Source organism: Saccopteryx leptura, chromosome 13 (assembly GCF_036850995.1).
Source record: "Saccopteryx leptura isolate mSacLep1 chromosome 13, mSacLep1_pri_phased_curated, whole genome shotgun sequence".
In the NCBI taxonomy this organism is placed as follows: Eukaryota; Metazoa; Chordata; class Mammalia; order Chiroptera; family Emballonuridae; genus Saccopteryx; species Saccopteryx leptura.
The window spans coordinates 42,641,777-42,713,120 of NC_089515.1; the positions used below are offsets into that span (position 1 = coordinate 42,641,777).

At 47.0% G+C, this 71,344-nt stretch overlaps 1 protein-coding gene across 4 annotated transcripts; it reads right to left on the bottom strand.

The window, feature by feature from the left end:
- Positions 1 to 9,942: 9,942 nt before the first annotated feature.
- On the bottom strand, positions 9,943 to 36,378 carry MINAR1 (membrane integral NOTCH2 associated receptor 1). Of its 4 annotated transcripts, none has more exons than XM_066355363.1 (4): positions 35,700 to 36,374; positions 19,670 to 22,017; positions 15,665 to 15,919; positions 9,943 to 10,434 (listed from the first exon to the last, which is right to left on the bottom strand). In XM_066355363.1, the coding sequence occupies exons 2-4, from the start codon at positions 21,965 to 21,967 to the stop codon at positions 10,237 to 10,239; spliced, it is 2,751 nt and encodes a 916-aa protein (XP_066211460.1). In that variant the 5' UTR covers positions 21,968 to 22,017; positions 35,700 to 36,374; the 3' UTR covers positions 9,943 to 10,236. The 4 variants fall into 4 exon arrangements, with proteins under 4 accessions (XP_066211460.1, XP_066211461.1, XP_066211462.1 ...); XM_066355364.1 differs by lacking the exon at positions 35,700 to 36,374 and adding an exon at positions 34,674 to 34,741; XM_066355365.1 differs by lacking the exon at positions 35,700 to 36,374 and adding an exon at positions 34,611 to 34,687.
- Between the last annotated feature and the right edge of the window lie 34,966 nt (positions 36,379 to 71,344).

Sequence of the window (71,344 nt, forward strand, 5' to 3'; positions counted from 1 at the left end):
CAGAAAATGGAGACTGGAAATGGAGAGGCAACACAAAGGGACACTGTCCTCAGCAACCATTGCTGAGCACGTGCTGTCCTCTCAGCTCTAATGACAGTCTGCAAGGCAGACATTGTTGACCCCGTCTCAAAGATGAGGGGATGGGATGACATCTAACTCACCTCTGCCACTCTGAAACAATGTCTATGTCACCTGCACTTTCCTCAAGGCACTGTGCCAGTCACCTGACCATTTTTATCATCCCGGTGGCCCTAAGAACTTCCCGTTTACACATGTGTAAAATGAGTTTTGTGGGGCCAACTTCAAGCTGAATTCAACTGATGAAAGAGTCGCCTTATTTGACAGCTAAGTCCCCTCCTTGTCATCTTTCATCCCTGCCACACTTATTGTGTCTGCACATCGATAACTAAATTCTGAAAAGACCCAGTTTCTGGAAATAGAAGACAAGACAGAATCTTTCCTACGTGCTCGGCCAGAGAGGCCGATGGAGCCAAAGCCCGGAGCTCGAGTCTGCGCAGAGATAACCTGTAGCCCTCACGCCTCGGGAGAGAGTGAGACCTGGAGGCTGTGTTCCTTTTAGGCCGATGACAGGAGCTGTTTAAACCCAAAGCAGCCCTGTATTCCATAATCTGGTACGTTTCATGGTTTGGCGCAGGGGTCCCCAAACTACGGCCCCGGGGGCTGCATGCGGCCCCCTGAGGCCATTTATCCGGCCCCCGCCGCACTTCCGGAAGGGGCACCTCTTTCACTGGGGGTCAGTGAGAGGAGCACAGGATGCCGATGGAGTACTGTATGTGGCGGCGCCGCAAAGCGCAGTGTCGCTCACGTACAGTACTACTTCCGGTGACGTGGGACTCATGCGTCACGGCTCCGGAAGCACGTCATATCACTTGTTACGGCTAGCAGTGACAAATTTGGAACCGGACATTGATCATCTCATTAGCCAAAGAAGGCCATAGTTCCCATTGAAATACTGGTCAGTTTGTTGATTTAAATTTACTTGTTCTTCATTTTAAATATTGTATTTGTTCCCGTTTTGTTTTTTTACTTTAAAATAAGATATGTGCAGTGTGCATAGGGATTTGTTCATAGCTTTTTTAAAGTCCGGCCCTCCAACGGTCTGAGGGACAGTGAACTGGCCCCCTGTGTAAAAAGTTTGGGGTCCCCTGGTTTAGCACGATTTTCCACAGTTAACAAAAGATAATTTTAAGGAAATTATCTTTGCTTGAAATCAATTGTTCTTTGCTGAAGAATCAGATGTCACTTGGACTTTCTCTGAGGAAAGAGATTTCAGTTCCATAAAAATAGTGTAAAGGATGCAGCAGTTGACTCAGTGAGCCTGGGTTTACTTCTGAGAAGTGAGTGTCTTCCAAGATAGGACATAGCACCCGAAAATTTCAGATTGTGTAAAATGAGGAGCAAAATGGTTTGTGAAAGGAGCACAGCCCTGAAGGAGAAGCCCCCACGCAGTGCCCGCTCTCCTGCACACAGAGCGCTTTGCAAAGAGACACTGCAGTGCTTACTGCTCGTGGTTCCTCAGCACACAGGAAAACACTCTGAAATTGTCCTTAAAAGCTTTTTTTTTTTTAATAGCAATATGTTCACATAGTTCAAACTTTGGGAAAAATAAAAGGATATATAGTGAGACTCTTCCTCCCACTGTTTCCCATCCTGCAATTCCTACCCCTCAGCAAAGGGTACTTGCTGTTGCTAGTCACCCTTCTACAGGTGTTTTATGTACATAGCTAACAATACAATGGCATGTTCTTTTTCACCCCTTTGTTTTTATACAAAGAGTAACAGGCTGGACACCATTTCTGCTCTTGGCTTTTTTCACTTAACAATATGACTGTCAAAATATTTGTGTGACATGCAAATGCAAGGAATTACCATTATCACTCTAAAATATTATTTTAATGATGTTAAGCAGTAATTTTAAAAATTGGATTAATTTTTCTTAGATGTTGCAGAAGAAAATAAAGAAAAGACTTTAATATAGTACAGCTTGGATGCTTTAATTTAAAAATAGTGTATGAAACAACATGTCTTCATATTCCAAATTTCTCTGCATTTAATCTAAACACTCCCTGAGTCATATATGACTAATTAGCAAATACACGTCACTCCACCGTAGGCTGTGCAACAAAGCTGCGTTGTGTTCACAGTGCCATCTGGAGGCAGAAGGGAATCTGCACTATTTCTTCCCTCACTGACTCATGCTCATCTACACCTTCGGACATCCACTTCCTACCCTTTCTCCACCCTGGCTTCCCTTCAGCACATTCTCCACGTTGCAGTCAGGGTGATTCCTTAAAAACATAAATCAGATTATGGATTTCTGTCGTCTTCTTGCTTTCAACCTTCCAAAGACTTTTTATTATATTAAAAATAAAACCTGGCCCTGGCTGGTTGATTCAGTGGTAGAGCATCGACCTGGCATGTGGAAGTCCTGGGTTCGATTCCCAGTCCATAGCACACAGGAGAAGCGACCATCTGCTTCTCCTCCAATCCCCTCCCCCACCTCTTCTCCTGCAGCTATGGCTTGATTGATTCATGCACATTGGCCCCTGGCTCTAAGAATGGCTCTGTGAAACCTCTCTGTCTCAGATACTAAAAATAGCTCGGTTGTGAGCATCGGACCCAGGTTAGCAGAGCATCAGCCCCAGATGGGTCGCCGGGTAGATCACAGTCCAGATGCTTGTAGGAATCTGTCTCTCTGTCTCCCCTTCTCTCACTTAAAATAAAAATAAATAATAAATAAATAAATAAATGAAAGAAAGAAAGAAAAAAAGAAAAGAAAACCTAACCTCTTATCAGACCCTATATCATCTAGCCCCTGCCTACATCACTGATCTCCCCTTGTCCCATGTTCCCTAGTTTGGTTCACTAAGTTCATACCGTACTGGCCTTTGACCTAGTCTTCATTCCCACCTGAAGTCCTTTGCACTGCAAGTTAGTTCCCTCCACCAGAAATGCTCTTCCTCAGCTCTCCACACACATGACATCCTCTGGGAAGACTTCCCTGGCTGTTCTAACTCAGCCGTGCCTCTGCTTCTCTCGAAGTTGAAAATCTTTCTTCTTTACACAGACTGATGTTTAAAGTCATTTTATTTACTTACTTGATTGCTATCTGCACACTCATCAGAATGGGAATTCCAAGCCAGCAGACCTAAGACATTCATTCGTTCATTTGCTCACTCATTCACTCAACAGATATACTGCTCACAAAAATTAGGGGATATGTTATTGCTTCATATTCATTTTGAAATATCCCCTAATTTTTGTGAGCAGTGTATCTACTAAGCATCGAGTATGTACAAGACATTGTTGCTTCTAGGGACAACATTTCAGCCATCAACCGCAGCCTTGCACATTCAAGTTGCTTAATAAATATCAGTTAACTAAATAAATGAATGAAAAACCAAAAGGTAGGAAACAGATTGAATTGAAAAGAAGATTATAGGTCACATATAGATCGCTAAACTGCAAAACTAAACTTGCATAATAAAGCAGCAAATGCTCATTTAGACTGGCTGAGCCATCTAAATCAAAGAGCAGTGGTCCCAGAGAAAATGAGCTCCAAAGAGCTCTGTCACTGGGACTTCTGAAATGACACAGAGTCATTAAAATGCAGAACACGGCTGAGTAACCAGCATGAAAGTGCCATGCGCATTCCTTCTGTGAGCAGGGTGACCACTCAGTAACTCATTAGGCATAATTTATTAAGTGCTCTCCTTGACAAATGAAAGGAAACTGTATTTGCAATTAACCACACTCGCACCGCTGGTTTAGAACCATCATCTCTTGTCCAGAATTTATTGACTTTCAGGAATTTTCAAAAACTGCTATCTATGAGTGGAAGCCAAGGTTGAGACAGCAAAGAGGCAGTATTGGCGTGAGTTGAAAGTCAGTCCCTGGTTCCAGCCAGAAATGGCGATGTTCTCTTCCTGTTTTTCAGATACTGGTTTATTTTTCACATGAAATAGCATCATCACTTGTATGTGAAATCATGTGTACTGGCTCTGCCCCCTTTCCATCATAAGGACTAGGTAAGATATAAACCAAATCCAGGTACAGCAAAATCTCAATAATTCAAGCTCCCCATTGGAAAAAGCCACTGGGAGCTATTGCAAAGCCTGAATTCTAGTGCACTAGGAAAAGCGTATGCTTTCTTTAAAAAGCTTCACTCAATAATGTGAAGTAAGTTAACCAAGTAAACTTTTGACTTTTGCTAGTACAGGGGGGTCCTCAGGTTATGACAGTCTTTGACATACAACATTTGGAGTTTACAGTGTTCACTCTCATAAAAACTTTAAAAAATTGAGACGAGAGTTTTCAGCTTATACCGGTGGCATCATACTTATGGACTACGTGGGCAAACTAGTTTGGTTGCGCGTGGTGGAAGAATGTGCAGTAATGTAGCATATGAGTGAGGGAGTTGGCATCCCCCAGTAGCTTACTATGCCATTTTGGACTGTTAAAAATGGAAATATAGCCCTGGCCGGTTGGCTCAGTGGTAGAGCGTCAGCCTGGCGTGCAGAAGTCCCGGGTTCGATTCCCAGCCAGGGCACACAGGAGAAGCGCCCATCTGCTTCTCTACCCCTCCCCCTCTCCTTCCTCTCTCTCTCTCTCTCTTTTCCCCTCCCGCAGCGAGGCTCCATTGGCGCAAAGATGGCCTGGGCGCTGGGGATGGCTCCTTGGCCTCTGCCCCAGGCGCTGGAGTGGCTCTGGTCGCAACAGAGCGACACCCCGGAGAGGCAGAGCATCGCCCCCTGGTAGGCAGAGCGTCGCCCCCTGGTGGGCGTGCCGGGTGGATCCTGGTCGGGCGCATGCGGGAGTCTGTCTGTCTCTCCCCGTTTCCAGCTTCAGAAAAATACAAAAAAAAAAAAAAAAATGCAAATGTTCCGTTTGTATTGCTTTGTTTGGTGACTTTTTGTCCCTTATCATGGCTCCAAAACTGTGTTAGGAAAGGTGAGTAACTTAGGCTAGGGTGTGTTTAGACTTATACCATTCGGGTTATGTCACTTTGTAAGAATAGAACTATGTCATAACTCAAGGACCCCTGTACTTGGGGGAGGAATGTAAATCAATGACAGATTAAAATGCCTTACCATAGCATATTGTATATTGATTTGTCCTCTTAGAAAGGATAGACATTTTTCCCTGCAAGATTGCTTATATATTATTTTCTTAATTCACTTTTTCAGAGGACATAGGCAAAAGTCCAGTGGATCTATATGCAAACTTTGGATTTGTAGGTCTGAATTAATATTTTATTGTAAAAATAGAAATCATTCTTATAACCGCCCTTGTACAGTTACCCCAATATTCTCCAAGACCCAGTCAGAGACTTCTTTCTGTGTGTAGGTGTCAAGAGATTCATTGCTTTTTGCAATGTGCTATGACTCATGTCTAATCGCTTTTCTTTAATGACTCAAGGAGGGAACTCAGTGACATTTGTGAATGGCAGAATGAGATCAAACAAGCCAGGCGAATTCTATCTTCAACCTGCTCCATGATATGATTTCACAAACAAGAACTGTGCTAAAAGCTTCTGCCCATCATTTACTCCATAGAGAAATGCTTGAATGTCTCTGGGGTGAAAAAAGTGATGTCAATGTTATGTTTACATAAGAATGGGTGAATTGACAAATGGAGTAGAATAAGAAGTCCAGGAAACCACATATCCATTCAACAGACATAAAGGGGAAAAGATGATCTTTTTAATAAATGGTGCTGATTGACAGATATCCAAATGGGAAAAAAAACATATCTTAAGCCCCTACCTCCCACCAGCTAGAACTGTCAATTTCAGAAGGGGTACAGATCTAACCATGGAAAGTAAAACAACAAAGCTTCTAGAAGAAAACAGAGCATTGTCATGACCTTGGAGCCTGTAAATATTCCTTAAACAGGACTCAAATTGCCAATTATAATTGAACGAAAATGATACGCTTCTAGGTTAAAATAAAGAACTTCCATTGACCAGAAAGGTACCATGAAGAGAGTTACAGTGCAAGCTAAATGCACAATGAGCTATCACTACACACCCAGCAGAATGGCTAACACGGAAGACAGGGCATAGCAAGCAATTGTGAAGCAACAAGAACTCCTGTACAAAGCGCTCAGGGGCATGTGGGAGATGCCTGGGGTGCTCAGATGTTCTAAGTTTTCCTGTGAGTGCTGATTACATAGATGTGTTTAATGTGTGGAAAGACATCAAGCCGGACACTTACGATCGGTGCATAAAACCGAACACTTACAAGTTACGCGTGGAATAAAATCTCACTGCAAGATATAACTTTTCCATTTATTTTCGATTATATTTGGAGAGGCAGATTTTTACACGATAGCTTCAAACCAACCATTGTACATTAACCAAATTTTACACAAGCCATTTGAAAAAAGATCTAAAAATGTGCTTAGTTACTGGTATTATATAACGTTGATCAAGCACCAAGAGTGTGCTGAGCCGTCCAGGACAAACATAGACAAGACAAGTCCCTGCCTTCACAACACCCGCTCCCTCCGAGCCTCACGCATAAAACGTCGCCTTACATGTCACACCCTTTTATTCATAAGGCATAAATAAGGAAGTTTGTTGCATTTCTCATTGTTACTTAATAAATATCGTACACCCTTCTCTTCAGCTTTATACCAACAATTACGAATATCTTGGCCTTTCCATACACATTTCCATAGTACAATAATACACAGTATATACTGATTTGGTATTCACATGATTGACGACAGTATTCTTGCAGGTTGGTTATAATGTGAGCCATGTTAAATTTTCAACATTTACAAATTTTTATACCACTTAGAATCATTCACTGTTGGCAGAGCTCTTTTTTGGTTTTTTAAAAAAATGAGGCGCCATTGTTCTTATCTTGAGAAACTGTAAACACAACAGCACTGCCTTGGTTCCAATATGGGTCTCAGGACTTGCGGCACATTCAGAACAGTGGACTTGAGCACATTCACTAAACTAGCCTCGCAGTTGTCAGTCACGCAGCTACATGCCCTAAAATATTGCAATTTATGATCAGCTAGTCATGGGTGATATACGTGTGACTGACTTAACTCAGTGTTTTTTCAACGTTCATTCTGCAGACCGCTGATGGTCCACCAGAAATTTTGTGCTGGTCCGTGGAACAGTTATCCAATCTGATGTTGTATGAACACTGGCTTAACTATATTTGCAGTTTAAAGAAGAGGGTACTGGTTTAAATATCTAAAAACTGGTGAACTGGGAATTTTTTTTTTTTTTCCTGCAAGGCTGGATTCAAAGCAAATTCAGACTAGGGAAGAAGATGCGATGGTTCTGAATCTAATCATTGGCAAAGGGCGTCTGGTTTAAAAGTAACATATGATTGTTCATTTTTTAAAATGCAAGGGAAATGACGTGAATTTTGACAGTGTAGTGACTTAGGCTCAGGGACAAGAAATTACGTGACATGAAAATGCCTGGTGGAAGATGGCCTGCAGTGCAGAGGACAGGCCAGTCCCTATGTCACTGCAGCGAGCTCACAGAAGCTAGACAAGAGAGGCGAACTTGAGAGGAAAGGCTAGATGTTTCCTTCCCCGCCAGACTCCGGTCTGGACCGTTCTGCAAATAGGATGTAGGAGCTACAGTGAGTCTGGAATCCAGGCAAAGAAGGCTGTAATGAGCTTGGGGGTTGATGGAAAGATAGAACCCAACTGTGATCCTGACCTTCTCTGGACCCCAGGCCCCCAAGCATCCATGAGCTTCCAGCCGTTTCAAATGTCTATAACTTACATCAGACACAGAGCCATCAGGCTGAGGAAACCCCTTCCAGAGGAAACCATCTTGCCTTTAGTCTCTCACTATCTGGGTTTCAAGGGTATTACCAGGTCTAGGGGTTTCCATTGTGTGGCAATGATGTTGAGTTAATTTAAAAGCTATACTGGACTTAGAATAAAATGAAATTCCTTATTATCCCCCCTTCTCCCAGATACAAAAAGGGTAGAAGAAAATTCTAGAGGGTTTCTTTACTTCCATGTGTGGGGAAGGGCTCATAGTCACACCTTCCCTCTGTAGCTAGACAAGTGGCCCGACAGGGCCCATTAGGAATAGAGTCACCCAAGGGCAGTGGCAAGTTTGGTTTGGTCCATCTCCCATGATCCCACCTGGCAAATGAGGAAACCAGTTGGGATCTGTGAAGATTTTTCTTATCCTGGGTACGTGCATCTCCACTTCCCTACAAATCATAGAGCAAGAGGTTGGGAACTATCTATCTCTGAGGTTCTGGGGCTTAATCTGTGTAAAGGGAGAACGGCAGGATGAGGATGTGTCATAGAGCCACACAACGATGACGAAGGGCGGAGGTCAGTGGGAGGGCAGCTCCCAACCCCTGAGGGTGCTAATTTATTGATAGTATCCCCTTTGGGGCAAAAAATACAACCTTGTTTAACGTGCCCAATCCAAAACTGAGCACCAAAAGACTAAAATTCTGACAATAGACAGTAATATATATATATTTCATTTTCAATTATAAATCCTCAGTTTTCCATACTAAGGCTTAAGTTTCGTCAGCTAGTTGAAAATCCATACATAAACACAAGAATGAAACAGACAACACGAAGACCTCTGAAAGTAAAGCTTCCCTACAGATGGAAGCATCCGGCTCTCGTGGGTTAACAGCATGAAATATTCTGACTGCCCCTTATGGTGAAGAGCAGAATTAGACACAGCAAGCTAAGCATTATTTGGAAGTTTGGGGGATGGATGCTGGGTTCCTATTGCTTTAAAATCTGAGATGTTTTTAAACCTCTCTTCCAGGAGTTTATGATGTCATCCAGAGTGATTACTCTCACTACCAGCATGTACTTACATCCCACCTTGTTCTCAGAAGAATTAGGTAGCTAGTTTCTGTCAAACATTTCCTTTCACCTGTAACATGACATGAGAATCAAATCCTGAAAAGGATTCTTTCTGTCCGGTTATGTCAAAGCACCATTCAACAGGCGGAAACTGAGATAAAACTCTAGTGAAATTACAATGGCTTCCTGTACACGGAAGAAACCTCGCTCTCAAGTTACTTAACAGAGAAGACAATAAACCAAACTTAGGTACTTAGATAGACAGATAGATAGATAGATAGATAGATAGATAGATAAACGGTTAAATAGATATAGTGTTTTGCACTGCTGACAAGTATTCGGATTTCTGGAGTGGGTGGCTGAGAACAGCTCAGTGCCTTTGTCACATTGACAAGCTTTCAAAATCTTTGCAAAGCCATTGGAAATGGCCGCTCTCAGTGGTGCATGAAAACCATGGTTTATCATTAGAATGTCAAAGTTGAGCTATTATTTCTACTCTTCAAGGCACAAGGACAAGTTCCAAACTCTTCAACTCATGAGTGAGAAGCAGAGGATCTGGTTCCACCAGGCGATGGAGGGCCAAGGATGGAACCACACACCGCAGCAAGGACGGGGGCCCTTTGGGGTGGCCACGATTCGCACATATTGACCTTCTGCTGTTTGAAAGCAGTTCTTACAGCGGGGAGAGGAAGGTCTCCTGGCCTTAACTCCTTGGCCTGTCAAGCAGAGAGGAGTGCATTTCATGCCATGCCTGACGGGCAGTTCAGTTCCTTCCTGCCGGGGACACAAGGAAGAGGTCCAAAGGGTTTCTGTGCAGGTCTGCAATGAAGTTAGCGATGATGACGAAGGGCAAGAACGAGAAGTCGGTAGCCCTTGATAAAAGTCAGCAGGGACGTAGTTCCTTTGTGGACACACACCCTGTTACTTCAACTGCAGTGTTCTGCAAACATTAGGAAAATAGAGCTCATCCCTTTTTCTTCTCATCTCACTGGCTCCCTTCGCTTCCCTCCAAAAGGCATGTATTAAATATCTTCTGTATAACATAATCCCCACCAGGAAACTTCATCAAAATGGAAGAATCTAATTAACGTTCCTGCCTTTTTTTTTTTTTTTTTTTTTTTTGCTTGTAATTCAATTTGTATCACTGGTAGTTCGTTACATTCTTTTGGTAGGAAAAGCTAATACGTGTCTGCAAATGCATCTGAGTATCATTAAGTCGAAGCTCACAGGTAGGCGATTTCTCTCTAAAATGCATGCTTTCTGAAGACCATCATCAGCGTTTGCAGAAAAGCCTCCACAATTTCATCTGTTTCAACACACTGCCACATGATTTTAAACTATGGAGGAAGACATCAGTAGTTCAAAGCGGTGCACAACGCCGTGTCCCTGGGCTCACGACTTCATTGTGCAGATGGGCACGACGATGACAAGGATGACGGTGCACGCGGCAGCGGCGATCAGAGCCGCTATCTTGCAGACCTTGGCTCTTCTGAACTCCGCTTCCTTGCGTTTTAGTAATGAGTCGTAGCCTGGAGTGTAAATATCTTCCATCCAATATTCTAAGTTGTTTGGATTTAAAGATTCTTGCGTCTAAAAGCAAAGAGGAAAGGTTTGAAATACAGTGACTACTTGAAAGCAGGTCAGAGACCTCCTGACAGTCGTCCCTGCTGAAACACCTAACGGTGGTCTGCAGCTGCGTTAGACATGACCGTGCGTCCAGCACTGCCCACAGCCCCCACCTGAGACAGGCTGCAAAGGACTCAGGCTCCCACACAGCACAGAAGGTACCTCCCCCTCCCTTACTACAAACGCCTTCGTGTTCTGATCCAGGAGACCTAAGGGCCTCCTGTGTGAAGACAAGCAAAACAGGGCTAAGAAACACAAGACTGAAATTCAAGGGCACACGACCCAGAACAGGCTGGCCTCACTGCAGGGGAAGCAGGAAGTCACTGAAAAATACTCTCCAGGAACAGTCCCTGAGAATGGAGCTGTCTAAAGCAAGCCCGTCCCATTGCTCTGATTCAGTCCCTGGTTCCTCGGAAAAGTGTCGACTGAAAAACCAAAGGCTTCCCAGATAAACAATTTAAACCAAACACAAAGTATTTTTCAAACAGCTGTTGAGCAGGTCAGGCCACTGCAGGGTCCCCACCCTGCTGGGCGCACATCCCCAGAGGGAGAGCCCGGGCCACATTTGTCTCCTGGGCTTCCTGGGATTAATGAACTGCCTGCAGGAGAAATACCGCATTTAACCTGACTGGCCCGTGATTCCCATTCCCTGTGGATGGTGATAATCTATTTTCATAAAGAAAGGCAGCGGTCTCATTTTATGGCAAGCATTTAATAATATGTGTCACATAAAAGCAACAACACATTGCAATTCCAAGTAAGGCTACCTAAATCTTTGAAACCCACACAAAATAGTCGTTTGAAGATTTTCTTGGATTGTTTACTCTCTCTCTCTCTCTCTCTCTCTCTCTCACACACACACACACACACACACACACACACACACACACTACACACAAAGTTTACAAAATCAACCCTTCACAAACTCAGTCATATGATGTCACTAGTGGAATATTGATGACTCAAACCCATGCTGGTCATTCTCTGCCTGTCCTTCCAGGTCCATTTGCTCGTTCCCACCTTGCTCTGCTCCCCCGGAGACTGGCCCATGTGGACTGGCCCCGACCTCCCCAGGGGCTTCAGCCAGTAGAGACGGTGTGTATCCCCAGACCCTCCCTGATGGTCTGCAGTTTGGCTCAGGGGCTGAGCTCCCATCAGGCACCCAGAACTGTGGCTCTCAGGACTCAGAGCTCCCTCGCCTTGGCCTTCAGGTCCAAGGGCGGCAGCAGCCTCTCACTGGAGCGGGTGCCTGGGCACATCTGCTGCTCTGAACCCTGCCCTCACCATAGTAAACCGTCCCCTCCTCAACACCTCCTGCTGGGACACTCAGGCCCTCGTGTCCCTCACGCCATGAACCCCTCTGGCCGCCTTATTGCTCTCCTGTTGCTAATGGTCTCCTAGCACTGTGGTCAGGACTATGGCCATGGGCTAAATCCACCCTCTCTCTACCTGTCAGCACAGCCCATGAACTAAAAGTGACTTTTTTTTTTTTTTTTTAGAGAGAGGAGACAGAAGGAGAAGGGAGGTAGGAGGACCAGGAGGCATCAATTCCCATATGTGCCTTGACCAGGTAAGCCCGGGGTTAAAAGTGATTTTTACGTTTTTAACTGGTTGAAAAAAAAGATCAAAGAATAATATTTTGTAATATGTGAAAATTATATGAAGTCCAAACCTTAGTGTCCAAAAATAAAATTTTATCAGAACGCAGGCACGCCCGCTCATTTGCAAACTGTCCGCAGCTGCTTTTGTGCGGCAGTGGCGGGGCGGAGCCATTGAGATGGGGACTGTACATCCCACGCAGGCCTAAAGCGTTTATTACATGGCCCTCTGCACCAAGGGTTTGCTACCGCTGTTCTAGTGTGTTCCGCACAGCACTGCACAGTGGGAAGAGAATGGGATTAGGGATCGTTCTTCCACACTGGGGCATAACGTTTACACGTTGTTATCTGGAAGACGAGAAGGCAGTGCTGGCCACCCGGGATGCTCATCATGAGAAACCGGTCACTGTTAATAATGGAAAGTCCTTGCAGTACAGGGTGCTCTGTCCCTTCAGCCTTGGCCTCTGCTGGGTCCCTGGAGCTGCCCAGAGCAGTTCTGCAGTGGCCCTGCTCTGCTGTTAGAACACGTGTCTTCCTCGTGCTTCAGCCAAGGCTCCACTCTCCTAAGTTCTGTTTGGCATTGTCCGGCCCCCTGGGCAATTTAATGGACACTCATAGGGGGAGATAGACCCAAGACGGGCATATTTGGTGGGGTTCAGGTGGGAGGACAGACTCGCCTCGCCCCCTGCCCGGCACCTGGAAGCCAGGCTCTGGCCACAGGGGCTGGAACGGCCCCGTCTCCCCAGCTGCCCAAGCCCGGCCCCCGAGGTCAACAGTGTGTAAACCACACATCAGATTTGTGCTGTTCCCTCCAGATCAGATAGAAGGAAACTGGCTTCCTTCCATAGGTATACTCACTTAATGGGCTGGGAGTCAGCTTGTGAAATAAAGTATTCTTAATTAGGTGTATTTCAATAGTAGCGAGCTCTAATGACACCAAGGTTTCAAGGGACCCAGGCAAGCACACTCAATTCTGATCAGGCCTCCCAACTGCTGGAAAGGGACAGGGCCGCACCCTCCCCTGCGCCCTCAGGTGGACACCAGGGATCCCGTGGAGATCGTCCAGATGCTGCCACTGCCCTAAGCCGGTGCCTGAGTTTCTGAAAACCAGGCGGTGCCTGTTGCCTGTGTTGCCCACACCTTCGTGAGGCTACTGAGCTCTCTGCTTCTGGCATTTTGTGCAACTGGCTACACTGTCTTTCACATTAAAAAAAATTTGTTTTCAGCCTGACCAGGCAGTGGCACAGTGGATAGAGCATCGGACTGAGACTCAGAGGATCCAGGTTTGAAACCCCAAGGTCGCAGGCTTGAGCGCAGGCTCATTAGCTTGAGCGCAGGGTCATCGGCTTAAGCATGGGATCATAGACATCACCCCACGGTCGCTAGCTTGAGCCCAAAGGTTGCTGGCTTGAGCCCAAGGTTGCTGGCTTGAGCCCAAGGTTGCTGGCTTGAGCAAGGGGTCACTTGCTCTGCTGTATCCTCCCCCCAGTCAAGGTACATATGAGAAAGCAATCAATTAACAACTAAGGCGACAAAGGAGCCGCAATGAAGAATTGATGCTTCTTCTCATCTCTCTTCCTTCTTACTTGTCTGTCCTTATCTGTCCCTCTGTCTGTCTCTCTCTGTCTCTGTAAAAAAAAAAATTGTTTTCTTTGATTTGAGAGAGAGAAAGAGGAATGGTGAGAAAAAGGGGAAGGGAGAGAGAGAGAGAGAAAGAGGAATGGAGAGAAACAGGGGAAGGGAGAGAGAGAAGCATGCATTCGTTCCACTTAGTTGTTCCATTTAGTTGTGCACTCATTGACTGCTTCTTGTACATGCCCTGACCAGGGGTCGAACCCGTGACCTCTGGGGCACCAGGTCGACTCTTTATCCACTCAGCCACCCAGCCAAGGCCTGTGCTTCACATTATTAAGTAATGTCACCTAAAGTTCTCTGATCTGAAGATCTACCTTTACTTTTTATAATTCTGTCCCTGTGTTTGCAACAACTGGCACGTTAAAACTGAGTATCTCCACAGGGGCCAGATCTCCCAGAACTTTAAAGAGCTGTTTCTCTGTCTATGACTCATCCATTTAACCTGACTCTCTTCCACGTCATCCTGATACTGGTGAAGTGTGTGATTATTCCACTGGTTGAGCCATGCACACCCTCAGGTCCTCTCTGACTCACCTGATACCCACGGAGAGCAGTGTGGCACCATGGCAGAGCTAAACGGGGACCCACCTGCAGGAGGAGCCAGGCCCGGCAGAAGAACAGTGACAGGAGAGGAAGGGGCCTGAAGGGACAAGTGACATGCAGTACTCAGGGGACATTGCATGCAGGAGGCAAGAGGGGCGAGGAGTGGCTGCCAACCCAATCCTCTCTCTCGGGGTCTGACCAGAGCTGCAGGGCCCATAATGCTGTCACTGCAGTCATTTTGGGGACTTGAAGCTCCACTACACTGTCACCCACAGAGAGCTGAGCTGGGGGAGAGGCAGCAGAAGGCATGTTTTGGGTGGTCCAGGATGGCTTTAGACTTGTCTGACCTGGAGCAGTTGTTGAGCTTCTCGGGGCCTCGATGTCCTCATTTGTAAGTCCTGCCTGGCAGGCCACCATGCCCAGTACAGAGACTGCTGTTGGGGCACCCTGCTGTCCTGACCGATCTCTGCATCCTTGAATTGGTCCCTAAGTGCCTTTCCAGCGCCTCCCTGCTGCCAGGCAGCTTAAATACCTTCCTCTCAGTTGTCACAATGACTCTGCGAGTTGTGTATTATTACACCCATTTGGCAGGTGAGGGAACTGAAGCTCAGGCAGGTGAGGGAATGCCCAGGTGGCGTGGCCAAGGCACCCACATGCACCACACGGCACCTCCCGCAAGGCCCTTTGCCTCACAGCGAGGGCGTTTCCGTGGCCTGCCACCGCCCCCCCCCCCATGTCTCTCCAGTTTCTCTGTGAGTGACATCATTCTGGCCTCACTAGGACTGTGGCCTCATTGCCCACAAAGCTAGGCCCGCTGGTGGGGACCGGTGCTTCCTGTGCTCCAGCGGCGATGCGGAGACAGACAGACATGGTGGGAAGAGAAGCAGGTGGAGCTGCCACGAAAATGAAAGTGTGACCACACCACGGCCCTGCCTGCGGAGAACAGACACATGCCCTCCAGGCACATCAGCACCCGCAGAGCTCAGTGAGGCTCTTACCTGGGGCTGCTCCGTATGGAAACATAGTCCATAGCTTGGCTCCCACAATATGCTTATCCCACGTGCTACATACAGAAGGAGAAATCAGCTTGTATTTCATGGAACAGTTTGGCTCAGGTCTTGTGAGCAAACATGAGAACCTGTGCTTGGTATGGAGTCTTAAACAGATTGTTAGCAAATCAGGTGGTTAAATGAACAAATCAGGGAGGCATCCCCGCTGCTACGTGTTTACAAACATATAATGGAACAGCAATCCCCTGGTGCAACTTTCTGCTCTGAGAAAGTTCAGAATTCCACGGTGAGGCCGAGGAGCACAGTGGTGAGGGCGCAGGCTGGTCTGGGCCACTGTGGTCCCTTCCTGCATCTGTAGGACATGGCAGCCCCCACCCTCCCCCACCCCCGGGACCACCGGACGCTCACCTGCAGGTCCAGGGCTGTCAGCTTGCCCTTGTCGCCCGCGTTCCGCTTGTATTCCTCGATGGTCCAGGAAGGCTGGCCCCGCTTGACCTCGGCCAGCTCGGTCAGCCGCATGTCCGTGTACAGAGGGTTGTTCTTCAGGTGGGCCTTGAGGGAGGTGGGGTAGGGGTGCGGGCTGAACACCTGCTCCACCAGGAAGCCGTCTTTGGGCTGCTTGGGCAGGTGGTGCTGTGGGGGGGTGTCGTACTGCCTGTCCACCTGCAGAGGGGCACAGGGGCTGTCAGAGTTCACGTGCAGCTGGGCCCCGCGGACAGCCAGGGAGCACAGTGCAGTTAACCACAAACAAACGCAGGAGTAGACAGTCCTACTAGGAGTAAACATTCCTGTGCCAGGAAGAGAGGCTCTATCAGTTCCTCACACCATCCCTGCTCTTATCAACCCCCTCCGCCCCCCACCACCCCGGACGGGTAAGGAAATGGAGCCCAGAGAAACTCCGTGACTTGTTCCAGGGCACACAGCTGCCAAGGGGTGGAGCTGCGATCGAAACCTCACCATCTGGCTGCAGAGAATCTTTGCTTAACCATTACTGCCCCCCACCCCTTTCCCAATTTGTACCTGGTATTGAGAAGTAACAGACAAGGGTCGTTCCCTCCAGGAACTTGCCAAAACCACGCTGCTTTTCTGAAAGAAGCCAAGCCAGAAAGTGCATGCTGGGAGCCTCTCGTGATTTTCAGAAACACCTGTGTGACCTTCAAGATCAGGGAGCAGCCTGGACGGCAGCGTGGAGGCAGGAAGGTGCCCAACACAACGGGCCGTGACTTACGTTCACAGTCCTTGAGTTGCATAGCAGGGCACTCTGTTCTCAGAAGCCTGGGATGACTGGAGTCTCCTGATACTTTCTAGTCTACCTTAGGCCCTCAGACCACTACATGATGTTGCTTCCTCCAGGAAGCACTCCTTGACCCACTGAGACTGGGTCACTGCCCACCTACGCAACTCCATGGGATGTGGACAGACCGCTGCAGCCAACATTGACCTGCTGAACTGTAAGCACTTGTTTGCCTATCTGTCTCCTCTGTGGGCCTGGGGGCCCTTTGAGGGCAGGGCATTGTCGTGACTGTCTTTTAATCCCCCACTCCAGCAAAATACTCCATCAAGTAGAAGTGTGTGAGCATGTGCATCTGACACCTGCGCTGGGACAAGCACTGGCCCACCCTACAGCAAACCGGACCCATGGCTCTTGCCCCAAAACAGACAACATTTATGCTTCCAAACCACCAAGAATGCCAACATGGATGCAGAGACAGCAGCGAAAATTCTGCCAAACCCAAACAAGAAAATGAGGCTGCCTCTTATTTTCTAACTCATGAAAGCCAAGTATCTTCTAAGAGGCTTCACTGATTTTATCAATTCTGCTCATTACCACGACCCAACCGTCATGCTGGGTCCGCACAGAACTGGGGGCGATGCAGATGCCAACAGAAAGGATGAGATGGCCACCACTGTCATAGTCACAGTCCATCAAGAGCTGGTTGGGTGTCCACCACTTTTCTCAGTGCTGAACATGCATGATCTCAGTTTATCCTCTCAACGCCATGCTGAGGTTGTAACCAGTATCCCCACAATGGATGCGAAACTCAGAGAGGTTAAGAGACTGACCCAGTATCACACAGCCAGTAAGGGGGACAGCCAGGATTTGAACCTGTCCTGAACTCTAAGCAGGAGGCTTACCCGCTGTGCGTGCCTGCCTCACTGCTCCTGCACTGCGGAGCCTGCATTCTAACTTGGCAGTCAGTGTATACACATGATAGATTTTTAAATAAAAATTGAAATCTATATCTGAACAAAGAGGACCTAGAGCTGGAGGCCAGAGACCAGCACTAATCCCTTGGAAAGATTTCAGAGGCTGAAGAATTAAGAGACCTTAAGGGGAACACAGGACCCAGGTCCACATGGAGAAGACGTTCTTGACGAGTGAAGCAGGTGAAAAGGTCTGATGGCGGATTAGGGCCTGGCCGTGGTAGAGGCTCCCCGAGTCCTGACCGAGTGAGTGACGGTGGCGGAGCCTGGCGTTGCCGAGGAAAGCAGGCAGACCCACAAAGGCAGAGCAGGGCCCAGTCTAGGGGAGAGAGAGCTGCCCTGTTAGGGAGGACGGGGAGCTCACTGGCTCGACGAGTTTGACACCTGTCACTGGAACAAAGAGCCAAGAGTGGAGTTTTAGGAACGTGCACACAGCGGTGGTCTCCGAGATGGGATGGAAGGGGGAGATAAGCAAAGAGATCAGTTATAAGTGTGCCCCAGACTCTGATGGGGTGCAGTGAGGGCCGGGACTGCCTGGCGAGCGTAGAGATGAATATTAATGGGAAAGGTAAGCAGAGATTCAGGAAACAGCGAGGGGACAAACCCACGGGGTCGAAGGCAAAAGTGGGTGTGAGCAAGCCAGCGAGGGTGGTCACAGAGCAGAAGCCTCCTTAGCTTGAGGAACGGATGCAAAGGTTACCCCAGAATGGGGACAGGAAGAGGGAACACCGGCTTTGAAGGAACAGAAAGGCCTGGTTGGGACCTGTTGCCACATGGTTGGACATTGGGGGAACTAGCCTTGAGCAGTTTGAGATGTGGGACAGAAGCTCAGATGGCAGGTGGGGCTGGCACCACCGTAGGGAGCGTAGCCCAGAGGTGGCACGTGCTGTCTACTGGGAGGTGACACAGTGAGGATCACTCAGGCCTAAAATGAGCAGCTTTGGGCTGGACACTTCAAGTGGACCTTTCTTAAACTTCTGGCTATTTCTGTTGGTTTTGCAAGGCTTTGACGTCTTATAGATTAGAAGCATGGCTAGTTCCATTTAACCTGGTATTTCTATAAAAGTGCCTAACCATTCGTGTCTTCTAAGTGGCCCCTTTTCAATGTGAACTAAGCCCCAGGGCACCAGGAGCCTGGTCAGACGCCAGCAGCACAGAGACAAGGATAGTGAGCAGAGGAGCTGGGCCTCTCATCAGAGCAGCGGCCCGCATCACGCTCGGCTTTCTCTCAACACCGCACCTTGTAAGTGGCTAGAGAGGGACAGTACAGTAACCAGCACAGACAACAGAGGTTCCTTTGGAATCAAAACAAAATCTCTTTCATAAATTTACTCTTTTACCCTGAAAACTTCCTTACAGCCCAGTTTCCCAAGTTTCTTGGCACCACTGGCAGAACCAGCCTCCTCCGCTGGCTCTGTGTCTGCCCACACGGCCTGCCCGCCTTCTCTCCGACACTGGGTCCCCTCAGACCTCAGGGGCCTCCCCTGACCTTTAACCCAGGAAGAGAATGAGATAGATACACGACCAGCTGGAACTGTGACCCAGCTGGAAGGAAGAGGAGCAGCCACGAGTGCCCCGACCCAACTCCTCCCTGCGGGGGTGAGGCGGGAACTGAGCATGCGCGTGCGTATGTGCGCACGCGCGCATGCGTTCTCTCTCTGGAAGTGACAGGCCCCGGTGGCTGTACAGGTGCAAGACGCTCCAGCTCCTGTGAAAAGAGCGGAACATACAGCCTGCAGGAGGAATCCACAAAGCAAAGGAAGACATCGTCGCAAGTGCCGCTGACCCTGTTCTCTTACCAATCGTCTATCGGCCTTAGAAGGCAAACACTGAAACTTTTACAAAGGAATGCCACGCACACACGGAGTCCGTGGAAGGACTACATCATCTCCCTCGTGTTCTTTGCCCGCATCCCGCTGTCTGAAGGACAGGAAGATGTCCTTGGTGACGCGTGCCTGCTCTGCCACTGTCCCTGCTCTCTGACGATCTGGACTCCCACCCGCTGTCGGCAGCATGCTCCACGCGCCCGTCCCGGCTGACCCCCACATGGCTTGCCTGTGCTGTGCTCTCTGTCCTGACGTCCGAAGCCTGACCACCAGAAGGATGGCTAGAACGTGAAGGGAAGACCTGTTTCTCACTTACTGACACGTCCGAGGGTGGGAAATGCACCAAGCTGTGCTAGGTTACATGAGCTTAAATTTAAATTACCTCTTTAGATTTTCGATGCCAGTCCTTGCTCTCTCCGGGGCCTCTGTCTTTGATCTCCTCGCTGAGGCCCACACGGTTGGCGTAAGTGATGGTGCGCCAGTCTCTGGGCGAGTTGGAGATGCTGGCGATTTTGGATTCCGTGGCGCTGTTCTCCTCCGTCAGCGACCTTGAGGACGGCCTGGTGAAGAGGCTTTTCTTTAATGCCTTGACTCGGAGGCTTTCACTGTTGCTTCCGCTGGCATCAGAGCAGCACCAGTCGGCGCTTTTCTCCAGTTTGGGCCCATGGGAGCCACTGTGCACACGGAACATCCTGGGGGAGGCACTCTCGTCGGATGGAGCCTCACTGGTCAAGGAATTCAGATCTATCTGCACACTCACCTTCTCGGGCTGCTGCATTTTCTGATCCAATTTATTTAGTTTTCCCAAGACCTGGGAGATTTCCTCGCGGACACCCGACAGCGATTCAAGCTTCCGTTCGATTTCACCAATCCTGAGCACCAGTTTGCATACACTGGTCTTCAGCTCCTCTTCTGAGTGATGGCTGTTTCCAGGCGGGTTGCCCTTTTCTACTTTGCTGCCAGGGATCCCATTGGTGATCTTGGTTATATTGTGCTCTGGCGAACTGTCACAGTCCGACTTGTGAAGCTGAGATAAGGACCCCGTGCTGTTGTAGCAGGATGACTGGATCACCCCTGTCGAGCCGCTGATACTCATGTCATCAAGAAATCGGAAAATGTCGCTGATGTCATCGCTGATGACCTCTGAGTCGTCGTCTGACTGCTTCATGGCATGCCTTTCCCCGTACTTGGCCTGCACTGAGGCACACAAATCTTTGCATTTCTTGGGCTCCAATACATGCTGCTCAGTCTGGGTGCCCACACTACTGGTGTCCGAGCTGAGCTGCCCACTAGTGCAGCTGATGCTTTTGTCTTTGAACTTTTTGACTGGTTCGTGCTTCTCCAGGTCAATGGGAGATGAGATCTCTTTAGATTTGAGCCCGTTGGGTTTTGCCAGGTAGCCAATGGGGAGCATTGCCTGTTGCTCCTTGGCTGTGAGGTAAGCCGGATGCTGGTCTGGGGCCGGAAAGCCGGGGCTCTGGCTGCTGGGATCTGGATAGCGCAGCTTCTCCTCAGAAGGGTTTCTATTGAAAAAGGACCGTTCAAAGTCCGGGACTTCTTCTGTGTTTAGGCTCCAGCTTTTGGCTGGCCAGGGCGTCTGCTTGCTAGGCCTCCCTGGACAACGCCTGGCTTCTGGGGTCCCCATCATGGGAGTGGGTCCAAAATATGTGGAGGCTTGAAGGTCATCTAAGCTTTCATGCTTTGCCCGCCTTTTGTCAGGAACAGGGGAATACACAGGATTCAGGTACTGGCTGTTGTAGGGCATTTCAAAGCTATGATTAAAAAAGGGTGTCTTGTGGGGCTCCTTCCGGCTCTCGGGTTCCCCATGCTCTGCTTCGGCCTTGTTAGTGGGGCCAACCAAAGCAGGGGACACGGCCATCAGGTTGTGAAAATCTTCTTTGAAGATGTTCCTTTTCTGGATGCAGGACTGGACCACAAAGGGCTCGTCATTGGAGATGAACCTCTCCTTGATGCCCTGGTTGATGGGCAGCGAGTCCTGATCGGAGATGGACTCATTCTCGATGTTCATAGGGAAGTAGGTCCTCTGCATCTCGCACGGCTGAGGGCTGGCGACTGAGTACGGGGCCAGGGCCTGCAGCCTGTCCAGGGAGGCGGCGCGGGCTTTCGCCTCTTTGCTGACCCCCAACAAGAAGTTGGGCTCGGAGATGGGTACAAACTGTGGGCAGTCCTTACAGTCCATCTTCCGGCATTTGGACGACTGCCTGGCAGGGTAGACCTGGCTGAACGGCCTCTCGCCCAGCTCACAGTTCAGGGGCTCACACTCGGCCGCATTGCAGACCTCTGTGTCTGACCTGCACGATTCGAAGGACGCCTCCTTCTTGCGCCCCTTCTGCCGGCCAGTGGGCAGCTTCTCCTTGGCCACACCCCCATTCATCTGGATCAGGTTGAATATTGTCACAATATCCGCAGCCACCATGATTTTCTTTGATTGCTGGTTATTCACGGTGCATTTCATCTTGTCTTTGAATAATGTGGCTGGAAAGTTGGGGTCGAGACAAGCTGTGTAGAAAAGCACGCTCCTCAGCTTGGCGAGTTGTGGCAGGTCGAAGCGGGCACACAGGGATTTGCACAAGTCCTGGTAGGACACGGTATTTTGCTTGCTGTCCAGTTCCTCCAACATCTTCACCAGGAAGAGGGAGGTTTCCTGACTGGCCTCCATGATTCAGAATTTCAGAGGCTTGCCAACTATGCCGAAACTTCGAGTCAATTCTACAGCGACAGTATTGAAAAAGAGAGGGGAGGGAGAAGATTATAAACACCAGTGGAATTTTAAGTCGAGCTTGTTGTGACCCTTATAAAGAAATGCAAGAAAAAACTCTTTAATGATTGAAAATGTATTAAGAGCTTTAAAAATATCTATAACACATGACCTTCTAATTCCCTTCCCAGGAATTTACCTTAAAGACATGGTCAATTACAATGATTTATGCGTAAAGAGGTTCACTAGGATGGTATTTACAACAGGAAAAAAAAAAGCATCTTAAACAGCCCACAAAGAAGGAAATGTATAGATGAAGCATGTTGTCATGTACATGACATCTCACAAACATTAAAATTATACTAATGTATATCCTTACACAGGAATACTAGTCATCAATAAAAAGGAATGGCTATAGGAGGCACCAACATGGATGAATCTCAGAATGATTGTGCTTGAGTGGAAGAAGCCAGAGTCAAAGGCTACATTCTATACGATTCCATGTTAGTGACATTCTGGAGAACAAATTGCCCGGCTGCCTGCCGGGGGCTGGATGTCAGGCAAGGATTGGCTACAAAGGAGCCTAGAGAAGCTTCCCGGGGTGATGGATTTGTTTCACCGAGGTGGTTACATGACTGTTATGCATCTGTCAAAACTCACGGAACTGTATGCTAAAATGTGTGAATTTTACAGTGTGCAAATTGTACCTTCATTTAAAAATTACAAAATGAAGACTTTTATGACCAAAGAAAACCATGCTACAATGTTGAGTGAAAAAAATATGAAAATAAATCTGTTTATATAGTAAGATCTTAATTATATATTCTTGGAAAGGAAAATGAAAGAAAATAACATGTGGTAAAATGTTAACGCTGGTTACATTTGGATTGTAAATATAGGTTTGTTTATTTTTTCCAAATTAGTAACTTGGCCCTCGATATCGTATTATGCAAATTTGCAAACATACAGTAAAATTGAAAGAATTTCATGGTAAGCACTCATGTACCCACAATCTGGATTCTACCATTGATTGACACTTTACTCTTCTTTGTTCCACATCTATCTCTTATCAAGCCTTCATGAAGCCGTCCTATTGGGGTTTTTTTGCTGTTTGTTTGTCTGTTTGTAAGTTTGTTTGTTTTTAGGTAAAAGGAGGGGAGATAGTGAGGCAGACTCCTGCATGCACCCTGACTGGGGTCAACCCAGCAACCCCATCTGGGGCCAATACTTCAATAGTGAGCTATTTTTAGTTTCTGAGGCTAATAAGCTCCAATAGAACTATTCTCAGCACCCAGAGCCACATTCGAACCAGAGAAGAGAGTGAGAAGGGGGAGGGGGTGGGGAGAGAAACAGATGGTCGCTTCTCCTGTGTGCCCCAACCGGGAATCGAACTCGGGATGTCCATACGCCGGGCTGATGCTCTATCCACCGAGCCACCAGCCAGGGCCCTCCTTATTGTTTTAATGCACTTCAAGTAAATTGCAGATATGTGTACACTTCCCCCTAAACATTTCATCATGCATATCATAATCCTAACTTCAATAACAGCTTATAGTTTTTCTTTTAATATAAGATTTATGTACAATGAAGTGCACAAATCTTAAATGTGCATTTGCTGGAGTTTTGACCAATGTATAGTAACCAAAGTCATATAAAAATCTAGGGTGTTCCCATTGCCCCAGAAATTTCCCTCATGCCTCTTCCCATTCAACCACCATTCTTATTTTTTTTCTTTTTACCATTCTTATTTTTATAGGTCATTTTTTCTTTAATTTTTATTTATGGATTGATTTTTAGAGAAAGAGAGGAAGGGGGAGAGAGAGAAGAAGGGCAAGAAAGAGATATCAATTTGTTGTCCACTTATTTATGCATTCATTGGTTGATTCTTACATGTGCCCTGACCAGGGATCGAACCCACAACCTCAGTGTATTGAGACACATTCTAACCAACTGATCGACCCAGCCAGGGCCCAATTTTAATTTTTTCTTTATAATTTCCCATTTTTTCTAAAATTTCTACAATGAATATGTGTTACTTTGTAATCACCAAACAATAATAAACCTTACTTTGAAATAGAAAAACAAAGATCCATTAATGAATCTTGGATAGACAAATTAAAACTATCAAGCCAAAAGTTTAACAGAATTTCATAAGAGAAAGTAAAGCTCCTCATTAACAAACATGGACACAAGTTCTGAGATCACAAGGAAACATCAAATTACACAAGTGTTTAACTTACTCAGTTACACCCTGCTTGGAAGAGGCATTCTGACAGCTGACTTACTGATTTTAAAGTTGACTCAGCCCTGGCCAAGTTAACTCAGTTGGTTGAGAGTGTCGTCCCAAGACAACAAGGCTGCAGGTTTGATCCCCGGTCAGGGCACACACGGGAGGCAACCAAAAAATACACGACTGAGTGGAACAGCAAATACTTCCCTACCCCTTCCCCACCTCCCTCTTCCTCTCTCTGTCTCTCTGAAAATCAATAAAAATTAAACCCTGGCCGGATAGCTCAGTTAGTTGGAGTGTCATCCCAGAGCGCAGAGGTTGCCAGTTCAATTCTCCAGTCAGGGTATATACAGGAGCAGTTCAGTGTTCCTGTCTCTCTCTCCCTGCCTCTAAAATAAATGAATGAATGAATGAATGAATGAATGAATGAATGAAGTTGACCCAGTCCGCACAGGTCCCGTCCGTTTTCTAATGGAACAGTGTCTTTGTCTTAATTCCAGCTGCCGTCAGCAATGGTTCTCTCCTTGTCCTGAGGGCTGTGTCCCGATGGGCTGCTATACACACTGGCCTGTGCCCTCCCAGGAATGTCTGCAGAGACCATGGTTTGAACTTTCGTGTATAGAAAAGGCCATAGAACCCTGAGCAGTGTCTGTGTCTGCCCAGAATAAGTCACTAGGAACCCATGTCAGCCTGAGCAGCACCCCGGGCCCTGCCCCAGCACCACTCCCATCTGATGAAGGCATTCTGCACTAGGAAGTTCTGGTTAGAGCCAGGGACAGCCTATCACCGACACATGCCTATGCTTCCAGTAAATACGTGGGCACAGAAATCAAAGTGGAGGATGAACGAATGCAGCTTCAACTCATGCACACCGTGCTGCATGGATGGTTTTAGTGACACTAAGTGCTTTTGTGGATGGTCTTTTTGAATTCTTGCCGCAGCCTATGAGCACGGTCGCGCCTGCACTCTGACGGACGAGGGTACAGGCTTGGAGAATTTAAGAGAGCAACTGGGGACAACAAGAATCAGAGCCAGGACTTCCAGAAAACCCATGACTCTTCCCTGTGTGGCTTCCTCAACTTTTTATTCTACTTTGCATGTTGAAAAATGATTAATCCCAGGTCAAAACGAAGTTGGAAAACCAAGACCCAATGACTCCTGAAGTGAATAAAAGAAACACAAATGATATGCTAAACCTGAGTTATTTTTTTTTTATTTATTCATTTTAGAGAGGAGAGGGAGAGACAGAGAGAGAGAGGAGAGACAGAGAGAGAGAAGAGGGGGAGGAGCTGGAAGCATCAACTCCCATATGTGCCTTGACCAGGCAAGCCCAGGGTTTCGAACCGGCGACCTCAGCATTTCTAGGTCAATGCTTTATCCACTGCGCCACCACAGGTCAGGCCGAGTTATTTTTTATTAAAGCTGAAATTTGGGGGTTTCTGAATAGCCAGGTGTAGGCACTGTGCCCCATGGCATGTGTGCATTTGATGATTAATCATCATAAACTCTGTGTATATTTTCTACAGCGTGCCAGTGAAACCCACAGGAATAAGGGGGGAGGGAGGCTTGGGTGAGAAGTGGATTTCTAGGCTTTGTGACAACGTGCTGGGACCCCACCGCAGAGTGCAGCTGCTGGCAGGCATCGCGGACCAAACTGCTCTGTGGTGCGGGGAGGGCGCTCCCAGTTCACAGCTGAGGCGTCTGAGGAACTGGGCGGGGAAGGGAGGCACCTTGCGGTCCAGTGTGGGTTAGGGGCCCAGGTCGGCTACAACCCTGGCCTCTGGTGCTGTGGAAGAAGCGCCAGGCCAATCTCATGCCAGGAAGGGAAAAGCATCCCCCAGTGAGTGACAAAGTGATTGGGGGTAGGGAGAGACAAGGGGGAGAAACCACTGTAGCCTGACCACCCACTATGCACTGGGATTTACACAAATCTTGGACAGCACAACAGCCTGGAGAGGGAGGCACCACCACCCTTCAATCTATTCAAGGAAATGAGGGACATGAAGAGAAATTACGCTGAGAGTGAAATGCGTGACCAGAACCCAAATCTGGTGAAAGCCAAGCCCGGGTCAAAAGAGCAAGGGAGAAACATCAACCTGAAACTTCTAGGGGCCCAGTGAGCCTGCCACAACATGCACTTGTGTGCACAGTGTGTGTGTGTGTGTGTGTGTGTGTGTGTGTGTGTGTGTGTGTGTATTATTGGAAAGGTATAACTTTGTGCAACTGCTTTAGGAAGTGATCAGCAATGGAACTGAAAATAATACACAATTTTAAAGTAAAACAGATCCACACTTCTAAGTATTTATCTAAAGTAAATAATCAGATATGTGTTTTTTTTAAAAAGTGCTGCTAATATCTTCTCTTCAGTGTTGTTTATAAGAAAAAAATCAGCAATAACCTTTGCATCCAATGGGTTATAAAAAATTGTAGTAAATGGAAATGATGAAATACCACACTGCATTAATAAGTCATGTTGCAGGAATAGATTTATTGACATGGTTGGTTGTTAATGGCCTATTTCTAAGTGAAAAAAAAAAGGCTTCTAAGGGATATACTGTAATATATCAAATTGTCTATATCCCTGGTCAGCAAACTGCTGCTCGCGAGCCACATGTGGCTCTTTGGCCCATTGAGTATGGCTCTTCCACAAAATACCATGTGCAGGTGCTACCTCAATAAAGAATGTACCTACCTATGTAGTTTAAGTTAAAAAAAATTGGCTCTCAAAAGAAATTTCAGTCATTGTATTGTTGATATTTGGCTCTGTTGACTAATGAGTTTGCCGACCACTGGTCTATACACAGATCCGCACACACCTGCTCTAAACTGAAACGTTAACAATAATTGTTCCGGGTGCTTTTTTTCTTTCTTTCAGATCTGTGTTACTTAAAAGTTCGGAATATGTGATTTTCTAATAAAAAAAATAAAGAGGAGAAGATTGGCAGGCAAATGCCAGCCATGGAAACTTGGGAAGTAAATTTTTACTTCTGAGCTGTGGTTTCCTCATCTAGAAAGGGAACATGCCGATTCTTCCTTCAGAGGTTACTAACGGTCAAAGGAAACATCCATTTACTCATTAAAAGATATTCATTTTGTAACTGGCATGTGTACTATGGTAGCTAATATAAATCAGAACAAAAAAATACCCTCATGAAATTATATTCTAGGTGGGGAGACAGATAATAAGCAAAAATAAGCAAGTACAATGTACAATAAATGAGATGGTGGGAAGTACTAAAGAGAAAATAGAGGAGAATGTTAGAAAGGGGCAGGGGTGGAGGGGGGATGTGATTTTAAATAAGATGATCAAAAAAGTCCTCAGTTGGCTCAGCGGTAGAGAGTTGACCTGGCGTGTGGAAGTCCCAGGTTTGATTCCCAGTCAGGGCACACAGAAGAAGTGACCATCTGATTCTCCCCCCCTCCCCCTCTCTCTCTTCTCCTCCAATAGCCATGACTCAAATGGTTCAAGCAACTTGGCCCCAGGCACTGAGGCTGGTTCCACAGCCTCACCTCAGGCTCTAAAATAGCTTGGTTGCTGAGCAATGGAGCAATGGCCCCAGATGGGCAGAGCATCACCCTATAGGGGACTTGCCAGATGGATCCTGGTCAGGGCGCATGCAGGAGTCTATATCTCCACCTCTCACTTAATTAAAGAGAAAAAAGTCATCAGGGAAAAGATTACATCTGAATGAACTCCCCAGATAGGTAAGGGAGCAAAAACCTTGAGGAAGAGCCAGCATCCCAGGCAGAAGAAAGTGTGTGCAAAGGCCCTAAGACAGAAGCCTAACTGGCACGTGTGGTTGGCCACTGAGGCCAACTTTATAAAATAGGCACAGATATATTATTTATTAGTATATTTTTTCTGGTATAATACTTAGTTCCAAAATGATTACTTTATCAATATGCCTCCAGAAATAGCTTCCTAATGCTGAGGCATTGCTCAAGTTCCATTTGGCAGTGAAGTAATAGTAATGAGAGGTAAGAGCTCCATTAACTTGCCCTCTCTCCACCTAGAATCCCACTTAGGCCTGCCTGCCTCCTGACCTTTGACCTCCCGGGTAGAGCATAGGCCTTGGACCAGATGATAGCAGCCAGAATGGAGAGGTACAGACAGATACCATTTTTTGTTTTGACCAGGGAAGCAAAAATGATGCCTAACTGCATAAGAATCTTCTGGTTTATTCTTCATTCAGGAAAGTTTTTCTGACCCTCCTTCCATATATTCTCAGAGGTAAGCCATTTTTTTCTATTTTGTTTCGTTTTCATTTCAGTGAAAAATCTAAATGCAAATTTTAGATCCTGTCTGTGGCTATGGTATCACTGGGTATGACAATGTGGTCTCAATGCCCAGAGTGCTTTCGGGACAGTGTTGAACTTTCATTGTTGTGGTTCCCAAACTGGAGCCTGCGGAACCTTTAGGCTCCATGGATCCAGTTTAGAGAGGATCCAGTTTTAAGAATCAAGAAAAACTGACCGAAGTGAAGATCTGATCAGATTTTCCAGGGCACGCACGCTCCCCAGGAGTCAGACACACTGACGCTTCTGGTTCTGCCGAGCTCACTTGCCTCCCTGCACTACAGTGGCCAATATGGATCATTGCAGAGGTTGTGCTGTGATTGTTTCCTGCTGCTGCTGTAACCAATCACCACAAATGCGGTGGCCCCAAACACCACGGATTTGTCACGGTCAAGCTCTAGAGGTCAGAAGGCCAAACGGGTCTGGCTGGATTAGCGTCGGTGTATCTGCAGGGCCGCATCCTTGAGGCGGCTCTAGGGGAAAACCCACTTCCTGTCATTTCCCTGTTCTGAGCAGCGGCTTTCTCTGGTCCGTGGCCTCTTCTTCCATCTTCAAAACCAGCAATCACATCATTCTGTCCTCTGCTGCAGCAGTCACATCTCCCTCTCTGACTCCTCTGCCTCCTCTTCCCACTTGATAGACTCCTGTGATTCCATTGGGCCCAGCAGGTAATCCGGCATTATCTCCCCATCTCAACATCTTTAATCATATCCGCAAAGCCTCCTTTGCCATGTGAATAACATAGCTGCAGGTTCTGGGGATCAGGACGTGGACAGCCTCGGGGACCATTACTCCGCCAACCACAGGGGGCTTGGAGCCTTGGTCTCCAGTACACACGGAGGAGGAGAGGGAATACTCCTCTTCTTCACTTTCTCATATTTAAGCCAACAGAACTGGAAGGCCTGCGGTCCTTCTCAGAAGGGAAAAGCTTCCGATGATAACATAAGATCCGGTTTGCCCCGGTTCTCAGTTAGGACCCTTTATTGACTGGTGCCAAGGACAAAGGGAACTGGTGATAATAGGACTCTCCTAGTCTATCATCCTGAAATACATCTTGGAACCCTGGAAGAATGGAAGGTCACACTGCCGTCTCTCTCTCCCCACATTCCCAGAGCTCACAGCAGCCCTGACCTGTGCCAGTTCTTCTTTAAGTAAATTTCCAGTTGTCTCCCATGCTTCTCAAGTGGAGTTCCTTGTACTGACGGTCAGAGGACTGAAGTCCCACACTCATTCTAGGCGCCATCTTTCCGCTGAGGTTCTTCTCGGGACCGTATTGTGCTGTTGACTCAGACGGAGGTTGTGGGGGACAGGCTCCACAGATCTGTTCCTTCCTGTGCAGCTCGCCCCTGCAGGGGGCCTTCCGAATCGTCTGGAGCGTCGTCCGTCCCCTCCCTCGCCTGACAGCTTTTACTGAACTGCCCGACCTGTACCTAACACTGTGCCAATCACCAGGACCAACAACGAATAACACATCCCCATTTCTCCAGGGGCTCACAGTTTAGAGCAGGGGTCCCCAAACTACGGCCCGCGGGCCACATGCGGCCCCCTGAGGCCATTTATCCGGCCCCCGCCGCACTTCTGGAAGGGGCACCTCTTTCATTGGTGGTCAGTGAGAGGAGCATAGTTCCCATTGAAATATTGGTCAGTTTGTTGATTTAAATTTACTTGTTCTTTATTTTAAATATTGTATTTGTTCCCGTTTTGTTTTTTTACTTTAAAATAAGATATGTGCAGTGTGCATAGGAATTTGTTCATAGTTTTTTTTATAGTCCGGCCCTCCAACGGTCTGAGGGACAGTGAACTGGCCCCCTGTGTAAAAAGTTTGGGGACCCCTGGTTTAGAGTGAGAGACAGACCAACACGGAGTCTGTCAGAACAGTGCAAAAGCACCCCCATGGTGAGGGGAACACAGGAGAAGCCCACCTCCCATTACTCACACCACTCAGTACCTGCTCCCCACGCGTACCCGCTGACAAGTGCCTTCCCGTTCTCTTCATCCAAGCTCCGCAGACAGGCCCTTCCCTTGTTTCTCTTGGTTGGCCTTCTCACAACTGTTGGTCAGCCAGGCTTCCCCCATGTTCTTTGTACCCACAAGTCTCCATTGGCCTGTTGACCTTTTTTGATTTATTTTTTCAGCTGTGTTTACTTAAGTCTCCTCAAGTAACCATAAAACTTGCATGTTTAGCATCCTGCATTAAATTTTCTTTCTCAAAACCCCAGCGTCACCTCAGAGGTGGCAGTACAATAATCACTGTGTGTGAGCCACTAGAGGTCAAAGCGTTCCCGGGGACGAGAAGGGGGTGGTGGGAGGAAAGGGCTCTAGGGGCACACACACTGAGAAAGACCCTCGAGGTAGGGACGATGGCGGAGGGCCCATCAGCTGAGAGCTTGTGCAATCTGCTGTTGTCACAGGCAAAGCGGCAGAAAAGGCTGTCACGGGAACTCACTGGGACCGAGAGCCCGGAATGGCGCTCAGGGCACCAGGAAAAATGCAGTAATTGTGTCAAACAAATCACACCCTAAGGATGGTGTTAAATGAGATATGTGCATCAGTGCGCAGTCCACTCAGCAGGTAGCTCTCTAAGTTGGATAAAAAAAAGGGTATGTTAGGCCCTGGCCGGTTGGCTCAGCGGTAGAGCGTCCGCCTGGCGTGCGGGGGACCCAGGTTCAATTCCCGGCCAGGGCACACAGGAGAAGCGCCCATTTGCTTCTCCATCCCCCACCCCTTCTTCCTCTCTGTCTCTCTTCCCCTCCCGCAGCCAAGGCTCCATTGGAGCAAAGATGGCCCGGGCGCTGGGGATGGCTCCTTGGCCTCTGCCCCAGGCGCTAGAGTGGCTCTGGTCGCGGCAGAGCGACGCCCCAGAGGGGCAGAGCATCGCCCCCTGGTGGGCAGAGCATCGCCCCCTGGTGGGCAGAGCATCGCCCCCTGGTGGGCGTGCCGGGTGGATCCCGGTCGGGCGCATGCGGGAGTCTGTCTGACTGTCTCTCCCCGTTTCCAGCTTCAGAAAAATACACACACACACAAAAAAGGGGTATGTCAGCCTGACCTGTGGTGGCACAGTGGATAAAGCATCAACTTGGAATACTGAGGTCGCTGGTTCAAAACCCCGGGCTTGCCTGGTCAAGGAACAAATGAGAAACAACTGTGAGTTGATGCCTCCCACTCCTCCCTTCTCCTTTTCTCTCCCTCTTTCCCCTTTCTCTAAAATCAATAAATAAAATCTCGTTTAAAAAGTCTATACTAAGAAGGACACGTCAGCCTGTCAAAGCCCTGTGACAGTGGCTGGCAGCTCTTTCACTTACTCCCCTCGCTTCAAGTCTAAACGCACCAGGGAGTTTATTTTTTATTATCTGGCTTCTAATGGGCATTTTCCCCTGATCAATGAACACATTTATGAGATTTACTGTCTTCCCACTAAACTATTAAGCCAGTACTTTATGACTTATCTCTCAGGCTTTTGGTGATCATGGGTCCTTCCCGAAAAGACTGACCGGGATCTGCTACTGAATGAGCTCTCCAACCAGCAAAACTGACAGTCACATGCCTCAGTGCAGTGACCACACCTGGGTCCAGGTCCTCATGCAACCCTGTCTCGGCAACCACTGGCCTTCCTGGATGATACTGCTCTCTTGATAGGTTCTGATCCGAAGCCAGAATTTTTCTAAGCTCTTTTTTTACGTGTCGCTTTAAGTCAGGCTAGGCTCGGTTATGCGGCAGCAACAAGCAGCCCAAGACTGCAGTGGATTAAAACACCAATGGTTTCTTTCTTTTCCATGCTGCAGGTCCAGTGTGAGTCAGCAGGGGGCTCTGCTCCACGTCACCTTCCCCCAGACGGAGCAGGCAGCCCCTCGCAGAGCAGAGGAAAGGAAGAACAGGGTGAGGCACTTGCTAACGAGAGCTCCCACGCACACTTTTTTAGCTAGGCAAAGCACTCCCCACACCTAATTTCCACTGAGCAGAGAAATGCCATCCTACACGTGCCCAGGAGGAAAGACAGAATCTTTATGAAGAGTTAGTAGCCACCACACTTATGTTTTTATTTAACAACTTTAAATCATTTAAAGATTTTCTTATAGCAAGCCAAAATCTGCCTGTGCCCAGAAGTGTTCTGGGCACTAGCCACAGAGCAACAAATAAATCAAATTCCTTGCCCTCCTAAGATTCCCGTTGTAGGGGATCCATCCGTCAGACCCAGTTCAGTTAAGATAACTATGTTCCCTCCTCCTTTCCTCATCCACTCAGCGAGCATTTACTAAGCACCCGCTGTGTGCCTGGCGTGGCGTGCGACTCAGGAGACTTGGGGCTGAGAAGGTGATGGTCCTCCGGGGGCTCAGGCTGCAGGGGTTTAGCTAGCCTTCAGGGAGGATCAGATGCAAGAGAAAGGGAGGTGACACACCGCATGGAACTAGATAACCACAGTACAGGCGTGGGCAAAAGTAGGTGAAATTACCAGCCATCGTGACCTAAAAGATAAGTCATAAGGAAGGATATGAAATAATAACAACAATAAGAAGAAAACAATACAATAATTAATAAATAATAAGACAAGAATCAACTCCATTTCACATATTCACAACTGTAAACCTACTTTTGCCCACCTGTGCATTTCACTTCAGGCACAAGAGGGAATGGGCTGTATTATACAGAGAAGCCTCCCAGTGACTGTCAAACTGTGCTCTAGGGAGCCCTTAGGGCTTTAAAGGGGGCTTCAGAAATCACATGGGGAATGAACAGGCTTCCAGACCCCTCCCCCACTTTTTAATCAGTTTCATATGCTTAACTTTCACATAAGATTTCATCTAAAGGGTTCTCCTCTTAGAAAAGGGAAGAAAATTAATGATCTGATGCTCTCTCATTTTATACAGGTGAAAATTAATATGCAGAAAAGTTAGTAGCTTACCAAGACCATGTAATGAGTTAGAAGCACACCTGAGGCTGGCTGCCAATTATCTCTGCCTGTTCTGAACTCCACACTTTCTTTTTTCTTTCTCTTTCTTTCTTTCTTTCTTTCTTTCTTTCTTTCTCTCTCTTTCTTTCTCTCTCTCTCTCTCTCTCTCTCTCTCTCTTTCTTTCTTCCTTTCTTTTCCTTTCTTTTTTTCCCTTTCATTTACACTGAGCCTGCAGGTAAGCTCCAAAAACTAAGATCCACACATCAGCAGGAAAAGGTCATCAGTGGGCTTTAGCAACACAGCCGCAGAGGAACATGGAACCTTGTCCCAGCCAGTTTGAGAATACACATTGCCACAGGGCTGGAGCAGAGAGCAGGGCCTTCCCCTTCCCTCTCTCATTGGTCACATCCCTGCCCAGCAGACACAAAGCCCTCACTACAACCCTGGTTTCTGCTTCACATTTGTCAAGATTTGAGAAAGAGCTTGTTCTGGGGAACCCTGAGGGAGAAACAGCGGGCCAGTTCTGGGCGCTATGGAGAGAGGCAGGCAGACATCTCAACCTCACGGGCACAGAGATGTCTCACAGGGAGTATCTGAGTTAATAAATACAAAGGCTTTTAGGAGCTGGAAGTCACATCAATTTTGCTAGATAGCACTGGCCAGGAAAAAAAAAATGCCATTATATATGTAAAAATTCAAAAAGAACTGAATTCCCCACCAACAAAGAAACCTTTGTCTTCCAAGTATTAAGTGCCACCGAACACTCCCTCACCAAACTCATCAGAAATGCAAATAAACTGATGTAGTCTTTCCCTGGCAACTGACATTTATGATCACATGGTCCCGGATCTATACACATCTCTCAGACAGACACAACAAAAATCAGACTTTATGTATCAGACATTTAAGCTTTCCCTCCAGGCTCCAGTAACCTAAATCTCTAAATTTGCTCTTTCTGCAAACTCCCTTCTGTCTCCTGCTCCACCTTCCTCTTATAAACAAGAAGAAAGGCCATTAAAGGGGGTTGTACAACTGTCCCTACAGCTCCAGGCAACCTATTGTCTCTGACCCCCTTCCCTGCTTTCAACAGGACCCAAAATACTGCTTGCTGTCAGACTCTCAATGACCCAATGGCCAGGAGCTCGTTGTAAAAGACATCATGTAATCACAGCAGTCTGCTGGCTTCTACCTGCAGGCAGGATCCATTGATGCTGGTGGTCACAGACATGGGAAAGGAGGGGCATCTACTCACTGTTTCCATCCGGGAGAGGGGTTATGGGCAGCAGCCCATCTGCTGGAGAAAGGGGTACATAGCTGGCGACATCCGCTTCTGCCAGACTCCTGGCAGCTCTCCATGCCATGCATAAAATCGCAGCAAAGCCCAGCAGTGAAGCTCCCAGTCACAGCCATGAGGGCGGCAGCATGGACGCTGCCACCTCCTCCTGGTGACAATGCCCATCCTCAAGAGAAATGGTTGGAAGCCTTCACTAAATGTTACTGAGTCCCCACTGAGAGGAGTAGCAGAGCCCTCAACCACTTTCTCCACTGCAGACTCACAGTTGAACAACGCTACAGTCTTCCAGCAAAACAAGGCTGGACTGAGCAATGTCACAGTTAAAGCTTCTTAGTTGCCACCAGGAGTTCCAGCACCCCAGGAGATCAGGCAAGTGACACTCTGGCTGAGCCTGGCAGCCCCAGGGAGTGTGGCAGGCAGGTGAGGGAATGCTGCCTGTGCCTGAGCTAACCGGCACGTGAGTGCCCCCCTCGCAGCCAGGCCGGCCTCTGTGTTTTCCGGAGGGGAAAGTTGAACATCCCACCTCCTCAGTAAGAATCAGGCTCCCATTCCAAGTTGTGACTGGAAATCCCGACCTGAGAACTGGACGCACTGGTCGTCTATCGGATTAGTCCAGCGCTGATGTATGTGTCAGGCCTTTCGCATACACAGCTGGTATATTTAACCCTCAAAATGCCATTTTCTAGGAGCGAATTTTTAGCCCTGAAAACTTGCCCCAAACTGCATAGTCCTTTTTCGTTGTTTCGCTTCCCTAGTCCCTGATCCGTCCACCAGGTTCGCTGGAGCCCGCCACACCACACACACCTTTTCCTCTGCCGCCCAGAGCGCAGCAGAAAAGGGCCGGCGGCCCTCAGGGATCCGAAGCCCAGGGGAGTTAGGTGGGTTCACACCCGGCGCGCCGGCACCGGCGCCCACACCGCGCACTGGCACACACACGCACGCGTGCGCTCCCATTCCCCGCCCGCCCTGGCTCTACGAAGTTACCTCCGAGGCTTCCGGAGCAGGGTCCGCGCCGCCCCGCGGGTCTCCCGCTCCTCTCCGGCGTGTTCCACGCGGCCTCCGATGCCGCGCCTCGGGAAGACTCCGGAGCCCACGGTCCCCGCCTCCCGGGCACCGGTTCCTTGCTGGGGCTGCTCCCCAGGGCTGGGGCGGCTGCAGCTCTGCCCCCAAGTCGGGGTTCTGCCCTCACCTGCGCGGCGCCCCCCTGGCTGCAGCTGGGGCAGGGGCGGTCGCACGGCAGCCGGGTCGGGCGCGCGGGTTCCTCCTGGGCAGGGGACAACCAGCACAAGCTCGCATGGCGCCGGGGCTCGGGGCTCGCGGCGCCCCAGGATGTGGCCTCAGCCCCCGGGAGGACCCAGCTTCGGGCTTTGTGTCTTGGCCTGTGCCACCGCGTCACGGGCTTGGGGGCAGTGAGCAGCGAGGGCCGGGGAACCCGCGGCAGAGAGCTGGGCTCGGCCTCCCCATCGTCGCCTGCCCGGGCGCTCAGGCTGGCAGAGCGCACCGGCAGTGACTGCGCGCGCCCTGGGGACGAAGGGGCGGGCCCGGGCAGGGGCGCGGCAGGCGCGCCAAGGGGGTACCCTGCTGGAGGCTGCAGCCCGGAGAGCCCGAGCGGGGCGCCTCCAGAGCTCGGGGGAGGCCACGTCCTCGCGGTCCCGGGTCGCGGCTGCAGGGCTAAGGGCAGAGCCAGCGGAGGCTGCGCGCTGGAGGGAGCGGCGGCCAGAGCCGCCAGCAGGGTTCGCGTCTCCCCACTCCCTAAGCTGAAGGTGACTGCGGCCCCCAGTGGCCGAGTAGAGGCGCGGTATCCTCGCCTCTTTCCCCTGGATGCTCCCGGTTCGTCCTTCCCTGCCTTCGACTCTGCAGCCCTTTGCAAGGCCGGGGCAAGGTGGTCACTTGGAGCATTGATTTACCCTCGTGGCTGGTCTCGGCTTAAATGGTACCCAGATAGGAGAGGCTGGAAGTCACGTGACCACCTCCTCCCCAAACACGCACAAATACACACTCACCACTCACACCCCAAGACCAACGAAACTGGGGTGGGTTTCTGAGAGTCAGATTGGATATATTGATGAGAACTGGAGGCCTTTCTCCAGTCACCCTGTGCGCTGCAGTGGGGCTGAAACGCAGCTGCTGCCTGTGGTGCCACAACCTCCACATCCTGTCCCCGCGGCCAGAGAAGCTCACACAAATGGCACCCTGGGTCCCTTCCTTAGGAATAACGCAGTTTCACATCCCTGGGATCCCATTCCAAAAGAAAACTCCCCCATGGAGTCGCACAACAGAGAACTGCGGAGGAGCCTACCTTCGCAGGGACAGAGCCCTTCCTGGGCCAGTCCCTGGCTTTCCAGAGGTGCCAGCCTCTGGTGGAGATGGCTACCAGTGGTCTGAGCACAGTCCAGGGGTATGCGACGTCGTCCCAGCCTCCCCATGTGCTGCCTGGATGTGGCTGGGCAACAGCCTCTAACAGTGAACCTGCTAATAAATGGATACTTTAAATATTGCCTGATCAGGATGATGGGTTGACAACTTGATTTTACCAGAGCTCCTCTGCCCAAGTTTTAAAATTCATTTGCCTTTAGTACCTTTATGTGAGGCAAATGCTAACCCATTTCGTAGAGAGGGCAAAAGCATCTGAAAAGGCAAATAGGAATATAATTTGATTCATTCTATCTTGCCCAAGGTTTTCTTGACTTTTTTTTTAAACTTTTTTTTGCTTTTTCCCCACTTCCCCTCCCCCTCACCCCCTCCCATCTGGCAACCGTCCATTTGTTCTCTGAACCTATGAGTTTGTTTTTGTTTTGTTGTTTGTTCATTTTGTTATTTAGATTTCACATTATCAGTGAAATCATATGGTCTTTCTCTTACTCTATCTGACTTGTTCACTGAGCATAATTACCCGATAGTTTAGCAATTTTACCTCAAGGCACATGTAAACTACTAAAATGCTGCAGGACACCAAACAATATATTTTTTGCCAATCTGACCAGAAAAAAGTAAAATTTTGATTTATTCACACAGACGACCATTATGTTAGCTGTTGTCTTTTTTTTTTTTTAATTTGGCAATCTAAGGGAAAGAGTTCAGCGCCCCTGACTAAATTGTCAGGTAATGCTTAAAAAACAAAAACAAAACAACAAAACAAAATATGACAGTCCATTGATTCAGGAGCAGCTTTAAAAGTGAAGCCCGTGGACTCTGAGGGGTAAGTGTCCCCGTTTCTATTTCTCCCTTTCCCACAGGTTTCTGTCCTTTGCAGCCTCGAGTTTGACACAAAAAAGACGAATGTCCTAAAGATACACAACCTTTGAAGGCACAATTTGGAGGTGCTGACACACAGGACGCTTGTAGAAGTGGGACAGGAGGGTCTCACTGTAGCCTACCAAGAAGTAGAACTTGTGTGCAGGCAGCTGCCTCAGGACCAGAACACACAGAGTAAGCTGGTCATTCAGACAGCCAGGAAAGGTGTCCAGCATAAACTCGTGAAGAAAAACATCCTCCACTGAACCCCCATCCAGGCTACCTGTGTGCAATGACAGCCGGCCCTTGCGGTGAGTTATGTGAGGAGGTGCACGTGCCTCTTCGTAGACAACCAGCTTGCCCCTTTTGCCCACTCAGACCAGGCCACCCAATTCTTGGTGCACAATGTAGTGATGTGCAGGGCACATTAGGCAGTGCTGGGATCCAGGACAGCGGCCACAGCCTGAGCCCCTGACGGCACTTGGGGGCTGCCATTCTTGTAGCACACTGGTTGAAAATAGCTTGGTTGGCCCTGGCCGGTTGGCTCAGCGGTAGAGCGTCGGCCTGGCGTGCGGGGGACCCGGGTTTGATTCCTGGCCAGGGCACACAGGAGAAGCGCCCATTTGCTTCCCCACCCCCCCCCCTCCTTCCTCTCTGTCTCTCTCTTCCCCTCCTGCAGCCAAGGCTCCATTGGAACAAAGATGGCCCAGGCGCTGGGGATGGCTCCTTGGCCTCTGCCCCAGGCGCTAGAGTGGCTCTGGTCGCGGCAGAGCTACGCCCCGGAGGGGCAGAGCATCGCCCCCTGGTGGGCAGAGCGTCGCCCCCTGGTGGGCTTGCTGGGTGGATCCCGGTGGAGCGCATGTGGGAGTCTGTCTGACTGTCCCTCCTCGTTTCCAGCTTCAGAAAAATACAAAAAAAAAAAAAAAAAAAAAAAAAAAAGAAAGAAAAAGAAAATAGCTTGGTCTATCCATGTTGTCACAAATGGTAAGGTTTTATTCCTTTTTCTGGCTGAGTACTCTTTCTTTCTATATATATCATATGTATATGTGCCACATACTCCTTATTCATTTGTCTATTGATGGACACTTAGGTTTGCTTCCATGTCTTGGCTGTTGTAAATAATGCTACAATGAACACAGAGGTGAATATATCTTTTCAAATTAGTGTTTTGGATTTCTTTGTGCAAATATCCAGAAGGAGGATTGCTGGGTCATGTGATAATTCTATTTTCAATTTTTTGAGAAACCTCCATACTGTTTTCCATAATGGCTGCACCAATTTGCATTCCCACCAACAGTGCATGAGGGTTCGCTTTTCTTCACATTCTTCTTTGGCTTATTAATGATGGTCATTCTGACAGGTGTGAGGTGATAACTCATTGTGGTTTTGATTTGCATTTCCTGATGATTAGTGACATTGAACAACTTTTCATATGTCTGTTGGCCATTTGTATGTCCTTTCTGGAGAAATGTCTGCTCAGATCCTCTGCCCTTTTTTAAATCAGATTATTTTGGGGGGTGGGGGTGGTAAGTTGTATGAGTTCCTTATACTATATTTTGGGTATTAACTCTTCATTGGATGTATCATTTGTGAATATCTTCTCCCATTCAGTAGGTTGTCTATTCATTTTGTTGAGGCTTAGTTCTTTATTATACTTTCTCTTTGTTGAAGTTCTTTTAAGTTCCTCTATTCCATTACAAGGTTTGGTGAGGATCCTTATGGCTGTTTCTTTGAATTCTTTATCAGTCAAATTACTTATCTCCATTTCCTTAGACTTTTTTCCTAGATGTTTTCCTTGTTATTTCATTTGAGAGATATACTTCTGTCTTTTCATTTTGTTTGAATCTCTCTGCTTATATGCATTAGACAAAGTAGCTGTTTCTCCTAGTCTTGCAAACATGGCCTGAGGTAGAAGCAGGCTCTGTGTAGATGTTCCCGGTGGTTTGGGGAGCAGGTAGGAGCCAAGTGGGTGCCTATGGATCTGGGGGCCTGGCCCACCAAGCCAGTGTGGTTCCAGCAGGGAGGCCAGATGTGTATAACAGAGCTCTGTTGACTCCCCTTGCTGCCTTTGTTCAGGGCTGAAATGGGCCCAGGCGATGTTTCCAGGAACCCTCTGAAGGGACCTGGTAAACGGGCCAGAGCCTAGATAGAATGCTGCCGCCCTATGGAGGTGGACGGGAGGTAAAGGGTGGCGCTCGGTGGCCCTTCCAACCTCGAGAGCTCTGCTGGCTCCCCAGGCTTCTCTGTAGTGTCTTTCTGGTTTGTTGCACCAGAAGTGGTCCATTTAGAAGCGACTTCTTTTTGTTGTTTTCAACTTACTGATTGATTTTAGACAGAGAGAGGAAGGAAGGGAGAGAAGGCTGGGAGAAAGAGAGAAAAACATTAATTGTGCACCTAACAGTTGTTTCTCATATGTGCCCTGACCAGGAATCTAACCCTCAACCTTGGCATTTAGGGGGGAATGCCGTGGCCAACAGAGCGAACTGGCCTAGAACCGATTTAACATGTGGCTTTAGGCGCACCAGGTGTGCGCTATCTGTGGAGCTGAGCTTGCGCTCTTGATACTCATGGCATTGCGCACGCGCTCTTAACATCCGGGGCATGCGCTCAAGTCGTTGGGCATGCGCTCTTGACATCCAGGACATAAGCCTCCCTAGTGGAGCGGCTCTTCTCAGGGAGGCCAGGGCATGTGGTGACTCCTGTTGTCTCTGATCCTCACTTTGTTCAGAGGCGGCAATGGCACCAGCCAGTATAACTGTGACCACCCTGCTCTGTGGGGACCTTGCATGCAGGCCAAAGCCCCTAGTGACACTCCCGCCGCCCTATCAAGGTGGTGGGGACACCAACCAAGGCGCCACAGCTCCTCAGGCCCGGGGAGCTCCGGCTGCTCCCCAGCGTCTGAGTTCCGTTTCTTTCTCTTGTTTGTTTAGGGAAGCTGTGGTTCAGCCCTTGTTTGTCCCGCAGAAGTATTTGGTGGGTGGGTGGTTGTGTGCATTTCGGCTTGCGCCCAGAGGGCCCAGCCAGCTTCCTGCGCTGCCGCCATCCTGACCTGGTGGTGCACCTGCCCTAGTAGCTGAGACTCCCAGGCAGTCCATCTGCGTGGGCTTGAGGGAAGGTGAGTGTAAAGCCAGTAGTCGCAGCCGCCGCCATCACAGCCGCCTAGCCCATGCAGGGTGGCACTTGATTCCGTTAAGTAGGAATGAAACAGTAGAGCCAAGAACTGGTGGGCCATCCTTTATTTCAGCTTACAACCGGCAGGCGAGAAAGTACACGCAGTGGAAAACACTTCCGTTTCCATTCAGGGCTTCCAAAGCCCCTGACTTATCCGGGTTTTCTTAGAATCAAAGGCCTCACCAGCCTTATTCACCTCTGTTCCCCATCTCCTTTCTGCAGGCCTCCATCTTGCTCCCTGCCTTCTCTCCAACCACATGGCCTCTTTCTCCTACAAAAACATGGTCTCCTCTTCACAAAACAGGCCTCCTAGCTCCTCCTCCTAACGGGGGACTCCCTCCTCTAGCACATATTAGCATAACCACGCCCCTCCCCCAAGCATGAAGGTAATCAGCTGTCCCACGTGGGTGGTGCCATTTTTAACAATAAAAGTGAGCAAAACCAAGTAACACAAGTTTTACAAACTTATTTGCTCAACAGTGAAGGACCCGTTCCTGCAGGTGCGCTGGCTCAGAGGACTTGGGTAAGATGGGCTTCCCGGCATACGTGTTCCCCACTCTCCCAGGGCCCTGCCCAGTCCCGGTGCGACACACTTTCTGTTCACTGGAGGAAATAGGAGTTCTGCTGCTCCGGGGAGGGGGGGTCATTTGTACGGGGTCCACCCCGCCGGCCCTGGTGGCTCTCCCTGCAGCTGCCAGGACTCCCTCCTGCCCCCAGCTTCTCCCTCCTGCCCGTAGAGCAGCCTTGGCCTGGTCCCACCTTCCTGTGGCAGCGCTCTGTGTATTGAGCCCTGCTGGCTTCCTGACGGGCTTGCTTTTTCAGGGACTGTCAAAGATTTTAGACTGAAGGCATCCAGTGTTCTTTACAAGGGTGACTACTTTTTCAAAAAAATATTTTCTGTCATTTCTCTGGAGTTTGTGGCTGGGGAGGGAAGGGGCAGGGTGGGGGCAAGTCTTCACAGAGGTGTGTTTAAAAGCCAGTTTAAACCAAAATACTTTATTTAAATAACACCTGGGTTTGGCTCTTAGATTTTTTTTGTGTGACTTTGGACAAGTCATTTAAACTCCTTGATTCCAGTTTTCATGGCAAAATGAAGAATCTGGGTAAGATCTTTAAGCTTCTTTGCATCTGCAGTCCTATAGTATACTTTAAATGTGTGTTAGCAATGCAGTCAGGCTTCCTACTCGAAGATTCCCATAAAGAATTCACAGCTTTCCTATCCTTAGTGGCTAGGGGAATCATGTGATTAATTATACCCCTCCCAGTGTCTACTTTTGCTCTGTTATTACAGTAAAATCTCATTAACTCTGATAACACTAATTTAGAATATATGATAATTTTATGACTGAACCAAAGTTGATCTTTGCTTAGTAAAATGTCACTTCATGGAAAGTGCAAATAAACCATGTCAAAATCCTTGAGGCGTAGCTATTTTCCAAGTTCCTGCAAGCATTTTTCGATACATGCATTTGTATCTACCAGAAACCAGCTTTTAATACAGAGCATCAAATCAAATAGCCTAGTGGTCAGGGCTCCTGTCTGCTCTCAGCCAGGCCTCTTTTGGAAATAAAAAATATATATACCATGCCATGTAGAAGACTGAGGGACCCATCTTGCAGTAGAAATGCAGTAAACCCTGGTCTTGCAACAGCAAATCGAGTTTCTAACCACACCCACTGCAGCTAATAGAAGAGCTACAGGAAAGCGTTGCAGAGGGCTCTCTAATAAGGAAGAAGCCCTTCCAGGTAACAGTCACCATCCAAAGTCATTTCAACAGGAAGCCTTGAAACTTCGGAAGAGAAACCTGTCTTCAGGAGTCGTATATTTTACAAGTGCCATAGGTGATGCCTAAGCCCACCCCATACTTGAAAAATATTGAACAAGAAAGAAGGGACTGTTAGCTGGGAGTCAAGACTCACCCTACAGTGATGCCTGGAACTTATCTGCCATTTAGTAGATGTGTGAGTCAATAGTTTCCTAAACTGTGTATTTTGTACTCTTGTTATTGTTAAGGAGACCTAGCTGAACTGTGTGGACCCAAACATATTTACAACCCAAATCCTTATGTCTGAAGTGGGTAGAAAAGATAAAAGCTGCCTCCCACCTGAAAACTGAACTTGGAGCATCTGCCCATTTTGGAGCAGGTCAGCAGTTAAGTTACCTGTGCTGCAAATGTGGTGCCTGGCAGCTGTTTACCTAAAGGGAAACCTTACAATTTCCTGGGAAGATAGAGACTTTCAAGATTCTCTGGGGAAAGAGCTCATTGTCAGCTAGTGTCAGAAGCCACCTCGTTTCCAGGGAGGGTGTGAGGATGCTGAGTGGAGCCAGGCCACACTGTACATATGGCCTCTTACTGTATGAATGTTTGGGCTGGACATTCTAAGAGACTGAGCATCTGTGGGCTAAGACAGAAATCCGCAATGTTCCGGTGAGCCAGCCACCGTTCTCCAGGTTGTCTCACCATTGTGAACTTGTGGCAGTCAGGGATATATTGTTAGATTCTCATTTTTTCCATTTCCTATTCTAACTTCCTTCGAGTGTCTCAAGTTATTTCCATGATAAGTTTTCCTCCTGCCCTCCCCCCCACACTCCCATATTTGCCTTGAAGATAAGACTTCCCAAGATGCTTGGAGCTCTCTTGATTGTTCCCTGAAGCTGAAGTAAACAGCCCCTCAGAGAACATCACCCTCATCAGGAAAGTGATTCTCACCTGGTAAGGTGAGATTTATGGCTCCTGAAAAGAGATCACAGAGCTGGCAGGCTGGGAATTTCTGGTAATGGGCAGCAGCTGATCCCGGCTGGCCAGGATTCTTGGCCATGAAGTCTGTCCTAGAACAAATTAGGCCCTCCTTCCCAAATGTGTTAGGCAAGAAACTTGCCAGATGCTTGAAATTTCAGTACCAGCTGCCAAATTCCAGGCTGGACTGGGAATTTTAAGAGTGATTTCTAGAATTGAAAAAAAGAAAAAAGACGAGGAAGCCAAGAGAGACATTTCCCAAAAGCTATCCGCAATGACTCTATGGCAGCTGTACCTGTGAGAGAGAAAGTTTCTCCTGGTAATAGAAGGATTTTGGAAAGTATGGTATGCTCTCTTAGATGGTGTGTTCTTCAGCCACTAACTGAAACTAATATGATATCTGAAAGAGAAACAAGTTTATAATATGTTACTTTTTTTTCCTTTTTTTGTATTTTTCTGAAGTTGGAAACGGGGAGGCAGTCAGACAGACTCCCGCATGCGCCCAACCGGGATCCACCCGGCATGCCCACCAGGGAGCGATGCTCTGCCCATCCGGGGGGCCGTTCTGTTGCGACCAGAGCCATTCTAGCGCCTGAGGCAGAGGCCGTGGGGCCATCCCCAGCGCCCGGGCCATCTTTTGCTCCAATGGAGCCTTGGCCACAGGAGGGGAAGAGAGAGACAGAGAGGAAGGAGAGGGGGAGTGGTAGAGAAGCAGATGGGCACTTCTCCTGTGTGCCCTGGCCGGGAATTGAACCCGGGACTCCCGCACGCCAGGCCGACGCTCTACCACTGAGCCAACCGGCCAGGGCCATATGTTACATTTTAAAACTACAAAAGAAACCATATGTTACTGTTGCTATGAAGTAAATACCTCTGCATATGGACAAAGATAGGAAAGTATGGAGCAGAAGTGATAATAAGAGTTGCTAGTTGTTTCTATGAAATTCTCTTTTAAAAGTGTTACCTTACCAGAAAAGAAAAAGAAAAAGCAGTTTTCTAGCCATATTACCTTTGTTTATTAAATCCCTGGACCTATTCTCAGGTGTCTATGTTCTCAGCATATAGGCCTGTAATGAAAATTTGTGTTTCATGTGTCTTGACTTTTCTGGGCACACTGCCTTTAATGTGGCTTTGATATACTGAGACATTAGACCCTGGGACAATGCAGAGAGAAAGATCCAGTGGCCCCAAGTAGCTGGTCTGCCTGGGCCTGCATTGAGTTGCCTGTTTGCAATTCAGTTATGTGCGGCCCTTACCCAAATCCATCACACAATTTCCTAAAACCAGGTCCACCATGCCAAGGGTTTTCCACAGCTACTATTGATTTTGGTTTGTGACTTCAGAAGAATCCAACCACAAGAGTAGGAAAATATTATGTGATTAAATTCATTTCCAAACCATAATGACAAATCTGACCAGGAAATTGCTCATAACAAGATAAAGAGCCGACAGTGGGCAGTCTGCAGGCCCCTCACACTGTGGTGCACAGCAAGAAGTTACATTTGTGGCTTTATTAGAAATGATACATGGGCTGATGGAGCTGCTGACCTGTTCAGAGAGCATTAGTATTTCCCCACCGCTGGCCTAGTTGGGGTTTCCACGGCTTTGTGAGGATCCAGAATAAGTTTTATTGATTTACCATTCTGACACTTCGAGAAGCCTCAAAGATTCAATCTGTGTTCTCTGAACTGAGCCCCACTGTTAAAACTTACAACATACTTTTCTAAACTGCTGGGAAGCTCTGCATTTTATCATGGATAGGACATTCTCAAGTTCTAAACCCCTTTGGACCAGAATGCTGGGTGCAGCGCTCTGGAGCACTCAGTGTGTTTGCATTGAACTATCACGATTGGTGACTTCTGGGTAATTTCCCCATCTCATGCCAACTGAACTGGGTCTTGTCTCCGAGTTTGCTGTGCCTCCCTGGCACACACAGAGACACACGGCCGGTCCTCAATAAATAGTTATACAGCTGAAATGACTGGTCCAAGGAGGCCACACTATGTCTGCAAACATGCCAGGGTCTCCCGATCTACAGCTGTGCCATCTGATTCTCCCCATGTCCCTGTCCCCACTCCTCTAAACCGTATCTACCCATCGAAACAGCTCACACAGCTGCTTTAGTGTCCCCCGGTATGCCTCTCACCACCTGTCCCCTTCCCCCCACTCTCTAGTTTTATTCCTGACTGCATCACATCTTTGTCACATTGTCACTTCTCTGCACTTACTGTTCATTGGCTCATTTATTCAACAAAAATTACTGAGCATTTGTTATGTCCCAGAAGAGTGGAAACAGAAAGATTAAAGGCATGGGTGTAGAACAAAGGGTCTTAATATACATGTTAGGCTCTTCCTGTGCTATCCCAGAACCTCAGGGTGGCTATTGGAAGGCTGTTTACAGGAGAGAGAGAACAGCCCGGACTATGCACAGAAGTCGACAGCACAGGCGCAGGGCCCCAAGGTTTTCAGTTTTTTCTCCCCTTATAATTCACCCTGAGGGAGGGTGTGTGTAAATAGCCTAGTGTGCATTCTCTCTGCACTAGAGAAGGCAAGATCTAATTAATAAGCCCTGAGACAGTACCCAGAGGCAGAGAGGTAAGAGCTGGCAGCTGGGTGCTAGACAGCCACAAATAATCCACGCCATCTCAGTGGCAGCTAGGTGCTGGACAGCCACAAACAATCCACGCCATCTCAGTGTTGTTCTCTGAAAACTGTATGACGTAAAGTTGAAACAGCCTGATGTGTCCAGTTCTGTAACTGGGTTAGACCTGCCACTCAGAACAGTCATGACATGTTAATTTTAGGGCATCTTCACCTCTGGATGGTGCTAGGATAGGCATTGCCCAAGACCTGCAAGTGTCTCATGATCCCATCTAGACAGTAACGTTCCTGCTGGCACAGGAATTACAGTGTCAGTTCACCCAGATCCTCCCAGGGTCCAGGACATCACTGTGCTCAGCGAGCACCCCTTCAGCACAGCCGAACTGAGCTCCTTACCTGGATGGCAGTTTCCCCTCTTCCCATCCTGTGTCTATTTAAGAAGGTGATTATTACAATCAAGAAGTTCATTGAAAGAATCAAAGCTTCTTCATCATTTCCATTGAAGAGCAACCCCTATGTTGGGCTCTGTGAAGCATCTGGAATGTGTCACAGTCCTTGGTGGGTCAATAATGGGATGAATCAAAGAGCTCTAAGTATAGCCACCAATGTTGCAAAATGATTGACTTGCTGGTGTATTTGGAGAGCCGGGGTCTACAACTTCAGCCCTTCTCTAAACCTCATAATTGTTAAAAAGGATAAAAGGATACAAATGACGCAATTCAGAAACCATGATAAATTCAGAAGCCCAGGATAAAGCCCTCCACTTCCGTGATGTTTCTGTGGTTGTCCAGCCTCTTTGGGGAAGAATTTATCTTTAATGGTGGTTCAAATTCTCTTCCCCTACCTGAGAAGGTTACATATTCACCTTCCAGAAGTGGGGAGCTCTCGGGAACCATTAAACATATTGATAACATTCTAGTTCCTGCTCTTCCCCTGCTGGCCCTCTGACCACAGGTGAGTGATCCCGCTCCCTGAGATGGTTTCTTCCGGGCTACATGAAGGGATTAAACAAAACTATAGCCCTGGAGTCCTGCAAATCCCTTTGCAGTTGCCAGCTGTGAACAACCAGCATGTCGCCAGCGCTCAGGTTTCAAATCTGGAAGACATATACACAGAGGATGCTATGAGGTCAGGGGTCAAAAAGACACATAAAATAGTCAATGGTGAAGGTGCAGTCTTCCTGTCAACACATTCTGCATGAAAAAGACAGGACATGTTTCTGGAAATTTACTGTGATAGACTTGAGAAATTATCATTTAAATCAAATCTCTTTCAAATCATTGCTTCTATGATGTTGCTGTCAACTTTCATGATTTCATGTTTCCTTTATCCTCCGTATACTCAGTTATATATGTGTGTGTGTATGTGTGTGTGTGTGTGTGTGTGTGTTGTGTCTGTATTTTCACAGATGCATCTTGTATTTTCCCACAATATGAACCTCAAACGCCTATGGGAAATCACCAGGCATTATTTCATAGTTTCCAAATAGTAGACATTTCCTGTTAAATGAAGTTGGGGATTGATTCTATTAACTAAGTCAATTTCCATGTGATTGCAGTGAAAATTCTGTCTGGCATCCTGGCTGTCTTTGTGGTGGTGGCATTCCTTTGCTGGCCACGTCACAGCTGCCCCTTGCAAGAGCTGTCCCAATTAAGGAGATGCAAGTACATGGCAGTGTCACCGTGTTCTATACTGCCAGCAGTAGGAATAAGTGCTTCATTCTGCTGGACAGAATTGGGCCTTTTCACACTTACTAATGACTTGCATTAGAATCAGATGCTTTCTTTGTCATTTTACTTAGTTTTCTGCAGAGCTATAATCAAGTCTTGTTTATAAAATCATGAGGGTGATAAATGAAGGGGACACGTGCTAAGCACACAGATTGTGGACCAGGAATACAATAGTGGGTTTTGCTAATGGAAGGAAATATATAAACTCCCCAGGTTATGGACTTTTAAACATGTATTTGTTTCATGAAAAGGTGGTATAAATGTGTTTATAAAACTCACAGGGTACAGAAGGTTCATGGCGTGCTGTGAAAGCACCAGTTCAACTTGAGGGTAGTTCTTATTCGAATTCAGCACACAGCTTCCTAAAACTGGTCCCCAGCTAATGAGTTTCTCTCTGAGGGAAACTAAGGTTACCAATTCTTCTGTGTCCCATGGCTTATTTCACAGTTAAGTGGCATGCAAACCAGAAAAATGATCAATCAAGTCACACAACTACTTATTTGCTGTCACTGGACCAGGACTGGCATCCCCCTCCACTGGGACACATTCTCACCCATCATCTGTAGCTGTCAGCAGGTCCCAGGCCAACTAGAGACATTCTTTTCTTAAAATGCAAACTAAAACTCTCTAATAAAACAGGAGGCTGAGTAAAACATTCAGACACAGCGCTTTTACTTGGCTGAATGTCCAATAAAGAACACCAGAGATGATTTCCAAAAGAGATGGACAGGAAATCTATTCCAATGGCCTGGGCTTATAGATGAAGAAACTGAGGCTTAGACAGGGAAATAATTGTCCAGCAGATTAATGTTGAGGGGACCCATTTACATGACCTCTGAGCAGTGCTTTTGACTTCGCAAACACAGTCTGGGTTCCCTGCTCCCCCCCCCCCCCAATCGTTAGCTCTTGGTTCGCCGGACCGTATCTGGGGCATTATGGCTGAGTTATAATGGAAAATGCAGGAGCTCATTGATTTCCTATAATGGGTTTTTCTATAGAAACTTGCGAGGACACCTTTGGCTGGAATATTTGGCAATGAATGTCTGAAAACCTTGAATTGAGAAGGATGTTCAAAAGCAGGACCTCCCAGTTGCTTCTGGAGAAAAGCCTTGTCTGCCCCGGCTGACTGTGAGTGCTTGACCCCGTCACTGTCAACAGATGCGTCATGTAGTGGCAAATGAGCTGCTAGGTGTTTGGGACATCTTGTTGCCTTATTAGGAAAGGGAATTACGGGCTTCAGGAAAATTATCAAGAATCAAACTTTGGAGAAAAACTAGGTAGTAACAAAGTGAAGTCAAGTTTTCTCATATCTTTCTAATTTGGGTTGTATTAGACAATGTAATTACAGACACCAAGAGGGACATTGACAGCAAGATGAAAATGTAAATACAGTGACCCTCCTCCCCTGTCAGTGAGACGCTAAACTTTAAAATGTCCCTGCATGTGGTACTTCTACAGTCCTTTCTTTTTTTTCTTTATAAGAGAAAGTTTATTTAGAAAGTCATGGAGGGCCCTGGCTGGTTGGCTCAGCGGTAGAGCGTCGGCCTGGCGTGCGGGGGACCCAGGTTCGATTCCCAGCCAGGGCACATAGGAGAAGCGCCCATTTGCTTCTCCACCCCCCACCCTCCTTCCTCTCTGTCTCTCTCTTCCCCTCCCGCAGCCAAGGCTCCATTGGAGCAAAGATGGCCCGGGCGCTGGGGATGGCTCCTTGGCCTCTGCCCCAGGCGCTAGAGTGGCTCTGGTTGCAGCAGAGCGATGCCCCAGAGGGGCAGAGCCACCGCTGGTGGGCGTGCCGGGTGGATCCCAGTCGGGTGCATGCGGGAGTCTGTCTGACTGTCTCTCCCCGTTTCCAGCTTCAGAAAAATACAAAAAAAAAAAAAAGAAAGTCATGGAGGTAGAAGAAATGGGCTTCAGGAGACCAGTTACGAAGGCGAAAGAAGGGTGGTGTCGGGGAGAGAGGGCACCACGCCAGGGGTTGGGGGGGGGGGGGGGCTGGGCTGGGCTCCCTGGAGGCAGAGCAGCCACAGGCCTTTTTTGAGTCTCACACCCAACCCGAGAGGCAGAAACTCTCACCACTTCCATTCTAAAGGTGAGAAAAATCAAAGCGCAGAGATGTCAAGTGACTTATCCAAAGCCATGGAGCAAAGAGTGACAATAGCAAGATTAGACCCAGGATTTCTGGCTTCCGGGTGCCTGTCTCTTCTCACACCTTTTCTAGCTCCTCGGTTTGATCCTTTCCTCCTTATACTTACTGAAATTTAGGCATCCGTCAGATTTCTCTCCTAGGCTCACTTCTCATTTCTCCCCTCAAATGATTTGGTTTCCAGTCCCTCGTATATCTAAAACACACCTCCCTGCAGAGGCCCTATCCCCCCCTCCACCTGCGAGTGTCTTAGGCCCAAATGCCTCCTCTCCCAGATCATAGATTCTGGGGGTCTCTGAGATCTGTGGGTCACACTCCAGGCAGGGCCATGTCCTGGTAAGACCCAGCCTGGCAGAGGACCTGAGGAGCCTGCCCTCTGTTTAGGGCCCACAGACCAAACCTGCACGAGGCAGACAGGGACTTCACACACGAACCTTCATACAGGGCTGGGCTGATGAAGGACCTTTCCCCTGCAGTGGCCTTGAAGGTCATCGCATTGAGGAGCGAATAACGATACCTTGCATTTTAATAGCACTTTGCAATTTTCCAGGTGATTTTTATACCTATCCTCTTGGTGTTTATAGTGACTGTAAACTAGAAAGAATGGGAACTAGGGCTTCCAGGTTTATACATGGGAAAACTGAGGCTTCGAGAGATGGAGTGACTTGTCCACGTTCTCAGTAAAGGACAGGGCTGGAAGGCTGACCAGGTCCAGACTGGTTCTCTCCCCGTGCACATCCCACTTCCGTGCCCACCTGATTCCTCTCTTGCTACATTTTAGTAGACACGTATTATAAATCCTTAATGGACTACCCATCAGCTGCAGGAAGAAGCAGGACTCAGCAAGCATTGTCTATGAAGGTTCAGATAGTAAATATTTTAGGTTTTGTGAACCATGGGTCTCTGTCACAATTCTGTTGTTTCCCCTTAGCATAGTGGCAAATGCTAGTGTCCCGTCAAAGGTTTTAGGAATGCAAGGGTGGTGTCCCCATCATGTCTCTGGTACTCAGTTCATCCATGTGGCTTCTGCACATACTAGATGAAGAGACAGGATGGTGGTGGTGGGCACTGTAAACTAAGCCACTGATGTCCCAACTGCAGCTCTGTGCCAGCTGACTTTCATGCAAGATGTGGGTTTCCCGTCTCCATAAGTTGAACTTTTGCTGGATCCTAGGTTGTGACTTCCCACCAGGGAAGGCTTGTACCAGGAATACAATAAGTTCCCCTGAACTGGAAGATATGAATACTGCCTAGTCATTCTGGGCTTCGTTGATAGGGACCATTGACTCTGATTAATGCTAGAAACCAAGGCTACTGCTGCACCATGGGGTCTGAGAGGCGGCTGTATGGAAACTCTGGGACACTCTGAGATGTTCCCGGTGCTTTTTCACTCACAGATAAATGTAAAAGGGCAAATGCAGCAACTGCTAGCCTATAGTGTAAGTAAACTAAGGGTTTGGACCCCTTAGGGGTGATGGTCTAGGTCATCCCACCATCCAAGCAACCTAGATCAGCCAAACTACTAGACCAAGCAATGGGAATTCTGGAGGGGAGGGGAGAGAGAAAGACCATGTATATCAGTGTCTGCCTGAGGACCAGTCACCGCAGCAGGACTGTAGCGGACCCTCCCGTAGTAAGTGAGGAGATGGTGGGCGGCCCCACAGCAAAGGCTCAGTGGTACACGCCACGTGAGGGTCAGACTGTATCGGCCACCACCTACGCTGTGCCTCCCATCGTCTTGTCAGCCTTTTACCCCAGCGGTTTCTAGAGCAGTCAGCTTTGCACAAGTGTAGCCTGGCAGCTCCTGGCCGTGGCTCCCTCACAAATCCCTCACTTCCTGTCCCTGGGCCTCTCTGAGGCCTAAGCAAGAGCCGCCTGTGGGAACCCAACCAGCATCCACTCCCGCCAGCATATGCGGGAGGAAGAAAGTTAACATTCCATGGGGCCTATTGACCAACGGAGAGTGGGAGCCGGCAGATCAATGCTTCATCTTTAGTATCTGGGTGGAAAACCGGGAAGCACATCCTGTTCTCAGAAGGTCCCAGTGGAATCAAGCCCAGCTGTTCACCGTGATGATCAACCAGCTTTACCTTCTTCCCTCTGCTCTCTCCCCTACCCTCCTCCTCATCACTGAGATCAGTTCTCAGAATAATCCATCTTCCCATAAGCCTATCACAGTCTGGTCAGGCAAAGACAGTTACCTTCTTCCTCCACCCCACCTTCCTCTTGCTCCAGCTGCATAACTAAGAAGGGCCATTGAGGGTCCTCTTATTGAAGACTGTCTCCTCCAGAGTGACTTTCTGTCTAAAAACCTGTTGATGGGTTTTGAATCTATAACCACATCTATTTGAAAATGTCATTAAACCTGACAGACTTGATTGTGAAAGCTGTTTGACAGGAAATCTTCCTGTCGCCCCTCATTTCTCTTTTGCACCTGTCCTTTCTGTAGTTCTTGCCACAGGCACAAAGCTGAAGCCACTCTTCCACCCTGCCCCTTCCCCACTGTCCTTCCACTGCTCAGGCGCTGTCAGAGTCTCTCAGTCCTGGCACTGTTCCCATTCGGAGTCAGAGATGTCATTCTTGGGAGAGGCTGTCTTGGGTACTTCAGGATGCCCACTAGATGCTCCATCCCTGCCCACTGCCCACAAGATACCCACAAGGTGCTGCTGGTATCCCAGTTGTGGCAGCCAAACATTTCTGCAGACATTGCCAAGTGTCCCCTTGAGGCAGAGTCACTCCTGGTTGAGAAACCCTGGGCTAGAGAATCCTCTGGCCCAGCTAGAAGCCCTCCATCATCCCTCCTGTACTCCTAAAATGAAAGTACTTATTTCTCCTTTTCTAAATAAAAATACAAATATTCAAATATTTCTCAAGCAGCTGCTATGTACCAGACCATATTCTGGGCCCTATGCCATTAGAAACTACTTACTGGTACTTAAGTGTTTCATTTCATTCATTCACTCAATATTTATTGAGTGCCCACTCTCTGCAGAGGTGCCCTGGGCACCGGAGATAAACCAGTGAGGAAGCACAGCCACATGATATGGTAAAAGAAAAAAAATGGGGCTTGGTGATAGTACAGACCTAAGTTTAAGTCTCATTTTTGTCATCTTCAATCTGTTTGAACCTAGAAAGTCACTTAGCTTCTCTAAACCTCAGTTTATTAGTTGGGGAAATGAGATTCTAGAACAGGGGTCGGGAACCTATGGCTTGCAAGCCCAATGTGGCTCTTTTGGTGGCTGCATCTGTCTCGCAGACAAATCTTTAATAAAAAAAATAATAACATTAAAAATATAAAACATTCTCATGTATTACAATCCATTCATTTCCTACCGCTCATGTTCATGGTTGCGGGTGGCTGGAGCCAATCACAGCTGTCCTCCAGGACAACACCAAATTTTTATTGGATAATGCGTAACGTACACGGGTTGTTGTATAGCTCTCATGGAATTACATTTTAAATATGTGGCGTTCATGGCTCTCTCAGCCAAAAAGGTTCCCAACCCCTGTTCTAGAATGCTTGCCTTAGCAGGCTGGCCTAGAGTAGAGGCAATGTGTGCCATGTGCTTGTACATAGTTTTGTTCGTAGTACTTGCTTACCACAGGATAAAATGTGCAGTTATGTGAAATGATCAATTTGTAAGGTATTATAAGTATCACTCCCTCTTCTACTTTCGTCTCCCTTGGGTTTGTCTAGTATTGAACATTAAGGCAATAATGATAATAGGTATTCTAACCAGTGCTAGACCATGGGCGTTATTTTTATGTTGTTTGTTTAATCAGCAACTAGTTACCAAATGTTGATTATGTGCTAGGAAATGTTCTAAGTGTGAGTGACTTGAAGGTGAACAACATCCCTGCTTTCTTGGCTCCTACAGTGTAGTAGGGGAGATGGGCAAGATATAAACACAGTAATAGATGAAATGATGACAGATTGTCAAAGGAGCCTGGAAGAAAATGAACAGATTTATGACAAAGAGGAACAGAGTCACTTACTGGAATGAAGGAGGACCTCTCTATGGAAGCTCAGCCCTAAAGGAGCAGAAGGAACCAATGCTGTGAGAAAGAGGGCAGAATGTTCCAGGCAAGGAGAAGGGCAGGCAGGTGCAAAGGCCCTGAGGCTGAGCATGGCATATATGACAACAAGGAGGAGGTTCTTGTGGCTACAATGTAGTGAGCAGGGCTACAGAGAAAGGAGGTGCCATGCAAGGCCTGGAGGCTGGGTGAGCTGTTTGGACTGTACCTCAGGTACAACGAAAGCCATTGATGTTGGGGCCAGGATGGGGCGCAGTTTCTGATGTGCTGTACCCTATAACCACTCTGGTTGCTACGTAGAGAGGGGTTTTGGGCTGTAAATGAAGCTAAAGATGAGGAAGTGGCCCTGTCCCCATGGGGACCAAAGCAGGCACTAGTCTAGCTGGCGTGGACCCACAGTCCCTGATTTCAGCTGTCACTGCAGATAAGAACAGGCTTACGTTTGACAGTTCTCACAGATGCGGTTTTATTATAGCCTTTCCAGAGCCCATTTCAGTTGGCATTTGAGTAATGAATACCAGGAGTGTTGTGCCCAATATTGGGAGGCATGTCAGAGACCTTTCTAAAATGCAAATCAGATTGTCTCTCTCCCTTGGTTAAACCCTTCATTAAATGCTGGCTAAAGGACACGTTGCCTGGCATAGAATACAAAGCCTTCTTCACGTGGCCCTGGCAACCATTCCAGATCCTAGCTGCCACCACCCCCTACCCCTCTTCCTGAACTCCTGTCTCCTGAACACATTATGTTGGTTCTGTGCCTCAGTTTATCTCTCCACCTCTTCCCTGCCTTTTTGCATTCAGGCAGCATAGGGTGACACCTCGGGCCAGGACATTTCCACTTGTAACCCTGGAAGTCCCAGTTTGGGAACCCTTCAGTCTGGGTGCAGTGGGCTTTTGTGTGTCAACTTGTGTGCCACAGGGTGCCCAGATATTTGGTCAAGTGTTCTGAGAATGTCTGTGAGGGCATCTTTTGGGTGAGATTAGCATACTTAAGTCAGTAGAATGAGTAGAGCGGATGGCCCACCCTGGTGTGGGCAGGCCTCATTCAGTCAGTTGAAAAAGGAGATAAAAACGTAGCCTTGATGGAACCAGAAAGAAAATAATTGTTATGGAGGACAAACTTTAGAATCTGTTCTGGAATTCAGAGGAAAACAACACAGTGATAAAGCAACAAATAAGATGCTCGATATGAAATCAGAAGACGAAAACAGCTCTCTTTTGTCTTCTTGAGGAATTGCCTGAATTGAAGCATTATTAAAGGAATCCTAGAAGAAATAAATCCCAAGCAGTTAGGTGGTTGTTAAGACTGACCACACCTGTGGTGGCGCAGGGGATAAAAGCGTCGACCTGGAAATGCTGAGGTCGCCGGTTCAAAACCCTGGGCTTGCCTGGTCAAGGCACATATGGGAGTTGATGCTTCCAGCTCCTCCCCCTTCTCTCTCTGTCTCTCCTCTCTCTCTCTCTGTCTCTCCCTCTCCTCTCTAAAATGAATAAATAAAAAAAAAAAAAAAAAAAAAAAAAAAAAAAAAAAGACTGACCACAGACTTATCCATAATAACTGAGCCAGGAGAAAACTGAGTGATGCCTTCAAAGTACCCACCAAGAAAGTATTGTTTTTAACTTAGAAATTAAATTTAATGGTGTGAAATTGATCAATAAGAGTACTAGGTTTCTAGTAAACATCTCTATAGCATTTGCGTTCATTGTGTTATGAGCCCATCACCCAAAGTCAAATCATTTTCTGTCACCGTATATCTGTCCCTCTTTACTTTCCTACCCCAACCCCCCCATGCTCAATAACCACTTCACTTTTATCTAGGTCCATGTTTTGTATCCCACATATGTGTGAAACCATATAGTTCTTAGCTTTTTCTGATTTACTTATTTCACTCAGTGAGTTCTCAAGGTCCATCCATGTTGTTGTAAATGGCAATATGTCATCATTTCTTATGGCTGAGTAGTATTCCATTGTATATACAGTGTGTCTGTAAAGTCATGGTGCACTTTTGACCAGTCACAGGAAAGCAACAAAAGATGATAGAAATGTGAAATCTGCACCAAATAAAAGAAAAGCTCTCCCAGTTTCATACCTATTCAGTGCAGTTCGATGTGGGCTCACGCACAGATTTTTTAGGGCTCCTTAGGTAGCTATCCCGTATAGCCTCTACAGACTCATCACTGACTGATGGCCTACCAGAACGGGGTTTCTCCACCAAACTGCCAGTTTCCTTCAACTGCTTATCCCACCGAGTAATGTTATTCCTATGTGGTGGCGCTTCATTATAAATGCACCGGTATTTACGTTGCACTTTGGTCACGGATTCAAATTTAGCGAGCCACAGAACACACTGAACTTTCCTCTGTACCGTCCACATCTCGACTGGCATGGCTGTGGGCTGCTACGCTGTATACACGGTGTTACATCATCATCTGCACATGCGTACATGCTGCCACATCATCCTACAGAAACTGGGAGGGTTTTCCTTTTATTTGGTGCGAATTTCACATTTCTGTTGTCTTTTGTTGCTTTCCTGTGACCTGTCAAAAGTACACCATGACTTTACGGACACACTGTATGTACCACTCCTTCTTTATACAATCCTCTATGGAAGGACACTTTGGTTGCTTCCATGTCTTGGCCATTGTGAATAATCCTGCAATGAACATGGGGGTGCATGTGTCTTTACATACCAATGTTTTTTAGTTTTGGGTATAAATACTGAGTAGAGAGATTGCTGGAATATATTCTATTCTATTCTTAATTTTTTGAGGAACCACCATACTTTCTAACATAATAGTTGTATTAGTTTACATTCCCACCAGTAGTGAATGAGGGTTCCTTTTTCTCCGTAGCCTCTCCAACACTTGTTATTACCTGTCTTATTGATAATAGCCAGTCTAAAAGGTGTGAGGTAGTTTTGATTTGCATTTCTCTAAGAGCTAATGAAGATGAGCATTTTTTCATATATCTGTTGGCCATTTGTATTTCTTTCTGGGAGAAGTGTCTGTTCAGGTCCTCTCCGCATTTTTTAATTGGATTGTTTGCTTATTTGTTACTGAGCTTTGTGAGTTCTTTGTATATTTGGATATCAGGCCCTTATCTGTGCTGTTGGTTGAAAATATTATCACCCATTTAGTTGGCTGTTTGTTTTGTTGTCAGTTTCTCTTGCTGTGCAAAAGCTTCTTATTCTGATGTAGTCCCATTCATTTATCTTTGCCTTCACTTCCCTTGCCTTTGGAGTCAAATTCATAAAGTGCTCTTTATAACCAAGGTCCATGAGTTTAGTACCTATGTTTTCTTCTATGTAATTTATTGTTTCAGGTCTTATATTTAAGTCTTTGATTCATTTTGAATTAATTTTAGGACAAGGGGACAAATTGTCATCAAGTTTTATTCTTTTGCATGTGGCTTTCCAGTTTTCCCAGCACCATTTGTTGAAGAGGCTTTCTTTTTTCCATTGTGTGTTGTTGGCCCCTTTATCGAAAATTATTTGACATATACATGTGGTTTTATTTCTAGGCTTTCTATTCTGTTTCACTGGTCTGAGTGTCTATTTTTCTGCCAATACCATGCTGTTTTGATTATCATGGCTCTATAATATAATTTGAAGTCAGGTATTGTAATGCCCCCAGCTTCGTTCTTTTTCCTTAGGATTGCTTTGGCTATTTGGGGTTTTTTATAGTTCCATATAAACTTGATGATTTTTTGTTCCATTTCTTTAAAAAATGACATTGGAATTTTGATGGGAATTGCGTTAAATTTGTATATTGCTTTGGGTAATATAGTCATTTGGACTATATTTATTCTTCCTATCCAAGAACATGGAATATTTTTCCATTTCATTATACCTTTTTCGATTTCCCTTAACAATGCTTTGTAGTTTTCATTATATAGGTCCTTTACATTCTTTGTTATGTTTATTTCTAAATAGTTTATTTTTTTTATTGCAACCATGAAGGGGATTATTTTTTTTAGTTTGTTTTCTGATGTTTCATTGTTGACATATAGGAAAGCAATAGATTTTTGTTCGTTCCTTAAGATGTAAAGTTTTGTATATTAATTTTGTATCCTGAGACTTTACTGTATTGGTTTATTGTTTCTAGTAGTAATTTTGTGGAGTCTTTGGGTTTTTCGATGTACAGGATCATATCATCTGCAAAAAAACCTTTACTTCTTTTTTCCCAATATAAATGCCTTTTATTTCTTTCTCTTGTCTGATTGCTCTGGCTAGAACTTTCAGCACTACGTTGAATAAGAGTGGAGAGAGTGGACAACCTTGTCTTGTTTGTGATTTTAGGGGAAAAGTCCTCAGTTTTATACCATTTAGTATGATGTTAGCTGATGGTTTATCATAAATGACCTTTATTATGTTGAGATATTTTCCTTCTATACCCATTTTGTTAAGTGTTTTAAACATAAAATGATGTTGTATTTTATCGAATGCCTTTTCTGCATCTATTGATGAGATCATATGGTTTTTGTTCTTTGTTTTGTTGATATGGTGTATTACGTTAACCACTTTATGTATGTTGAACCATCCTTGAGATTCTGGGATGAATCCTACTTGATCATGATGAATTATTTTTTTAATGTGTTGTTGTATTCTATTTGCTAGTATTTTGTTTAGTATTTTAGTGTCTGTATTCATTAGAGATATTGGTCTGTAGTTTTCTTTTTTTGTGTTGTCCTTGCCAGGTTTCGGTATGAGGTTATGTTGGCCTCATAAAATGTACTTGGCAGTATTGCTTCTTCAATTTTTTGGAAGACTTTGAGTAGAATAGGAATCAAGTCCTCTTTGAACGTTTGATAGAATTCACTAGTATTGCCGTCTAGCCCTGGACTTTTATTTTGGGGGAGGTTTTTGATAGTTGTTTCTATTTCCTCCCTGCTTATGGGTCTGTTTAGGCTTTCTGCTTCTTCATGACTCAGTCTAGGAATATTGTATTCTAGAAACTTACCTATTTCTTCTAGATTGTTAAATTTGGTGGCATATAGTTTCTCATAGTATTCTACAATAATTCTTTGTATATCTAGGATATCTGTGGTGATTTCTCCTCTTTCATTTTGGATTTTGTTTATATGAGTCCTTTCTCTTTTTTCCTTAGTGAATATTGCCAAGGATTTGTCAATTTTGTTGATCTTTTCAAAGAACAAGATCCTTGTTTTATTAATTTTTCCTATAGTGTTTCTGTTCTCTGTTTCATTTATTTCTGCTCTGATTTTTATTATTTCCTTTCTCCTGCTGGTTTCGGGTTGTCTTTGTTCTTCTTTTTTAGTTCCTTAAGATGTAGTTAGGCCCTGGCCGGTAGGCTCAGCGGTGGAGCGTCGGCCTGGCGTGCGGGGGACCCGGGTTCGATTCCCTGCCAGGGCACACGGGAGAGGCGCCCATTTGCTTCTCCACCCCCCCTCCTTCCTCTCTGTCTCTCTCTTCCCCTCCCGCAGCCGGGGCTCCATTGGAGCGGAGATTGCCCGGGCGCTGGGGATGGCTCTGTGGGCTCTGCCTCAGGCGCTGGAGTGGCTCTGGTCGTGGCGGAGCGACGCCCCGGAGGGGCAGAGCGTCGCCCCCTGGTGGGCGGAGCGTCACCCCTGGTGGGCATGCCAGGTGGATCCTGGTCGGGCGCATGCGGGAGTCTGTCTGACTGTCTCTCCCCGTTTCCAGCTTCAGAAAAAATACATAAAAAAAAAAAAAAAGATGTAAAGTTAGGCCCTGGCCAGTTGGCTCAGCGGTAGAGCGTCGGCCTGGCGTGCAGGGGACCCAGGTTCGATTCCTAGCCAAGGCACATAGGAGAAGCGCCCACTTGCTTCTCCACCCCCACCCCCTCCTTCCTCTCTGTCTCTCTCTTCCCCTCCTGCAGCTAAGGCTCCATTGGAGCAAAGATGGCCCGGGCGCTGGGGATGGCTCCTTGACCTCTGCCCCAGGCACTAGAGTGGCTCTGGTCGCGGCAGAGCGACGCCCCGGAGGGGCAGAGCATCACCCCCTGGTGGGCAGAGCATCGCCCCTGGTGGGCGTGCCGGGTGGATTCCGGTCGGGCGCATGCGGGAGTCTGTCTGACTGTCTCTCCCCGTTTCCAGCTTCAGAAAAGTACAAAAAAAGGAAAAGAAAAAAAAAAGATGTAAAGTTAAGTGGTTTACTTGGGCTCTCTCTTATTTGTTCATATAGGCCTGTAGTGATATGAACTTCTCTCTTATTACTGCTTTTGCTACATCCCAGAGATTCAGATATGTCGTATTGTTATTTTCGTTTGACTGTATGTATCTTTTGATCTCTGCTTTTATTTCTTCTTTGATCCACTCATTTTTTAAAAATATGTTGTTTAGTTTCCACATTTTTGTGGGTTTGTTTACCTCTTTTTTGCAGTTGAATTCTAGTTTCAAGGCTTTATGATCAGAAAATATGCTTGGTATAATTTCAATCTTTCTAAATTTGTTGATGTTATTTTTGTGGCCCAAGATATGGTCGATTCTTGAGAATGTTCCATGTACACTAGAGAAAAATGTATACTCTAGCACTTTGGGATGAAATGTCCTGTAGATATCCATCGTATCCAATTGTTCTAGTGTTTCATTTAAGGCCAATATTTCTTTATTGATTTCCTGTTTGGATGAACGATCTAGAGCTGTCAGTGGTGTATTGAGGTCTCCCAGTATGATTGTATTATTGTTGATTTTTGTTTTTAGGTCAGTCAGTAGCTGTCTTATATATTTTGGTGCTCTTTGGTTTGGTGCATATATATATTAAGAAGTGTTATATCTTCTTGATTCAGTGTCCCCTTTATCATTATGAAATGACTGTTTTTGTCTCTGATTACCTTTGCCGTCTTATAGTCAGCATTGTTAGATATGACTATTGCTACACCTGCTTTTTTTTGCATGTTATTTGCTTGGAGTATTGTTTTCCAACCAAAGACTCTGAACTTATTTTTATCTTTGTAACTTAGATGTGTTTCTTGTAGGCAGCATACAGTTGTATTTTCTTTTTTAATCCATGCTCCTACTCTGTGTCTTTTTATTGGTGAGTTCAATCCATTTACATTTAGTATAATTATTGATACTTGAGGGTTTCCTATTGCCATTTTAGATATTGCTTTCTGATAGTTTTGTATCTTGTTTGGTTCTTCTCTTGTTTTTCCATAATTTATTTTTGTTTGGTTGTAATCCATACTTCTTTCCTCTGTTATTTCTTTTTTCAAGCCATGTGCTTCTGTGGTGTTTTTTTCAGGGGTGGTTACCATTAATGGAAAGAATACATATCATATTCATTGTAGCACATTATCTCATAAGTGCTTCTGCGCTCCATCCTCCTTTGCTACTGTTAATCTTTGTCCTCTCCCCTTTTTTGTTTTTGTTGTCACAGATTAATCTTGTTTTTATTGCAATCTTGATGGAGCTTTTACTTGTAGTTTTGTTTTGTTTTATTCTTTGTATCTGGTTGGAAAACCCCCTTTAGTATTTCCTGAACTGGGGGTTTTCTGGTGATAAATTCCCTCATCTTTTCTGTATCTGTGAATGTTTTTATTTCTCCTTCGTATTTGAAGGATAGCTTTGATGGGTATAGTATTCTTGGCTGGAAGTTCCTCTCTTTCAGAACTTTAAATATTGGGGTCCACTCACTTCTAGCTTGTAGAGTTTCTGCTGAGAAATCTGTTGATAATCTAATGTGCCTTCCTTTATATGTTGTATTCTTCTTTTCCTTGGCTGCCTTGAGAATTTTTTCTTTGTCATTGGTTTGTGCCACTTTCATTATGATGTGCCTTGGAGTAGGTTTGTTAGGGTTAAGATAACTCAGTGTTCTGTTTGCTTCTTGAATTCAAGGCTTTAGTTCTTTCCACAAGTTTGGAAAGTTCTCCTCTATTATTTGTTTGAATATGTTCTCCAATTCATTTTCTCTCTCTTCTCCTTCTGATATACCTATTATTCTTATGTTGCTCTTTCTGATGGAGTCAGAGAATTCCTGTAGGGCTTTCTCATTTTATTTAATTTGTGAGTCTCTCTCCTCTTCTCTCTGTAGTGCCTCTAGTTGCCTGTCTTCTATGTCACTAATTCTCTCCTCTATCTGGCCTGTTCTATTGGCTAAGCTTGCTACCTCATTTTTCAGTTCATGAATTGAGTTTTTCATCTCTGTTTGATTCGTTTTCATAGTTTCAGTTTCCTTGGTGATGTATTCTTTCTGTCCATTGAATTGTTTTTTGAGCTCCCTAAATTGCCTTTCTGTTCTTTCTTGTATATCCCTGAGCATTATCAGGACTTTAATTTTAAATTCTCTGTCATTTAACTCCAATGTTTCCAAGCTATTGAAATTTTTTTCTGTAGATTTTTCATCTATCTGAGCTACATCTCTGTCTATTGTATCCATGATATTTGATTTCCTTTTCCTTAGTGGCATTTGAGAGTGGTATTGTTAATAACACTAATAAGAGTTGATAAGAAAAAAAAATTTTTTTGAGAAAATGCAGTGTAAAACTGAAGATTCTATTGTGCTAAGTGGAACAAAAATATGTAGAACAAAGGGCCTGAGTGGGGGGGGGGAGTGACAAAGAGGCAAAAAACGAGGCAAGAACCCACAAAATGCCACAAGGAAATAATTTGGATCAAGAATAAAATGATTTGTTTGTAAATGACAGTCAAATGAGAGAAATAGTGTATGATAAGAGAAGAAAAAAGAAAAAAATACTGTGAAAAATAAAAATTCTATTGTATTAAGTGGAACAAAAACTACATAGAATGAAGAGCCGGAGTTGGGGGAAACGCTAAAAAGATAAAAAGTAAAAAGCACACAAAAATGCCACAAAGAAAAAATTTGAACCAGAATAAAATAATTTGTTTGTGCATGAGATTCGAGAGAAAAAGTAAAAAAGAAGAAACAAAAAGAAAGAGAGAGAAAAAAATTGAGTTAAGTTTTTGGAATGGAACACTCATAGGAAAAAAAAAGAATGGAAAATGTAACACCTATGGGTAATAAAGTTCAAAATGAAAAGACTAAAACTGAAAGAGGATAAAATGACCAAGGTGAAAGAAAAAATATACAAGAAAAAAATGGAAAATGTTATAAAGACTGTAGATTTTTCCTGATTTTGAGAGGTTATCTTCTTCCTTTTTCTTTCTTCTCTCTTTTTGGCTGGTGGCATTGTACCCTAGGTTCTGCCCCTGTGGCACTCTTAGCAGAGATTTGCAGTTGATGTGTCACTATGGTGATGACATAAACTAGGCCTCAGTCCTGTTGGTAGGCGGGGCTTGTCAGCGTTTGCAGGCTCTGACAATTGGAGAGTCTGTTTTCCCTGAGCCTCTTCCTAAATCTCTCCTTCCTGAATTAGCAGCCTAGGGACCCAGCTGTGAAGTTTCTGCAGCCACTGCCTGCAGAGCAAGAGGCCCTAAGAACTATCAAGCCCCTCCTCTGGGTCCGTGTAAATCGTAGGCCTGGGAAAGAAGGCTTTGTCAGCCAGAGCTGCTAGCGTAAGCCAGCCGGGCAGTGAGCAGACTGCAGATTAGGCTCCTCTCAGCATTCCATGAGTCTGCTTTCCAGAGGCTGCCTGCAAGCTGCCTGCGCACCCTTCTCCCCAGCACTTCCGCAGTTCTCTTTCCCGGGAATGTGCTTTGTTAGCCTGTATGGCTGGCTGAGGCACCACTCCTGGACAGGTCCGAGTGTAGAGAAGCTGGCTCTGGTGCACTTCCCACGCGCTGTTATTTGGGAAGCCGGGATTATATAGGAACTCTGGTCTTAGCCCACACAGAGGGCCACTACTGACAGTCTCCAACCCAGCCCCTCTGTCCAGGAACATGGGTGCCCATGTGGAAGCACCTGGTCCCTGGTCCGAAGCACCAGGTGGATCCACTTGCACACTGCCCATGCTCGCTGACCTGACCAGGATACTGGGAATAAACAAGGCAACTGGTTGCCCACCTCTGCCGGGGTCTGCCACTGGCATTAGCTCCATGAGGGCTGAGCCACCAGCCTATCCTTTCCCCAGCTTGAATGTCTTTGCCCTAGCCCAGCTTTTTCCGCACCCCCAGCCCTCTCTTCCTCTCAGTTCCAAGTGAAAGCAGCCCTTGCTCAGGTCAGTGAGGAAAGCAGAGTACTCTGTTCTCCGTCTTATTTCCTTCAGAGTGGGTTATATATTCAGCCATCTTTTCGCCCAATCGTACCTTTGATGCTTGTGTATTTCAGATGCTCCTGTGGTTGTTTTTCTGTCTCTAGTTGTTGAATTTGTTGTTGAATTTGTTGAAATTTCAGGGAGAGGTATCAGGAGCTCTCCTCACAGCACCATTTCTCTGACGTCACTCCCGAAAATAAACTTAAAGCATGCCATTTTGAACAAGCTTTATAGGGACTTGAGGCAACCTTGTTAATACAATACAAAATGTCATTTGGTCTAAATGTACACAGGTTCTCCTTCTCCCCTGTCCCCGCCCATGAACCCACATGATTCCTCTACATCCAGATGCCATCATCATTAATTTTATGTGTCAACTTAACTGGATTAGCATTTGAATTAGTGTACTGAGTAAAGCAGATTGCCCCCAGTGTGGATGGGCCTCGTCCAATCCATTGCGGACCTTAGTGCAATAAAATAAAAGGTAGAAGAAGGAAGAATTTGTCCCTTTTCTGCCAGACTGCTTGAGCTGAGACATTCATCTTCTCCTGCCCTTGGACTGTGACTAACACCATTGGCTCCCGTCGCTCTCTGGCCTTCAGACTTGGACTGAATTCCACCACCAGCTTTCCTGGGTCTCCAGTTTGCAGACAGCAGATCCTGGGACTTCTCAGCCTCTATGACTGTGTGAGCCAATCAATCATACACACATACATTTATATACATATATCCTATTGGTTCTGTTTCTCTGGATAACCCTCGCTATCACCCCTCTCAGTCATTCAGGATTTCAAGAGCACAGTCAGCTATACCTTGGAGTGAGTCCCCTCAGAACAAGACATGCAGAAGGTAGTCAGGGGAGTGTGAACCTGTGTCACCCTTTGTGCTCCTCTAGGCATTCAGCATTTGCTGACCACTGCTCTTTCTGTTACCTAGAATATACTCAGCATATCTATCCTTCAAGACCCAGTTTAAAGTCACTTCTGATTGAAGCCTTCCAAATGTTGGCAGGCCGCCCTGGCCGGTTGGCTCAGCGGTAGAGCATCGGCCTAGCGTGCGGAGGACCCGGGTTCGATTCCCGGCCAGGACACATAGGAGAAGCGCCCATTTGCTTCTCCACCCCTCGCGCCTTCCTCTCTGTCTCTCTCTTCCCCTCCCGCAGCCAAGGCTCCATTGGAGCAAAGATGGCCCGGGCGCTGGGGATGGCTCTGTGGCCTCTGCCTCAGGCGCTAGAGTGGCTCTGGTCGCAACATGGCGATGCCCAGGATGGGCAGAGCACCGCCCCCTGGTGGGCAGAGCGTCGCCCCATGGTGGGCGTGCTGGGTGGATCCTGGTCGGGCGCATGCGGGAGTCTGTCTGACTGTCTCTCCCTGTTTCCAGCTTCGGAAAGAAAAAAAAAAAGAAAAAAAAACAAAAAAACAACAACAAATGTTGGCAGGCCAAAGTAAGCTTCCATAGAACCTTGTCTAATAACCTTCTAGAACAGCGGTTCTCAACCTATGGGTCGCGACCCCAGCGGGGCTCGAACGACCAAAACACAGGGGTCTCCTAGAGCCATCAGAAAATACATATTTATTATACAATACATTTTTTAATAAAATATGTATTTCTGATGGCTTTAGGCAACCCCTGTGTTTTGGTCGTTCGACCCCCGCCGGGGTCGCGACCCACAGGTTGAGAACCGCTGCTCTAGAACATCTTGTTTCACTTGTGGCGTGATGCTCATGTGTCCACAGCATCTTCTGCACTCATGCAGAGCGCCTTGAGCAGGGTCCTCCCTCTGACTCAGTTCTGTGCCCCTGGCATTAGCAGAGGCATCTGCCCACAGTAGCTACTCAGGGTGGTGTGTCACGGACAAGACTCGGCTCTGCTCTCTGCTGCATGAGACCAGGTATGTGAGCTTCGTTTCTGGAATCCAGGCACAAAATGCTAATAGATTCCAATCCTGGTAGTGGCAGACTTGATCATTTGGACCCACCTTTCCTAACTTTGTTAGGGGTAGAAGGGGACTTTCTTTACTAGATAAATAAATTTACCCAAAAAAAGGGGAAGAAAAAGCTGCATAAAACATAATTAATGAGAAAATACTGAAGCTTTTACCTTCTGAAATTAGGAAAAAGACAAGAATGCCCACTATCACTATCACTGCTTTCCCAGTGGCTCAGCCAGCCCAAAAGGTTTTTAAAAATTAATATATAAATATTGGAGTGGAAAAAAGATTCCTGTATTTGCAGGTGTCATGATTGTGCTCACAGAATGTCCAAAAGCACTACAGATAAAATATTAAAATGAATGAGAACAATTAGCAAACTTGAAGAAGATAAAATCAGTTTTATTTCTATATATATGCCAACAACAAACAGAAAATGTTTTGTAAAATACTACATATAACAACACAAAGAAATGTCTAGGAATACAATAAATAAAAGAGGTATAAAATCCTTGTGGAGAGAAATATAAAACTTTATTGAAAAAAATTTAAAGAAGATTCAAATAAATGGAATGAATTAGAAAATTTCATATGACAAAGATGCCACTTCTCCCCAACCAATTTCAGATTCAGTGCAATCCCAGCGAAAATACCAACAGGGTGATAATTGTTTTTAGGTTTTTGTTTTTAATTGGACTAGCTGTCTCTAACATTTACACAGAAATGCAAAGCACCAGGAGCAGCCAAGACACCCTTGAAAAACAACAACGAAGGAGGGGGGCCCACCCCATGTCAAAATTCAGGAAGCTTCATTCATCCACTCGCTGCGGTATTTGCACAGCAGTTGACAAATGGACCAGTGAATGAAAACAAGGAGCCTGGAGACTGTCTGCACCCATCCACACACGTAGAGATTTGATTTATGATAAAGATGACATTCAGGGCATGGGGAAAGGGTGGTCTTTCCAATAAATGGAGCTGGGACACTGGGTGGCCACAGGGAGAAATCAAGTAAAATGGGACCCAGGCCTTACAAAATATATCAGAAGCAACCCAGGTGGATCATAGGCTTAGCTATAAAAGGCAATATTATTGAGCTTCTAGTAGAAATACAAGAGAATCTCTTGTTAATGTTATTTTTTAAATAAGCCATAAGAAGCACTAGTCACAAAGGAAACAGGTAATAAATTAGATTAACAATAAGAATTGCTGGCCCTGGCCGGCTGGCTCAGTGGTAAAGCGTTGGCCTGGCGTGCAGGAGTCCCGGGTTCGATTCCCGGCCAGGGCACACAGGAGAAGCATCCATCAGCTTCTCCACCCCTCCCCCTCTCCTTCCTCTCTGTCTCTCTTCCCCTCCCGCAGCTGAGGCTCCACTGGAGCAAAGCTGGCCCAGGCGCTGGGGATGGCTCTATGGCAGTGGTTCTCAACCTGTGGGTCGCGGCCCCGGCAAGGGTCGAACGACCAAAACACGGGTTGCCTAAAGCCATTGGAAAATACATATTTATTATACAATACATTTTTAAATAAAATATGTATTTCCGATGGCTTTAGGCAACCCCTGTGTTTTGGTCGTTCAACCCCCGCCGGGGTCACGACCCACAGGTTGAGAACCGTTGCTCTATGGCCTCTGTCTCAGGCGCTAGAATGGCTCTGGTTGCAACAGAGCTACGCCCCAGATGGGCAGAGCATCACTCCCTGGTGGGCGTGCCGGGTGGATCCCAGTCGGGCGCATGCAGGAGTCTGTCTGACTGCCTCCCTGTTTCCAACTTCAGAAAATACAAAAAAATAAACAACACAAAACAAAACAAAAACAATAAGAATTGCTCTTCATCAGCAGACACGTTCTAGAGCGTGAAGAAGCAAACCCCAGGGTGAGAGAACACGTCCCCAGTGAAGAACTAACACCCCAAATGCAGGGAAAAAGGTAGATGAGCAGAAGCGCTCGTGCCTGGAGGGCAGCTGGGAGAGGCATTCTGGAGAAGAGCTGTACGTTATCTCACAAAGTTGGGGGTACACGTTCCTCAGGTTATGGAGGCGTGTTTGCTGCTGTGCACATGGTCAGTGTTCACTGAGGAAATGTTCCTGATAGCTCCAAACGGAAATAATCCAAATGTTTATCAAACAGTAAAGTAGGAGAATAAATACACGTGTATTTTGACAGTGGAATACCATGTAGTGATTACATTGACGAATCTTTTTTTTTTTTTTTTTTTTTTTCATTTTTCTGAAGCTGGAAACAGGGAGAGACAGTCAGACAGACTCCCGCATGCGCCCAACCGGGATCCACCCGGCACGCCCACCAGGGGCGACGCTCTGCCCACCAGGGGGCGATGCTCTGCCCATCCTGGGCGTCGCCATGTTGCGACCAGAGCCACTCTAGCGCCTGGGGCAGAGGCCACAGAGCCATCCCCAGCGCCCGGGCCATCTTTGCTCCAATGGAGCCTTGGCTGCAGGAGGGGAAGAGAGAGACAGAGAGGAAGGTGCGGCAGAGGGGTGGAGAAGCAAATGGGCGCTTCTCCTGTGTGCCCTGGCCGGGAATCGAACCCGGGTCCTCCGCATGCTAGGCCGACGCTCTACCGCTGAGCCAACCGGCCAGGGCTGACGAATCTTTAAAACATAACATTGAGCAAAAAGAAAGTAGAAAAATTATTTTTCTATTTCTATGAAGGTTGAAAATGAACTCTACTGAACTATATGCATGAGGAGGCATAGTTCAGTGGTCAAGACAAATTACAGCAAGCAGTGATAGCCACAGAGTCAGGGTGAGGGAAGGAGGGAGCCATGGTGTGACACGAGGCACACAGGTCTTCTGGGTGCTGGCAGTGATCTGTCTTCATCTGTGATGTGGTAGTGTTTTTACTTTATAACTGTGAGCTGCACATTTGCCTTGTGGAAAGGACACTGACCCCTGGTCAAGACATGAGATATTCTGATTAGTAGCATGCTTTGTGACCATGGCTCTGAAGCATCTGAGGGAGGTTTGTGCCAGCTTGTCAGCATTGTTTATTGATAACGATGATATTGGTATTTGCACCTGGTCCTGTGATAGCCCTCGAGGACTCTGTCTTTGGAGCTGGTTAGGCATCAACTGGACTCCATGCTCCCTAGTGCTGGCATGTTCTGTAGACAAGCCAGTGGTTCCTGATTGGACAGCGTTGGGTATGGTCTCTAGGGAGGGGAGACAATTGCAGTTCGCACCTTCCCTCCCCAGTTCTTTGCTGTAAGGCAGCCTTTGGCTGTGATGCACACCCTTATTCTAATGCTGTTGGTTTGTTACAGGTAGCAGTTTCTGTAAAACCCAGACAGCAAATATTGAGGGTGTGCAGGCTAAAGGCAATGTCCTCAATTCTTTGAGCAGCCATTCTTATTGAAGGGCTAATAGTCTTTTTTACAGTTTACATTTAAAATGTAAAAGGTGCTCTTAGTCTGGGACTATATCAAAACAGTTTAGCCCAACCCCTGCTGTGGTGTATCCTTTTCCTGCAAAACTGTACATTTGTAAGCATCATTATTGTGATGCTTAATTTTAGGTGTCAACTTTGAGACTGTTTTGGGATGTGTTCAACGTTTAGAACTGAACTTTGAGTAAAGCAGATTGCCTTCCATAACATGAGCGGGCCCCATTTAACCAGTTGAATAGAACAAACAGAGCATCCTCCCTAAGGAAAGGGGAATTCTCCAGCAGACAGCCCTCAGACCATCAGCTCTCCCGCGTCTCCAGCCTCCCGTCCTACACTGCAGACGTGGCCTCGCCTGCCTCCACATAGTGAAGCCCTTTCTGTATATGTGTATACACGTCCTACTGGTTCTCTTTCTCTGCAGAACCCTGATTAATAGTCCTTTTAGGTCCTGTGACTCTTCTTAAGCAATTTAACCCTATCTTTTACCACGAGTGCCTGTTGTAATTGGAAAAGTAAAACCTCTTAATATAAAGTGCTTATTTTGTGCCTATGACATTATCTAAATTACCTCATTTAACTTAAAAAAAAAATCTTTGTCGGGTAGGTATAATTCATTATGCTATTATATATATGATTAAACAGAGGCTTAGAGAGTACATATAGCTGTCCGATTTCAGCGTGGGTAGAAGTTCCGAGGGAAATGGGGGACATTTCCAGCTGGGAGGGGAGGGGACAGTGTGGATAGAGAGAGCCACTTCTGAGTCCCAAGAGGAACTGTGAAAGGCAGAGACAGACACGTGACTCTCGGGCAGCTTGGGGAAGGCCTCCAACCCTCGGGTAGGTGCTCCAGGGCAGCCCAGGCTCCCCCTGGCGGGATGGCCCAGCCCTGGCAACGGCAGTTTAGCTCTGTCTTCTGGCACGTGCAGCCCAGGCACCCCCTGGCAGAGTGGCCCAGCCCTGGCAACGGCAGTTTAGCTCTGTCTTCTGGCACGGTGCTGCCCAGGCACCCCTGGCAGGATGGCCCAGCCCTTGCAACGGCAGTTTAGCTCTGTCTTCTGGCATGTGCAGCCCAGGCACCCCCTGGCAGGATGGCCCAGCCCTTGCGACGGCAGTTTAGCTCTGTCTTCTGGCATGTGCAGCCCAGGCACCCCCTGGCAGGATGGCCCAGCCCTTGCGACGGCAGTTTAGCTCTGTCTTCTGGCATGTGCAGCCCAGGCACCCCTGGCAGGATGGCCCAGCCCTTGCAACGGCAGTTTAGCTCTGTCTTCTGGCACGGTGCAGCCCAGGCACCCCTGGCAGGATGGCCCAGCCCTTGCGACGGCAGTTTAGCTCTGTCTTCTGGCACGGTGCCTTCCCCGTGGGCATCAGCAGATGGCAGCTCCAAGGAGGTGCTGCTCTCAGCCGAGAGAAGCTAGAGCTAGTAGCAGTCCCCCCCAGTAAGTCAGATCATAGAGGAAGGCTGGCGTCCAGCCAGTGTAGGGCCTTTCTAGAAAGAAGTCCTTTCTGGGATTGATGTCCTTTAGACTGGTCATTTCATTCTGGCTCTCGAGTAGGGAGT

Excerpts from the sequence above, each read along its gene's own strand:
- MINAR1 (XM_066355363.1), bottom strand. The coding sequence starts at position 21,967 with ATGGAGGCCAGTCAGGAAACCTCCCTCTTCCTGGTGAAGATGTTGGAG. Across the intron at positions 15,920-19,669 it reads GGCATCGAAAATCTAAAGAG|GTGGACAGGCAGTACGACAC; the intron begins GTAATTTAAATT and ends GCCCCTCTGCAG. Across the intron at positions 10,435-15,664 it reads TGACAGCCCTGGACCTGCAG|ACGCAAGAATCTTTAAATCC; the intron begins GTGAGCGTCCGG and ends CTTTGCTTTTAG.